General features: G+C 43.3%; 2 protein-coding genes, 2 long non-coding RNA genes and 2 pseudogenes across 4 annotated transcripts; 2 read left to right on the forward strand and 4 right to left on the reverse strand.

Moving 5' to 3' along the window:
• Positions 1-4,575: 4,575 nt before the first annotated feature.
• LOC120703237 lies at positions 4,576-6,446 on the reverse strand (annotated as a pseudogene).
• A 3,697-nt stretch (positions 6,447-10,143) lies between these two features.
• On the reverse strand, positions 10,144-10,769 carry LOC120703238. The gene is made up of 3 exons (XR_005686849.1): positions 10,699-10,769; positions 10,532-10,627; positions 10,144-10,430 (listed from the first exon to the last, which is right to left on the reverse strand). It is a non-coding gene; the product is annotated as an uncharacterized LOC120703238 (long non-coding RNA).
• An 823-nt stretch (positions 10,770-11,592) lies between these two features.
• LOC120703239 lies at positions 11,593-12,101 on the reverse strand. The gene is made up of 2 exons (XR_005686850.1): positions 11,815-12,101; positions 11,593-11,730 (listed from the first exon to the last, which is right to left on the reverse strand). It is a non-coding gene; the product is annotated as an uncharacterized LOC120703239 (long non-coding RNA).
• A 15,077-nt stretch (positions 12,102-27,178) lies between these two features.
• Positions 27,179-28,186, forward strand: LOC120701925 (annotated as a pseudogene).
• A 5,463-nt stretch (positions 28,187-33,649) lies between these two features.
• Positions 33,650-34,252, forward strand: LOC120701926. Its single transcript, XM_039985721.1, has one exon. The coding sequence runs from the start codon at positions 33,650-33,652 to the stop codon at positions 34,250-34,252; it is 603 nt and encodes a 200-aa protein (XP_039841655.1).
• A 22,237-nt stretch (positions 34,253-56,489) lies between these two features.
• On the reverse strand, positions 56,490-57,258 carry LOC120703240. Its single transcript, XM_039987268.1, has one exon. The coding sequence runs from the start codon at positions 57,148-57,150 to the stop codon at positions 56,761-56,763; it is 390 nt and encodes a 129-aa protein (XP_039843202.1). The 5' UTR covers positions 57,151-57,258; the 3' UTR covers positions 56,490-56,760.
• Between the last annotated feature and the right edge of the window lie 14,831 nt (positions 57,259-72,089).

Here is a 72,089-nt window from a genome sequence, read left to right on the forward strand (position 1 = left end):
TCATCATCATGCATGGCAATCCCCACAATCTTTTTCTTGGATTCTTCATCACTTGAGTCATCATTTGAGGATTCACCATCCGTGATCCATTCTCCAAGAAAAGCCTTGACCTTCTCTTTTCTTGTGAAAGATCCTTTCTTCTTGTGGTCCTTCTTCTCATAACTTTTCTTTGAAGTCTTGTATTGATTTTCACCATCTTCTTGTTTCTTGTTGAGCTTTGAAGGCTCCGGACAATCATATGAGAGGTGACCATATTTGCCACAATTGTAACAAACTTTCTTGATATTGTCCTTACTCTTCCGGGTACGAAACTTGTTTTTCTTGGGGTCATAGTTGTACCCTTTCTTGTTCAACCTTGACATCATCTTGGAGGTCTTCCTCATGAGGAGTGCTAGCTCAACATCACCGTCTTCATCACTTGAATCTTCATTAGCTTCATCTTCGCTTGAGCTTGGTGATGGAACTTTGCACTTGTTCTTTTTCTTGGACTTATGATCACTCTTAGCTTTGAGTGCAAGATCTCTCTTGTCTTGCGGTGGATCAACTTCTCCCAAGAGGAACATCTCATGAGACCGAATCTTCCCAACAACATCACTCACATTAAGTGTTTCAAGATCCTTCTCATAGAGCAATGAGGTGACGATATTGTACTTGGGCTTGTGTAGACAATGTAGAATCTTCCGGATGTTATCACTAGTAAACAAAGGAGAAATATCAAGAGCATTAATGTCCTTAATAAGCACATTCAATCGAGCATACATTTGTTCAACCAATTCATTTGGAAGCATTTTGAATTCATTTAGTTTTTCCTTAATTCATTTAGTTTTTCCTTAAGCACTTGATATTTTTCTTCACGAAGCTTTTTAGAACCTACATAAATAGCTTCAAGTGCTTCCCAAATTTCATGAGCGGTCTTTTTGCTGTGAACACGAGCAAAGATCTCCTCACTAAGAGCATCAAACAAAGCATTCTTTGCTCTAGCACCATATTTGACTTGATCTTCATTCCACGGACCAACAATAGGTTTTTCCGTGACCGCCCAAGCTATGAGATTAATAGCCTCAAGGTAACCCGCCATGCGAGCTTTCCAATAAGCATAGTGTCTCCCATCGAGCTTGGGTGGACCACCACTTCCCCCGGCCATACTCTAGGATTTTAAGCCTAAAAAGAGAGCCCTTGCTCTGATACCAATTGTAAGGATCGTGGCCCAAGAAGGGGGGGTTGAATTGGGACTTTTTCAAATTTCTATCTAGTCCTTAACCTAGACTAGTATTGCCCAATCTATAAATTTGAAACCTAGTCACTAGAGCATGCTAGCACAAGGTCCTTAGGTAGGTAAACACACTATCATGATCATGTTGCTTAAAAGATATCACACTAGCAAGATCAAAACCTAAGCAAAAGATCACACTACCATGCAAGTTGTCCTAGTCAAACTACAAGCAATCAAAGACAAGAGTAACAACAAAAGGATTTAATTGCTTGAAATAAAAGTGAGAGACACGAGACAACCGGAGTTTTTCCCGTGGTATCGAGGAGTTGACGCTCCCCCCTAATCCACGTTGGAGCACCCACACAAGGGTATAGCTCCCTTGCTTCACCAAGGAGCAAGTGATCACTAAGAATGCTCTTTCTCCATCTCCGGAACGGCGAGCTTCACACCGTGTACAATCTTCTTGTCTTGGGGCTCCCACAAATACCAAGAGCTCACCAAGAACCTCCCGATCACCAAGACCGGCTAGGTGCCGTCAAACACCAAGAGTAACAAGCTCCTAAGCCTTCACTTGACCTACACTCAGTTGGCCCTAACTCAAGCACACTTGCTACACTTGCAAAGGATGGATTCTTCAAGGTTGAAGCACAAACGAATTGCTAGATCTTCTCTTGTTTGCTCAAAGCACTTTCTCTTCTTCTCAAGGGTGGCCTCAAGTATTCAGGGTGTCAAAGGCAACTGAAATGAGCCATGGGGTGCCCTTATATAGAGTGGAAGGAGTTACATAGCCGTTGTAAGTCCACTGCAGAAAAACCGTGAGCACCGGAAGAACCGATGGGTGTCAGATTTGAGGCGTCGGTTCAACCGGTCTCTCTGTGTCCAAATTGTAGCCGTTGGGGTTCTGACACAGTATCCAGGCTTGCGTCAATGCACCGGTGCATGCTCCGTAGGGCATCGGTTCAACCGGTGCTGAAGAGGTTTACTGATCAATTCAAACAAGCTCTCTGGAACATAGGACTTCTAATGCACCGGTGCTTTGATTCCGAAGCGTCGGTTCAACCGGTGCTGAAGAGAAGTTGAAGTCCACCAAAACATGCTCTCTGGAACAAAGAACTTCCATTGCACCGGTGCTTATTTTTTTGACCATCGGTTCAACCGGTGCTAGACTTGATTTTTGTCTTCATCCAGAGAAGATAGATCGACATGGCATCGGTCCTTCCGCCAAGCATCGGATGCTCCGATGCTAGGGCACCGGTTCAACCGGTGCTGCTGTTTTTTATTGTTTTCAGCTGAATTGACTTGGATTCGAATGTAACTTCGATTGTTTCTTCTTCCAAGTGTTGTGTTGACTTGTATTGACCATCTTGGGCTGTTTTAGAGCGAGTGTTCATGATTTCTAAGGCCAACTCAATTTTGATCAAGCTACTAACTCATGAATCCCTCTTAATAGTACGATCAAGAACTAAAAACTATAAACCCTATCTAAATCAAGTGTCCTTCATCTCCTTGTGACACTTGAGACTAGAAAAGTCCTTAATCTTTGAAATTGAGTCCTTGGCACGCATGGTTGTTCCGAATTGAGGGGTCTCTTTTCGCATTTCATATGAGACTTAACTAATCATTAATATTTCCTTCAAAACATACGTTAGTCACATAAGGTTGTCATTAATCACCGAAACTTACCATTAGCATCTATCGGCCTAGATGCACTTCACCTCCTCTCCTCCGGAAGTGAAGATGAAGATGTCCGGTGTAGGCTAGATGAAAGATGAGGAAACCATCCTCCAGTGCAAAGAATCGAAAGGGCATTGGGTCCATTCTTACCCAACGGAAGTGAGGCCCATCGTTAGGGATGAAAGCAGGAACGGAAAAATCCCGTACCGACCGACACCGTATACCGCATATACCGATCGAATATCGTTTTTACAGGAAAATTCGGAATTCGGGAAAAATATGGGAAATTCTGGTAAATTCGAAAACGAAATCGGGTGAAGCATTTCACCGACCGAATTTTCGGTTCCCGTTTTTTACTCGGGAATTCCCGGATTCTTCCTGTTTCTTCCCGTTTGCTCGGAAGCTCAGCTACTTGGCGCCTGGCCCTCAGTCTAATTTATTAGCTCACAAGTGCACACTGCATCGCTCCGTAGCCAAGGTGGGACTAAATTGTCGTGCTGTGCTACTGCTGCTGCCGCTAGTGCCGTGCGCTGCACTACTGGCTATTGGCGGCCTGCTGCCCGCCCGGATGCTGCTCCTGCATGCACGTGGGCCAGCTGCCATGGCCTGCTAGCCACAGCAGGTAGGGTAGTGCTCGAAAGCTATGGGCCAAATAGCTGGAGCTCGTGGTGGTTCAGGGTCTATGCCTTTGCGATGTGATCTCTACTGTGGTGTTCATTTATTTACTTATCCTTAGACTATAGTATTATTTGACTATATATTATATATGGTTGTAACCATTGTGTGGAGTCGAACATTTGAAGGTGTTACATGATTCGTTATTCCCGCTTTTGAGTACCGGTTTCCGACCGTTATCGACATGACTCCGATCGAATTGTACCGTTTCCGATATCCCGCATAACCGATTTCGTTTTCCCGACCGAGTTTTTTCGTTCCCGTTCCCGTTTCCGAATAAAAATATGAAAACGAAAATGGTTAGAGTATTTTCCCGACCGTTCCCGATCGCTTTCATCCCTACCCATCGTCCTCTATCCGTTGCCTTGCCCAGGCCACAGGGAAAGCTAAGTGACTGATAACATAGTGTAGGAGAAAAGTGAAAGAGTGATTGTTGTATTCGATTGATGGGGACCACTACATGCCCAAGAGGCCAAAGGTTGAAGGGAATACACCCTTTTGTGATTGACCCTTTCATGATTAGTAAGCAACTAATTAATGATGTCATTAATCACTAACTAATTAATTAACTATAATAAATTGATCACTAATCTAATTTTCTTCAGAACAATAGTCACATGCTGCCTCGGATCTAGTATATACTAATGTTTTAGATGCTCCTTGAGTTAACCCATTTCTAGGTCCATGATTAAGATAATAATGGCTTCGCGCTCCCTGGATCTCGATTTTGAGTTTGATTTTCTATGCACTACAATGCATGTGTTGCCACACCTATATCCTAGTGGACTATGGACCGTTGTTGACCTTGGGCACTACTGCAACCTAGAATGCTAGCTGCATGATGGAAATATAGCAGTTTGCATAAATTTGTCACATGTTATCGCCCTCTTTTTTTTTTCCCAGTCAGTTATGTATTTGTTCATCTATCAAGAAGAATTATCTAATTTTTTTCACTACAACGAAGCAACACAAGGACATACATCACATGAACCGAACGCTGCTTATGAGAGAGGTAAGTAAATGAACCAAAACATGGGGTACGACGTTTATTGAGACCAAGCAAGTCTTATCTCTGGTCTGCTGTCACTTTCTGACGGGACTGATGATAACTAGAAATTACATAAAGTTAATTATTCTAATGAATAGTGAAAGCCCATGAGAACTCATTCATGGTTGTTGCCCACGAAGATCAGAGAAACGTAGAGCTCGTTTGTGCTGAAATGAGTTCTTTTTTTTTTAATTGAACTGAAATGAGTTCAACGAGGCAGCATTATGGCACTAGGTGTAGCTCGCACCCAGAGATCTGACTTCTTCCTAACGGTGACCCCTGCAGCTTCGGTCATGTCCAGTTCGCTGCAACTGACGCCCTCTGGCAGACTCCAATCAAAGTAGAAGACGAGATTTGCGAGAGCTAGCTGAATATTGGCGAGGCCGAAGAACATACCAGGTCACATCCGCCTCCCAGCTCCAAATGGTATGAACTCGAATTCATTTCCCTTGAAATCTTTCTGGCTATCCTCAAAGCGCTCAGGCCTGAACAATTCCGGCTCGTCCCAATACTCCGGATCAGACGACAGCGCACCTGCATTGACCATCACCATTGTCCCCTTGGGCACGTCGTAGCCGAGGATCTGACATTGTTCTTGGGACTCTCTGGGCAACAGCAGCGGCGATGGAAGATGCAGCCGCAGAGTCTCTTTGATGACCATGTGCAAGTAGCTCAACTCCTGCAGGCCCTCCTCGCTTACCTTCGTCGTCGCCGCGAAAGCTCCTCGCACGTCCTGCAGCTTGGACATGACGGCAGGATTCCTCATTAGCTCTGCCATGGCCCACTGCAGAGTGGTCGCCGAGGTGTCGTTGGATCCCACAAACAGATCCTGTATGAATGTGACACATCAAAGTCACCATGAGCTAGCTGCTGATGTTTTAATAAAAATAAATTAAGGAGGAATAAATAACTAAGAGCTCTTACAACGATCACTGCTTTGACCGTGTCCATAGTGAGGGGGATCTGAAGGCCACCGTCCCTTTGGAGTCGCAGGAGCACATCTACCATGTCCTCCGCCGCCGCCTGTGGGTCCCGGTCAGATCGCCTCTGCAAATGGTCGCCCACAACGCTGTCCATGAGCTCGAGCATCGCCGCTCGATGGATCTCCACCTGGCGTGCTGACCGGCTCAGCAGACGAGCAAGCCTGGAGGACGGGTAGAGGTCAGCTAGGCTGAAGCCCGCCGCTAGCCGGGCACCCTCAGCTAGCTGCTGTACGAAGGCGTCTCGATCCCTGAGGCGGCCGCCCATGATCTCCCGGAGCGCCGCGTCGGCGACGTATCCGGCCAGCATCATGCTGAGATTCACCAGCGGCGCCGACGCCGACGCGATGGACTGGACGAGGCGCGCAGCCTCGTCCTCTCTGATTGGCCGGAAGGACCGGACATGCTTGGCGCTTAGAAGCTCCATGTTGCAGATCTTGCGGAGCTGGCGCCAGTGTTCACCGTAGGGGGGCGAGCGCGATCCCCTGGCCACCCTTGCTTAGGATCTTGAAGGTCGCGGTCTGGTGCCTCGTCGCGAACACGGCGTCGTGGGTCTTGAGAACCTCCCTGGTGGCCTCTCGGGACGAGGCTACGACGACCGGAACCTCGCCGAACTTGAGGAGCATGACGGGGCCGTGGCGGCGCGCCAGGTCGCGCAAGGCACGGTGCGGCAGCGCGCCATGGAGGTGGTGAAGGCTGCCGATGATAGGGAGTTGCCATGGAGCTGGTGGAAGCCGTAGGCTGTTGCCATGGCGAGAGTTTCCGGAAGCTAGGCGAAATTTTAACAAGTATAGTAGAGGGAGAAGAGCAAGTAGGCTGTAGAACACAGGGCTGTATTCCATATGGTTTGATGATGCTGTTGGTGCTGAGCCATCAACATGGACTCTGAACTTCACCTATATATATAATGCATTACTCCACTACCACACGCGAGCCTCCAAGATCTCTAACACCCGGCGGTCAAATTACTGACCAAATTGATCAGAAATTACTGAACCGATTTACCGAATCATGTTCAGCAAAATGGTGTTCATCAGAAATCAAGCGCAACGATTATTACTGAAAATTTAAATCAGTAATTAGTTAGGTGTAGCAACATCTAGGGTGCATAATAGCACTTGGGTACATATAATATATATGTGTGCGCACTAATCTACACCCTAGGTATAGAATACCATTCTACACCCAACACCAAACCAACTACCCCACCCACCATCCTCCGGACCCGACCCGATCAAGCCACCCACTTGGGCCATGGCGCACCCGCGAGTTCAGTTACCCCACCCTCTCCCCGCATCCCCCATCGCCCCCAACCTAGTCCGTGCGACCATGCTGCCCTAACCACGATTCAAGGCCCAATTCAACGGCGGTAACGGCGGATTCAAGGCGTATGGCGATGGCAGCAGTACCCCAGACAATGCCCCCCCCCCCCCCCGCACCTGCTCGTGTGCATCCGAGCTGGTGGGAATCCCAAGCAGCGCACCCACCCGCACACCTTAGTGGAGGTGAGATCCCAGGCCCCCTCCCACTCCCTCGAATGGTGGCTAGGAGCATGGCACCCCCTAACGATGCGGGCTTGGCAGGCCTGTCAGTCTCACAACTCACCCCAGGCGCCCTCCAGCGGCACGGTGGGAGAACTAAGCAGCAACATGACGATTTGGAAGCATTTTTTGGTGAGTATCCTTTTTCATCATGCATAGCCCACCCTTTTTGATTAATTGGGACCATGGATGCTTGATCGATTGAAATTGTATGCTCTAGGGTTTGGGTTCATCGATTTTTTTATTGTTATTTTTGTGTTGATTTCCATCCCGATTGCGTAGCAGCAGAGGCTCAAAGAAATGTAGGTGAGAATAGCTGGAGTCATATTCAATATCCAAAACCGCGCGCCCAATTTTTGTCAGCATTTACTGAATTGTTTGATGCTCTACACCACACTGAGTGCTGACTAGTTATGCCAATATTTTTAGTTATTTTCATGCTCTAATCTGATAGTTTTTCATATAGCGGGATTGCTTTTTAGTGCTAACGATCTTGACTGAGTAGTTAGTCTAGTATATTAGCATTTTCAGACTCAGTAAATTGATCCTCTAAATTCATGAGTTATTCTAGTTGTTTGTTTTTAGATCAGGTAGTTTAGTGTCTTTGATTTCCTTTGTTTAATGCTCTAAACATTGATGCTTTTACAATTAGTCTTGTAGTTGTGTTTGTAGTTTTTTTTTATTTGGTTAGTATTACCATGGCTTGTTTTTCTGATGCTTAATAATATCTCCAACGCCACTTTTTTGGATGATCACTGAATGTTGATGATGAGCTGGTAGTTAGTTCGGTGGTTTTTCTATAGTAGCTGCTCAATTTTGGTTTTCATTCTTTAGTTTTAGTAGTACAATAATTTTTTCAACTAAAACTTCTGAAATTAAAAGAAACTACTGAGTTTATGCTATTCTTATATTCAGTAACTCAACATAGTTTGAATAAGCTAATTATTGAAACATCTTAGTGCTGGATACTGATCATGATGATTAACAACAAAACCAAATTACTGAATGTTGATGCTCTAAATTGAGTAGTTTGGCCAGTAGTTCTGTTCGGATTTAGTATCAGTATTTTGTAACGTTTAGTAGTTAGTCCAGTCTTTTTTTTTGTATTACTGAGCATTGATGATCTGAAATGAGAATGAGTAGTTAGTCTAGTAGTTGATTACTGAGTTAGTATAGCAGTTGTGTTAGCATCTACTTGGACCAGAATATTGGGCACTTCCTATCCTCCATCACATTTGATCATGCATCCTTTTTAGTAGTTTTAGTTTCAGTATTTCAGTAGTTAGTTTAATAGTTCTGTAAGCATTTTTTTCAGTTCAGTAATTTGTTATTGTAGGCACAATTATTCTTTTTTTAGCTTAGGTCAAGCTTAGTGCTATGTTATTTTTTAGTAATATTATACACCGGGTCCTGAGTATCATCTAGTTGTGAGCAATAGGTGTGGAGATCTCCGAGCAGTAGTGTTCCCCTCATCACTCCTTGGTACGGTACTTGATTTGTTCTATTCTCATCCCCCAGTTTTGTTTTTGGCATTCAATGTATGTTATTTTCTGTAGTTGTGTTACTTTGCAAGTAAATTTATTTTGTTGCTTTGTTTAGGCTCGGTACTATGCTATTTTTAGTAGTTGCGTTAGCATCTAGTATCAGTATTTCTTCAGTCATTAGTGAACATTTTTAGTAGTTGCGTTAGCATCTAGTATCAGTATTTCTTCAGTCTCTAGTATCAATAATTCTTTCTTGTTAGGTTAGTTTACTTCGTTGAGTTTGCAACTCCGCATCAAAGGTAGCAACCTCTTCCAAAGCAATCATCTGATTTTATTATCTCTGTATATGTGCTGTTTTTCAGCTAATTTTTTGGTTAGTTTTAATAATACTCTTACAGTGCTTTCCAGCAATCCCTTTTGGTATTGTCAATCATATAATTTTTTTTTCAATAGCTGCATTTATGGATGACCCACCGGAAGATGCCTACAATCGTCCACAAGACGTAGATGCAATGTGTAGAAGGTTTCTTTGAGGAATGCCTCCAAAAAAACAACACAAGCACTAATGATGATTTTGTTGATGCTCCTTCAAAGAATCCAAAGGTAGCTGCTGCTAATAAAATTACAAGGTGGTTGCTAGTACTGCTTCTAAGGGGTTGGGGCGCCACAGGCTCCTACTGCTTCTGAGGTATTTTCCCTACTTTTTTTTTACAATATAGTTCAGTAATTTATGTTTTTAGTTCAATAATGATCCATTTTTCTATTTTTTTTGCCTTTTTCTACCTTCATTAACTTTGTGTCATTAATTTCATGTATTTTTGTTCACTATCAAGGCAACAACTATTAACTTTGTTATGTGTAATCCCTTTATAAAATACATTCTGTAACGCCTCCTATGTTACATGCATTTTTGTTGTACTTGTATTTTCCAACATTTTAAACTCAGGTTTGGTTCAATTGTTATGTTTTTACTTAGTAAATTGTTAGTTCTAGTATAATGCCTTTTTTTGTTAGGCTCGATAGTTAAGTCTAGTATTAGATAGCTGCACGCACATGCATTTTTAGTAATGGGACATTGGCGTTTTTGCCCTCGTTTTCATGTGTAATGGTGATTTTGCCCCTTTTTTCTAACTTTGTGAATTTACCCCTGTTATTTGAAACTGAAGACACAGTTTGCCCCTACTCTGTCAAGTCCTTTTAACGGTGTCAATTTGCTCGCAAAAAGACCATCGTGTCCATGTGATTTTGCCCCTACTTGTTTTCACAATTTGTGTTTTTACCCCTATTAAGACTGAGATTGTTTACATTAGGTATTGTCCTGACATTGTAAGATAAGCTCTGGAGTGTTTCCCATGTATACATGAGCCATGTATACAATTTGTGTCCAAAATATTTTCACACATAATACAACAAGATTATGAATGCAATATACCCACGTTTGAAAGGGATTTCCACATAAAATAAAAACTGAGATGAGTTGCATATATTTAGAAACATTACGAAACGGCCAAATTTGATAAAAATTTGGTAGCATTTTGACACAACTTCCATAGATTCAAACATGGCAGCATATATAACATTGTAACACATCAAGGATGTCAATCTGAGATCCCAACCTACAGTTTTGCACACCAACTTGCATAAGGATCCAAAGTACAAGTCTGCATGACATGTCCAACAAAAGAACCTAGTAATAGTGAGTTTTTTTACTAGTCTAGGTGTCAAACAGCACATATTTAAGCATCTAAACCTAACAAACTTGCTAGCCTCCCTGGTGTCCCTCCTCTTCCCCTTCTCTGTCAAGCCGCACTTGTGCTTCAAATGAAAGATTGTACAACATGTTACCAATTAGTGACTGAGAAAAAAATGGGGAAAAAATAGGAATGGACTGCAATGATACAATGAACATGACTTACTTTGTATCATTGGCACCCCGTGCTGCACCTCTTCCTCTTCCTCTGCCACTTCCCCTTCCCCTTCCCCTTCCTCTTCCCCTCACAGCTTCACTTGCACTTCATGAAAATAATACAAATGAAATGAGGAAATTAGCAAGTAAATCAGCTAATTCATGCATGAAACTCACATTGGTTCATTGTTGCCATCTGCAGGTTGTGTTCCCCTCCCCCTCCCCCTCCCCCTTCCTCTTCCCCTTCCCCTTCCCCTTCCCCTTCCCGTTGCACTACCACTACCACTTGCACTTCATATGTAGGAAAAAAAAGAGTGAAATAGCAATGAACAGAACGACCATGAATAGACATCAATGGCAAACATAACATAACTTACACAGAATCGTTGCAGTCCATCGCAGAACCATCTTGTGAAGATGTCTGCCTCCTCTTTTGACAAGCAGTAAGGCCTCATGCATTCTCTATGTTCAACTCCTGGGAACACCTCTTCTACTGCCCCTTCTATTCCTTTGCCTCCATCTGTACTAATGACCAAACCTGTGTGAACACAAAAAAAACTCGATGTTAGGAGAAAGTTGGAATATGAAATATGCTAATTGAGCAAAAACAACTTGATACATGAACACACCTGGAGGAGAACCAATTGCCTTCTTCAAGTTATTAACAAACCAAGTCCAGCTCTCCTTAGTCTCGGCCTCTATGACACTATATGCAACTGGGAATAACCAGTTATGACCATCCACTGCAACAGCTGATGCTAACTGACCTCTTGATCTCCCTATCAAGTGTGTTACATCCATGGCAATATAGGGTCTACATCCTTGCAAAAATCCATCAATGCATGGTTTGAGAGCTACAAAGAACCTCATGAAACACACTTTTTCATTGTGCTCTTCAGTTTGTAGGTCAACAATACTGCCAGGTAGTGATCTCAGAAGCTTAGCTTGATATGTAGGTAGGAAGTCATAACTGTCATCCCATTTGCCATATATCATATCTAGTGCTCTCAACTTGCATCTAACAACTCGATCATATGGCACTTCAATTGAGTACTTCTTCATTAGAGTTTCCTGTAACTCCTTTGTTCCTATTTCAGGGTCATCCCGCAACAAATTGACAACTCGATCAGCTACCCATTTGTTATTAGCCATTGTATCACCACACTTGTTGAAAGAACCACAAGTGTGCTTTGGTCCACTGGTCTTAACCTACAACACGGGAAAAAACATCATGTCAGTAATTATCATCACCAAATAAAGGAAGGAAAGAAAGAAAATGGGTACATCATTTACCTTGCATCCAATGTATTTCTTGCTTGTAGATGCAAAAAAAAGTCCATTTGAAACCCCTATCAGCTCTCTTGCATTTGGCTCTAAAACGTTTCTTGTCTTTTTTCACTATTTCGAAAGCATGGTCATTCAAGATAGCATGGTGTGTAACTGCTGACTTGCACTGATCCACATCTGGGAACACCACATTTACATCAATACAAGGATCATCAACATCATATGAGAAGTCGGGAAGATCATACTCATCTTCCATATCAACTATCTCCCCATCAGGATCAAACTCAGTATCAGAGCAGTCATCATCAGAGTCAGATGATGTAGCCAAATCAGTGTCATATCTACTATCACTCAGTGCTGCAAGTGAATTTGTGTCAGAGAACATGCCCTCATCATTGGAATTTTTAGACTTCTGGATTTTTGCAGCCTTTTTTTTGAAATTGGTCCTCTCATTAGTGGGGATCTCATTTGTGGGTCTTTTATTAGATGGTGTATCATTATTAGTTGGTGTCTCATTTGTGGGTCCTCGATGAAAAGGGTGACATCTACGTTTTGTTGGTGAACATTGTAATGCCCCCTCAAAATCATTCATCTGGACATTGATACACGCAACCCCTTTGTCTAGATTGAGTAGAAACCAATCGAGCAATTCTTCATCAGATTTTATCTCACAAGATATATTCTCCAAATCACGCCATAAAGTGCACAACTGCTTAGAACCCCACATGTAATGTTTAGCTACGAAATCAACTAGCTGCTGCAGACCATAGTTATGTATGTCAATAAATTGTGTTGGCAATATTTTACCCTGTCGCCATAACTTTGGCCCCCCATCTGGCATACTGAAAAATGACCGAACCTAACTACAAGTTCAAAATCCTTGTGATTTGGCCTACAAATCACAACAATGAATGTAGTTATATAAGCCAATCTTTTCATCAAAGCTACTGCACGCTACTGACCGAGTTAGATGCTACTTAATGCATTTCAAGAACACAAGAAATTACCTATCAATATCCATATCTAAGACGTTCTCGGTACCATCCTCCATCCACTGCCCCTGGACTGTCCTCCTGTGCCCCGTCTGCCGGCTTCCCAGGAAGCTCGTGGCCTCAAGCTACAGGCCCCGGATCCGCCGATCGCCTCGCGCTGAAGATGACATGGTCAGCCATTTTGAGAATAGCATATGATTCTGCATTTGTTGTGGGAAGTGTTTTGAAATCACATTCGTGCAAATACCACATACGAGAGGAACAAATAATGGCACATCAATTCGACTGAGTGGATCCACCACCAGGAAATTCGTAAGCGACCTCAAGAAAATGGATCAAGAAATCGAAGATTCATGCGAGATAAGTGGGTACTCACCACGGCTGCAGATGGCCGCCGTGCTTGCCTGGCGCCGGCCAGCCGCGCTCGCCTCGCGCCCGCCCGCCCATCCTCTGCGCTCGCGCCAGCCCACCGCGCTCGCGCCCACCCGCCGCGCACGTGCCCGCCCGCCCGCCCTCCGTGCGCGCCTGGCGCCGGCCCGTTGCGCCGCTCGCCTCGCGCCGGCCCACCACGCTTGCCCTCCGCGCGTGTGTGTGACTGAGAGGAGCCGGTTGAGGTTGGATGGATAAGGGGCATAGAGGTATTTTTGCATACGATTCTATTAATTTTCAATTTGTTTAATTCATTTAATATAGCACCTTCTAACGGCCGTCCAAAGTAGGGGTAAACGGGAGCTTCATTTTCAAATCACAGGGGCAAAATCACAAAGTCAAAAAATAGGGGTAAAAACACAGTTCACTTCTAGAGTAGGGGTAATATCACCAATTTCCCTTTAGTAATTTTCTTCTTTGCCCTCATTTGAGCACCAAAATACTCAATCCACACATGGTTCTGGCGGTGTGGTTGAGCATTTGTTCGATCGGGAATGTTGGAATGATGTGGCAGGTCTTCTCTGTGAAATCAATGGAACTCAAAAATCAACAAATGATCAAGGTGAATGATCAAACTTGGTGCAAGCAAGGGGCATGGATTTAGCTTTGGGACATCACTTCCGCCGCTACTACCACCACCTACCGTAGCGAGTTCACTCGATCTTTAGTAGTTTTTTAATTTCAATCATACTTTAGGCTCGTTTGCTTTTATACTTCATATATGTCAGTATTTTTGATACTGCAAGACATGTCCAATATTTCAGTAAATTATAATATCTCCCTTCAGTATTTTTTTATTATGCTATATGTCTAATAATCTAGCAATACCTGATATTAATATTTAATTTCCGTAAATTATGACACCCCATCATTTATTTCAATAAATTTTAATCTCATTATTTTTCCAGTAGCAGAAGTGTCTTTTTATTTGTTTTCAAACCACCATTTCTTTTTTATAATTTCTTCCCATCTAATTTTTTTTGCAAGATTGGTGATCTGGTCCATGAGGAAGGTGATGCAACCAGTTTCACAACACCATCTCCTCACCCATTGGTGTTCAACTACTCACCACCCGTGTTTGATAAATTGTTGACTGCCTTTGACGCAATCCCCACATTTGAGCATCAAAATACTCAATCCATACATGATTCGGGTGGTGTGGTTGAGCATCTGTTTGCTCAGAAGTGTTGGAATGATGTGGCAAGTCTTCTCCATGAAACCAATGAAACACAGAGATCAACGAATGATCAAAGAGAAATGGGAGAATCACCCACAAGGCCATGTCAGGCCCACAAGATAACTGAGGTCATTTTTTGAATTTGCCCGCTCTTTTTAGAAATGAATAAATCCCTACATTTTTGTTTAGGAACTTTATTTTTTTCACCGTATATGGGGAGCGTTAATCGGGACTATTTTTGTTTTGCAGGGTGACATGACAAAAGAAACAAATGATGTTTCAACCCAATGCACACTTATCAAAAGGCATTGTCCGAGGAAAAAGATGGACATACCAGAGGAGTATCAGCCCCCCTGCGGATCGGAGTTAGGATGTGGATTGGTCACATTCCAACTGTCTGACAAGGTTACAACTAGACGCAGCAAGTTTGTGTTCCCGTTTAAGGCCTCAATTTTATATCGGCAGCCACCTAATGTCGAAAAAGCAATGAAGCTTCCGAACCTGATCTTGGCATCACTTCCAAGAAAAGAGTTGTGCAGGTAAGACTCACCTCTCGTGTCCCTTTTATTTTTATTCTTTTTTTATTGTTCATTCTGTGACATTTTTTGTAATCTTTTTCATCTATGTTGCAGCCGCAGGTTATTGAAAGCAAAAGAAGAGTACCGCCTCCACTACAATGATACCTATCTCAAGTACAGGTCAAGCATTTGTGAATCATTTGCAGATGATATGCAATGTAAATACTCAGTCATCTAGTTCTTCGGGTATGCTTGATGCTAGATGAGAAACAACTAAGCTCCAATTCTACTGAATGTAGGATCATCCTACCGCTCTCACTTATGGTATTTGGTATATCTCCGGTAATACTTACAAACTTTAGTAATGCTCTATAACCCCGGCAATACTCTTTTGTGCATTCTAAGTAATTTTCTAGCAACCAGTTTTTCAATATTTTCTCCCTAACCTAGTAATAGTATACGGAATTTCAGTTATTCTTATCCTAGTAGCAACCCAACAATTTTATCCTGCCAGACTCGTTGTTTTACTCCCTCCGTTCGGAAATGATCTACATATTTTGACTAGAGAAAGTCAAACTTTATAAACTTTGACTAATAATTAGTTAAATTATATGTATAATTAGTTTATAAAATTTATGTCAATACATATGTATTCAAAGAGGTTTTGAGATGACATTGAGTTATTCGTAATTGACATTATATTCTAAGAGTGATTAATAAGTCAAACTTTACTTCGAATGACTTTCTCTAGTCAAAATATGTAGATCATTTCCGAACGGAGGGAGTACTACATATCACGCTCTATTCAGTAATTTAGTAACATGCCGATATATGCTTACTAGCTTTTACCGATTCAACAAAAAAATAGGATATTATAGCAACTCCAACAGTTTATGTAAATCATCATGGATAGATAAATAAGGAGAAAAGATAGTAAAACTCGTTTCCAACAGATGAGCTAAAGTTGTAGCTTCGCTTTATCCTTCTGCATTCCGGAAAAATCGGCAGGCAAAGATGCCGATGCCCCGCCGTTCGCCATCCTCCCTTTCGCGCGCCGCCGTCGCCCTCCTCCCGTTCCGACGCGCCTGTCGCAGGGCTCGGCTGCTCGCCGCCGGCGTCGCCTACCAGGTCAACCTCCTAGACCGGCGCGGCGCGTGGCGTGCGGGAGCCAGCGGCGCGGCGGCTGCAGCTTCGCGCGGGGGAGCGGACTGGCGGCGCGTGGAGGCAGAGGTGGCGCGGGGCATGGCGTGTGGGGAGCCGGCGGTGCGGCGGCTGCAGTTCCATGCGGGGGAGCAGACCGGCGGCTTGCGAAGGCGGAGGCGGCGCGGTGTGCAGAGAGCAGCTTGCGGGCGCGGCACGTAGGTCCCTGCAGCGTGTGCGGGACGAGCTGCAGTGCTCCTCTACCACCGGTCCTCTCCCGCCAATGGAGGGCGAGGTCCCGGCCGGTGGAGGTCACGGTCCCGGCGGAAGCGGCGAGCTGGTCCGAATCGGCGGCGGCGATGCTGGAGACGAGCGGCGGTGAGCTCGGCGTAGACCCCGGCTGCGGCGAGCTCGGAGCGGAGGCGGGCGGCGACGCTGGAGGCGGACGGGCCAGCGACCTTGGCGCGGACCTCGGCTGTGGCGAGCTCGGCGCACAGACGGGCAGCGAATGGCAACCAACGGGATGCGCTGGGGACGGGACGCTGACAACCGGGGCCAACAGAATGGACAATATACAAAGAGTGGGATATAACTAGGCTGTTGATTTTCCAACACTTTGGCTAGCTTTTTATTTGTTTATCGAGTCTTTTACCTAGTCATTTAGCTAAAATTTTAGCTAATCTCCTGGAGATGCCCTTATTCTGTATGAACTGTATTGGGACCCCGCACTCTCCTAAGGTTATTCTTTTATATTTGGAGGGTGTTTTCAATCCGAAGAAACACTGCATGCTAAATTTGTAAGCAATGCATACCTTTTTTATTCACAACCCCATACTTTTTTGTATTTTTTGGACAAACAGTCTCTCCTGTTTTATAACAAGTGCCAACCATAATCAAGGTGTGCCCACCAAATATTCCTAACCTATGAAAATAACCATGAAAAAAATTCTTAGTATAATTTTTTAGCATAAAGCATCATGTTTTGTATCTGTTCACAAAATTTGAAGTCAAAATTCAGCTCATACCCAGAGAAGTAAAAAAGAGGAGTCTAATTAGGGGGTAGATTGGACCAAATGAAATAGTTTAGTGGAGTAAAATGAGCCAAAAATTTGTTCAGGAGGTTAAGCGGATAAAGTGGGTAGGTGAGGGGAGTAAAATGGACCCCCACCCCCTACCCCACACACACCCCAAAATCAAGGTAATATATACATATTCTGAAGATCTGTTTGGATGGGCTAAAGTTGAGTGCTAAATTTTAGCATCTATTAATACTTATAATGTAGTTGAATTTTGAGTTTTGGTTAAAGTTTAGCCCACTCCATTAGCGCAATCCTGTTTGGATGGGCTAGTATTAAAATTTAGCATTTTCTGGCATTAGTACTTGTATCCGAACATCTTCTAAGACTCACACTTACAAGCAAGTTCTCCTAGTTATTACTCGAAACCAATCGGTTTGGTTTCTCGGTATTTCTCAAATTCGATCTGAGTTGTCTAGTTTGATCTTTGTTATGACTGAACAAGGACAAGGGGCAGATCTAGAGGGTGGGCCGGGTGGACAGCGGCCCACCCTAAGAAACGGTCCAAGATGTATTTTTCATCAGAAGCGTTAACACTCTCAATCAATCGCTTGACTCAACTCCCTCGCGACCTACTCAGCTGCTCAAACTGCTCACCACTCGCGCCTAGTGTTTGGGTGGTAAAGGGCCTTGCAATTTGGCCTAGAGAATATAAGAGCCGAGCTCTAATCTTATACAATTTTGAGCTAAAATATTTAAGGGTCATGTTGGGCTGTGAAGAGGCCATTAAAGCCATGGCCCACTACCACCCCTAGGTGCGGGGGACCTGCTCAGCTGCTCAGGCTGCTTAGACTAAGTCTTTTTATGCTATCCTATGCACCTATATTGAGCTAAAAATTTTCTTCAATGTGAATGAAGATGATATATTGGAGGCTTTTATGGCAATGAGAAAGAAAAAATAGTATTGTAACCTTGTTTTTGAATTATTATAAGTATGCAGTCTTCATATCATGTAAGTTTCATACTTAATTCTGAGTTTAAAGATGTTTGTAAGATATTTTACTAAGCTATTGTGGTTTTTTTTGCCTTGTTGGAACACCCTAACATCAAATTCTAGATTCATCACTGGACCGAACCAAACGAGTTTTCTAGTCCACGGATCCAAAATCAATGTGTTTAATTTGAAGCACAAACCAATCACCCTGATACGTCTACATGCAGATTGAGATCAACACAAAGAGCCTACTACTGAATGCAAATTAACCAAACACAAATCGTCAGTTGAGTATATACATACACAGTCCCCCAGTATAGTGAGCACAAATCAACACAAGTACGTAGTGCATCGGTCATTGCAGTTGCAGCCGTGGGCTCAGGTTGTTGTTGTTGGGTGCTGTTGGGATGCGGCCATCAGCGACTAATTCGCCTGGCACACGCTGTGCATGTGCTCTGCTTTGAGGCCGCGGGTGAGAGGAAGACCGCGGGCCGCTTACTCTGCCGAGTGGACGGCAGGATAAGGCCTCGTGGTCGTGGCTGCTGGCTCCAGTCCAGAAAAGTAGTGGCTGAGTGCTATTGGGCCTCCATAGTAGTGGCTGCTGGCTCATGAGATGCGCAGCCTGAGTGCTATTGGGCCTCTAAAGTAGTGCTATTGGGTGAGATTTGAATTTGAATTAAATTCCCTTTCAAACATGAACTAAAACTCTAGCTACAGTTAAGGGGCGAAGCTAGGTAGGCAGAAGTGCGTACGTGCCAATGCACCCACAAAAATAAAACACACATTACAATCAAAATTTCACCACATATACACGGTGACTACCCTGCAAATCTGGTCCAGTGTAAGCAGCCGATGTGTGTAACAAGAGCAAAAGTTCCGCCTGTCACCGCCGATCGAAGCACACATCCGTGCGGCCGTGCCTGACGGTTTCCTGTCACGTCCTACCACTTGCCAGAGCCCCCAGACCCCAATGCCACGTATCATGTTCCTTTTGAGTTCTATGCTCTTCCTCTTCCTTTGATATCATGCTCCTTCCTCTTCCTCTTCCTCCGAGATCTGCCGCTCAGCCCTCCGACTACTGCCGGACTAGGCTACCAAAACTAGTAGGATATCAGTGCCGGTGATTATTGACCACCACTAATTGGTAGACTGCATCTATTCTTTCAACTTTCCAAGCTTCTGCTAATAAAAATAGAGGTAAAGTCTGCTAGGTTTCTGATTAGGAGAAAGTACTAATCACAAGAAGTCCAAAATAAGCCAAATACTGTGCTACTTTAACATATCTTTCATAGTTTGATCGCATCACTGGTTCTCATGTTTTACTGTGAACATCCCTCTGTTGTTTGTTACGCGATGTCAAGATATCAAGGGATCTTTTAAATTTATTATCACGCTTTTAGTTGTTTTGTGCGGGTAGGCCAAATTGCTTTGCAAATTTTAAAATTATTTATCACTGTTCACCGGTTCTTATCAAATCATACATTGAAGTAATGATATATACCCCTCAGTTAAAATCCTAACTCAGCCACTGCTTATACACCCTCTAAAATTAGAATCTAAGCTTTGCCCGTTGTGCCACAGCCCAATCCAGCCACCATCTCCTTCTCACCTCACATTGATGCATGGGACCACAATGTCAGCCACGCATACTCACCCCTCCTCTTATTACCTTGTCGTTGCCTTACACGACCCCTAGCATTTTATTTGGTGTTAAGTAATAATTATACCCTCGGCTGTTAATTAAACTAAGTGAACCAAAGTTTGCACGCCCAGTTGTTTTAATTAGAATGGTCCTCATGAAATAATAAATGACAAAAGCCTCGGGGAAAAAAAGAAAAGAAATAAAAAAAATACGCCAGGAGGAGGAATCTACCATGCCTCCATGAGTCGACCTGAGCGGGTCAGAGGGGGGTTTGAATCGATCCGGACGTTGATCGTTGGGGTTGGCCTCATGTACTTGGCGGCACGGCAAATAATTGACGCAGCTAGTAGCATTGAGAACTGGACTCATTCTCCCTGGTGCCAGCAAAGAGCCAGCCGATGAATATTTTCATCGCCGTCCAATATAAGGCAACCTACTATTTGATTGGATGATGTCCATTGCAGTTAGCAATAGCAATAATAACGGTCCTCTCTTTCCGATGACTAGTGGGTATGCACCTGCCCAGGCACGTGTTTGAATTTAATTCTATATTAACTCTACACCCGTGGTGTAAGAGTTCAAACAAGTTGAAAAGATCAAGAATATATATAGCTTTGCATGGTACTCCCTCCGTACCCATAAAACTTGACGTTTAGGACAACAACACGGTCTCCAAAACACAACTTTGACCACTTGTTATTATAAAAATATTTATGAAAAAGTGGTATATGTATACTTTTATGAAAGTATTTTTCAAAACAAATCTATTCATATAATTTTCACATTTGCAAACTCAACAACTTAAAAGTTATTGATGATTTATATTCTCAATGTTTGACCCAAACCTTGTCCAAAACGTCAAATTTTATAGGTACGGAGGGAGTACACTCTAGCCACAGTATCGGGTCGGTCCTACGGTGTCTGACCTGGCAAAAGCTCTGAAGTAATTTCCTACCAATATGGATTACATGTCATCATCATAAAGAAAATTAGGCTTTTCGTACCATGTGACCAGTGTCATTGCATCCATAAATCTAGCTTGCACATCACGATCACTCTTGAGTAAAACAAGAAACGTTTGTGCCGATGACTATTGATTGAAAGTACATGCAGATCTGCATTATATTAACGACGATACATCAACCCAGATTCCAATCCAAATCCAAATATCTAAATATAAATATCAATATATTCAATGTCTAATCAAAATACTTAAATTGTATATTACTAACATACCTTGCCTGATAGTACGCTAGTATGTTTCCATTTTTTTGGCATTTCTTTCGGCCTTTTTTAGTAGATTGTTTTTTTAGTAGACATTGTTGCACATCTAATTTTCTGCTTTTTCTTGTTTTCCTTCTGATTACTAAGAGCAGAGACCATACCAGCTTCATCTGTCATTACCATAAAAAACAAGCCTGTAGGATTACATAAAAAGATCACATGGAATGCAACTTGCACACGCAGATAACCAATTAGGAATACCTGTTTCCGTGGTATTTAGGTTGTCCATAGGAGTTCTGCTGCTGGTGTGAACATAATATATATTCCTCTTATATGAATCATTGCGATTGCGCCGGTCCCCAGAATCATTTACCCAATATCCAGTAGTGCATCTGCACACCAGTACGGACGCGGAAATACCGCATGCCCCTATGGTCGCCAGGCTTATCGCGACCGCAGGAGGCTGCTGACTCGCGTGGAGATTCGGGAAAGGAGTGGACCCGCATGGTACCTGATGTGTCTAGTGCGGCAGGAGGTTGGAAGGGTAAAAATGAAAATGTACCATACCCTCTTTCTTCTTACTCGGCTCTTTCTCTCTCTTCTCCAACAACACCCCGCTGCCACCGCACAAAGCTCCGGCCATGGCGCCCCCGCCCCAACTTGGCCCGACAGCCTCCCCTGCCGCCAGAACCCTAATGCCCGCCAGAACCCTAATGCCGCCCTCCTGCCATCCCCACCGCCTGGCCGGCCTACCTCCCCCCAGACCTTTCTCTTCTAATCCCGTCGGTCCCAACCCAAATCCCAAATCCCCTCCGTCCCCGCCACCACCGGCCTCGATCTCCGCCTGCGGCCGGTGATGACGAGTGACCTCGTCGCCGCCGCCACACCCGCATTCCGCCGCAACACCCCGCCCTCCTCCCCCTCAACTGCGACAGGGAGCTAACCGACGCGTCGAGGTGGGGGAAGCAGGGCGACAAGCTTGCGACAGCGGTGGCTGCGGAGAAGAAACAGAGGAGGAGCACGGCGGCGAGCAGGAGGAGGAGGAGTGCGACGCGGGAGAGGAGGACGAGGAGGAGTGCGACGCAGGCGAGCTGGAGCTTCTCCGCATCTAGTCCGCACCAGGAGCTCACCGCCATCCCACTCCTCCCACTCCTCCACGCTGACCTATCCGGAGCCTTCTCCTCCCCCACGGCTGACCGCTCCCCAGCCTGGCCGCAGCTGCCGCGGCCATGTCGGAGCTCCCCTCCGCACCGACGACGAGTTCCCAGGTGGCAGTGCAGTAGCTTGTGGTCCTGGTGGCAGTGGGGATGGGAGATCTCCGCCGTCCCGCTCCTCACCGCCGACCTGGCCGCAGCCTTCTCCTCCCCAGCAGAGAGGGCGAGGTAGCGATTCAACGGGAGGATGAAGAAAGCGAGGAAGGGGAAAGACGGAGGAGGAGGTACCGGCAATAATTGATGAGGGGTCCCATGGGGTACCAAACACTCTGTTCCCAAAATGCCCACGTACGAAGTGTCCCACGTCAGCTACCACTCCACGCCCAACACGGGCCTACAGAACCACATCTGACGGACGTGATAAGCCCTGTGACCGCAGGTGCATGTGGTTTTGTATTTTCACACCAGTAGTTTGAAAACACTTTCTAGTCCCACATGCAATTGGAGTGTAGTGTGTGTATTAACAAACCAGTCTCATGGTAATCGACGGACATGTCATTTGTATGTTGAGTTGCCTAAACCCTGTAGTAAATCTGCAAACCAAAATTAAAACTTTAACTTTAGACCATCAACCTGCACATTGTATTTTTACCTTTTTAGCATTACAATATCAGTGCAAACTTGCAGCTCCATCCACATGCAACACTGCGAAACTGGTGTGTTTGTGAATCCTAACACCATGACATATGAATGAAATAAAACCATCACAACATTGATATATATTTATTATTGCAAAAAATGTAGAATATTCAAACCAGCAGTTCCAACAATGTGTATGTATGCCATATGGGGTGTGTCCGTTAAACATGCAGCTCCAGAAACATGCAACACTGGCGAGTGGGGTGTGTCTATTAATGCTGCAACATCTACCTTTCATAAACTATCTTTAACAAACATGATAATTTGAACAAGCATGATAATTTGAACGAACCTTCTGATTGCTTCTCCGCCTTCCTTCGATGATAGTTTTCTCTTTTCCTTGTATTAAGTCCTCCTGCCTTCTTATCTAGTAGCATATTTGCATTTATAGCGATATCTAGCTTTTTGACATTTTCTATTTCTTAGTTCATCATTTGCGGAGGAGTTCACACGTACAATTTTTGAATAGAAATGTGCAAACAGAATGAATCGTCAGAGAATGTTGTGGCACTCACCATCTTCATCAACTCTTGCCCTTTTATTGTTAGAATGAACACCCTGCCCAAGAACGTTCGTTATATCTCCAAGCGGAAGACGCTGATCCATCAGGACCACCAGGATCGCCGTGGTCAAGCTATAAGTGATCTCGTCTGGCGTCCAAAGCGCAAACCAAAACCCGAAAAATCGAAGGATCCACCTGACAGGTTACTCCTCTCTGAACTCATGAGCAAGTATTTTCAGTAAGAATTTAATAGCGGAAAGTTTGCACCATAAAATGTATTTGCCGTTAGTATTTTTGGTGTTAGTATTTTTTCATGGCATACGTTCCATCATGAGATTGAAACATGAAGCAAAACATATTTTTATAATACATTATTTCAGTACCGCAAAATGTAAAATTGAAGAACCCCAAATCATCTAATCGCAGCAGTCCAAGATAGTTAGTGAAATCAAGAATGGACAATTCCCAACCTAAAATTAAAACATTTTTATAATACATTTAGTTGTGTTTCAGTAGTGTAAATGTAAAATCGAAGAACCCCCAAATTATCTAATCGCAGCAATCCAAGATAGTTAGTGAAATCAAGAATGGACAACTCCCAACCTAAAATTAAAACAATGAACGAATCCACATCTATTCATTTTGATCAATATCATGAATTAATCCAGCACACCAAATTCGCCCATAGACAAATTCAGGAAACGTACTTTGAAGAAAGCCACCGCAGTGCTAGCGTCGGAGCGTGGTCGATCGCCGGAGCGAGTGATCCGGTCGTGCTGCTACCGACGATGTGGACCAAGCAAGTTGATCTCCGGAGCGTGGTCAATTGCCGGAGCGAGCGAGCCCACTTATTGCCATGGTCGAGCACGGCGGGCCAGCCGCTGCAGTAATGTTTTAAATAGCGGGCTAAGCCTCTTAGCTATTGGTCTCTGAAAAAGCTAAGAGTAGCTATAGCCGTAGCTAAGCCATTTAGTGGAATTGTAAAAACATCCAAGGACTTGATCACATGACATAACAATTGACATATCATCAACTCATATCAGTCATCAGTTCATCACACCTACACCTGACTATCATATGAGTACATCACAAATTCATAAGTCACAAGAGCGATACACTACAAAATACTCCCTCCGTCCGGAAATGATCTACGTATTTTGACTAGGAAAAGTCAAACTTTATAAACTTTGACTAATAATTAGTTAAATTATATGTATAATTAGTTTATAAAATTTATGTCAATACATATGTATTCAAAGAGGTTTTGAGATGACATTGAGTTATTCGTAATTGACATTATATTCTAAGAGTGATTAATAAGTCAAACTTTACTTCGAATGACTTTCTCTAGTCAAAATATGTAGATCATTTCCGAACGGAGGGAGTAACTGATAATCAGACCACCACCAACAACAAGGCAACAACACAGTTCACAGGAATACATCCCAGCCATTACTAGAACATGGCTCTAGTCCAAGACACTTAAGAGCATGAAGTTTATCACGAGTTCAAGACACACTAGACACAGGGTGATACAGGCAATAGTGCACTCTACTGCTCAGAATCAGAGGCACAGGCAATAATTTTGGGCTCGCGGGCTGATTTAGCTGCCGCTAAAAGCAGTCCCATTTAGCGGATATAGCCGGCTAATCGCAGCTATTAGCCGTCAAGCTAACAACGTGGCTAAAAATGCGATCTCTTAGTGGCAACGCTGCCCAGCAGCAATATCCGGCTATATCTTCAGCTATAGCCGGCTATTTAAATCATTGTGCTGCAGTGCTAGCGTCGGAGCGTGGTTGATCGCCGGAGCGAGTGATCCGGTCGTGCTGCTACCGACGATGTGGACCAAGCAAGTTGATCTCCGGAGCGTGGTCGATTGCCGGAGCGAGCGAGCCCACTTATTGCCATGGTCGAGCACGGCAGGCCAGCCGCTGCAGTGCTAGCGTCGGAGCGTGGTTGATCGCCGGAGCGAGCGATCCGGTCGTGCTGTCTACTGACGCCGTGGACCAAGCAAGTCGATCGCGGGAGCGAGTGAACCCGCTAATTGCCGTGGTCGAGCACGGCGGGCCAGCCGCCACAGTGCTAGCGTCGGAGCATGGTCGATCGCCGGAGCGAGCGATCCGACCATGCTATCTACCGACGTCGTGGACCGAGATCGCCGGAGCGAGCGAGCCCGCTGATTGTCGTGGTCGAGTTCGGCGCCGCCGTGCTCGAGACAGCCGCGGAGCAAGAGCAATCCGGCCGTGCTCGCGCCAGTGGCCGTGGTCGATCTCCGATGCCGTGGACGACCAAGCAAAAGACACAGATGGAAGGCTCGACGACGAAGCAAAAGGAAGGCTACGCCAAACATGGAAACATTAATCTGGCGAGATGGAGCCATCCTAAGCGAGAGGTAGCCAAAAATTACTCCCGCTGACTACGCGAGACGGAGCCAAAAGTTACTCCCGCTGATTTGCATCCAGTTGATTGATTTCCATCTAAACAGCCTAAACACTACTCGGCCGGGAGCCTAAACACTTATTTTGGGACAAATTTTGAACTCTCAAACTACACTAATTTTGAAACGGAGGGAGTACATATTAGAAAATGGTTTCACAGTCCATTTATATGTCCTCCCTCGGTACCTCCCCATCACGTTCTTACCAAAGCGAAAAAGTAAAAATGAGATACTAATAATATGACGTAAGATGTCATTTGGGAGGGTTTCTCCCAAAAAGACTTCATTAGTGAAGTCTCAACGGCAATGAAGAAAATAAAAACTATCTTCACGTGGCTTTTAATTTGTAGCTCATTTTTGCTTTGATCCGAAATGACTTCATGCCAAAAGCGTGCCTTAGATTGCGCAAAATCGGTGAAGCTGAAGTTGGTATTAGCCCACCAAAATACACTACTACAGAAAACTTGTATCGATTACTGCCTGTTCATAAGATCTATCACTGCCGGTTCATATAGTCTTTGCCAATAAACAGTGTCATTGCACAACTGTGTTTAGCTAGACTACTTCACACCTTGTCTCGACTCGAGCTTTGGACTTAGCACGATTCCTTCTTTGTTGGTTCTTGGCTTCACACGCTCCTTCTCTGGGCGTTTCTTCATTCGCAGGCTAAATTCTGGCTAGCGCGCTTCGGTCTCATTGAACTGGCTCTTGCTTAATTTGGGCTCATCTTGAGCACGGTCGAAGACACTTTCCACACTTTGCTTTGCTTTGCTTTGCTCTAGCTTGTTCGGTGCCTCCGATCCGGCTGCTTCATTCTTCATCTCTTTGTTGGGCATTAACGACGGTAACTGATTTGACTATCTATCAAAAACGAAAAATCATCCCAGCCGTGGGAAATTCAAGGATTTTCATCACCAAATAAATTAAACCAGTTCGTAAGTAACAACTGATCACATGAATTGTACCCTGTAAATTCGTGAAATTACACGGATGCGCAGGTACATAACTCTTACTGTATTATCTGTGATCTGATCCGTTTGCAGGAAAAATAATGAACGGTCGAGAGATCGCATATACAGTCACTAATAACTTGCAGTAGCAGTGCATGCACCTGATCTACCGCATGCAGGTGGATGTCGGGCTTGTTCAAAGTTGATTAGCTACTAGTAGCAGCACTTTGTTGAAGCAGCACTTTGTTGAATGCTAAACACGTCGAATCTTGACCATCATGTCGCATGCTGTTAACAAGCTAAGATGTTCCCAAGCTAGCTAGGTCTATAAATAAACAAGATTCTAGTGGACGTCAGAAAGAGGCAGTAGTAGCTTCAAGGGCCGTAATATATAGCTATCTAGTTGGTTAACGTTCATCAGATAGCAAGTGCTTTCTATTCCTCGCAAAAAAATAAAAAAAATTAGTGCTTTCATTCGATCAACCGGAACGATCGCATGGAGTTGTTCTCCGATGAAGCGTTAGCCATCGTCGTGCCCATCTTGGTGTACTGGGCGTACTCTGGCATGTATATGGCACTTGGCCATTCCATGCATGGATAAGTACAGGCTGCATCCCAGGAAGGAGGAGGACAGCAAGAACCTGGTGTCCAAGCGCGACGTCGTCATGGGCGTCCTCCTGCAGCAGCTGGTTCAGGCTGCCGTCGCCGCGGCCGTCTTCACCGTAAGTACTACTTTATTTAGAGACCACTCGTCCATCCATGCATGGTTGTCATGAACTTTTTTTTTTGGAAATTATTAGTAGTAAGGTTCTGAAATCTTGTTTATTTTTGCACACAATTATTCCAGCTGACGGGAGATAGCAGCAGCAGCTCGTCGACGGCGCAAGATGATCACATGAGAGGCGGCTCGCCGCCGCCGCCGTTCCTGAAGCTGGCACGGCAGTTCGCGGTGGCCATGGCCGTGCTGGACGGGTGGCAGTACGCCTGGCACCGGTACATGCACCTGAACCGGTTCCTGTACCGGCACGTCCACTCGTGGCACCACCGCCTCGTCGTGCCCTACGCGTTCGGCGCGCAGTACAACCACCCCGCCGAGGCGCCGAGGGCCTCCTCCTCGACACGCTCGGCGGCGCGCTCGCCTTCCTCGCCTCCGGCATGTCGCCGCGCGCCTCCATCTTCTTCTTCTCGCTGTGCGCGGCCAAGGGCGCGGACGACCACTGCGGGCTCTGGCTGCCGGGGAACGTGCTCCACCTCTGCTTCTGGAACAACTCGGCGTACCACGACGTGCACCACCAGCTGCGCGGCAGCAGGTTCAACTTCTCGCAGCCCTTCTTCGTGACGTGGGACAAGGTCTTCGGGACGCACATGCATGCCTTACGTCCAAGCACGCCCCCTCATGGCGAACCCGCCGGCGGCAATGGCGACGAAAACTGGCTACAGCAGCGAGGATATATACAGGAATGGATATGCACGTAAATCAGATAATATATATAGCCATAAATAAATAAACGTAGAGGATCACTCGAGCTCTTCTAGTGCTCTCTCTCTCGTGCGCGCGCGCCCTCGTATGTATAAAAATGCATTTGTAAAAGTTGCAGCAACTACGGACGTTTCATCATTTGTTTTCCATATTTTGTAAAACAGAAAATATCACCATTATTCGAAGGTTTCATGAAATCTTGTATTGATACAAGCAACGGTTACAATGGGTAAACGGCTGGTATTGAATTGGGGATTTTACCCAATGGGGTTGCGGAAGAAAGCAAAGGTAATAAAATGCATTAATTAAGCGTAAAATGCACGGTAGATCTCTAAACTCTTGACTCATTCTCATCCGGGTCCTTGAACAGTCAAAGTGAGTAAGTGATCATGTGGATGTGGGTCCTTAGACTTTTCAAGTGGCCTGGTCTCATTTCAAGTTCAGATACAAGATATAGGTCCAAATATTTTCATTTTCACCACCGATTTGTAATTAACCCCCCATCACTAAGCATCCGCTAGATTTATAAATTTCGACAGTGATAATGTAGCACATCACTGTAGGCAATGGAATCGGTGGTGAAACTTAAGAGTTAAGTGCATGGACTGTCCTTAAACTTGTCTGATTGTGTCACTTAGGTCCCTATACTCACCCGACTCCCTAATCTTAACTTCGGGTGTCATTTGGGTCCATGTACTTTCAAAATGCAGATGTGACCCACTAAATTTGGCTTCAGATGTCGTACAGGCCGGCACTTGTACTCTTCAAATGCAGTGTCATCTCCAAATAAAGCATGATATGATAAAATATTATGCTTTCATGCCTAAAATTATTTTTATTGACTCATTTTCTAACTTGTTTTGTTACCCCTTCACAGTTTCTCCAAATATTTTGTTTGGTATTTCATGGTTTTCGTAAGTCGCTGCTACTTGGCAAGAGCAGTTAAATGATATTTAAGTTTGGATGATCTTCAAATATAAAGGCCAACCATCATGTTTACTACCAAACTAATATATTCATTCCAAATTAAAATATGGTCAAGTATTTTGGATTCATACTTAGCACTATCCTATGCATTCCAAGGTAAAATAATTTTATTTGACTATAGCTGATGTATTTCTATTAAAAAAGTTTTATCCATTTAATTGAGATGACACTGAATTTTAAATGTATAGGAACCTAAATGACACTTGAAACCAAGTTTTGGAGAATGGAATATGCATTTCAAAAGTACATAGACCTATAAATGACACCGAGGCTATATTTAAGGCATTCAAACCTGCAATTTGAGAGTGCAGGGATGATCTAAATGACAGTCGAATAAGTTTAAGGACCGGCCATGCATTTTACTTGTTAAACTATAACATAACCACCAGTTTGAGTCACAGACCGGAGGTGATAATGTTCCTTTTACTACCGGTTTGTCTATTAACATGATAGTGATAATGTCTATTTTGCCGCGGGTTTGAACAACATACCAGTAGTGATAATGTTAGCGCCATTATTGACTGTGTCCAACCGGTTGTAACGATGTAGTCCAATTTCACATGCAAGCTCTATTTATTTTTAGCACAGTTTTGATAGCAAAATAACTAATAGCGCAACAGAATCACAAATACAGATCTCACACCATAAAATATGTCACAAGCACCATGCATCAAAATATATGGCAAGTCCATATACCAAATCTAAACCACAACTTTATAGATCAAATACATGACACGAGTCCATACATAAAACATATATTACAAGTCTGATAAGAACAATTCAAGCTACTGTTATTACCCCAATAAACCGAGCTAGTTGTTCTTGAAGTTCCCATAGCTTAGTAGCAGCTTGAAAGTACCTGGCTCGGCATTCTGCAACACTATGGGAAAAGGAAAAGCATATCACTACACAAACCTTATCACCACTGGTTCCATGCTTGCTCGGCCTTTTCCCTCCCGCATACTACTATCAATACACGAGGGTAATCAACCACCTCGCTCACATGCACTGTATCAAATTAAAGCGTCCATATAGTTCAGCTAATTGCTATGATTACCGCAAACCCTATCTCACATGTCTATAAGCATTGATAGACATAAAGTACATGTCAAGGATTGAACTAAGCCTAGGAAAGAACATATTAAGCTTTACCCTATTATCTTACATATATATTATGATGCACAAAGGGGTTTGAAGACTGAAGAATGTCGTGACCGAAGATGGCAGTGATCCAACTCTAGAAGAGGCCAGGCCATTCATTCTGACCATCCCTAAGCCGATCGGCCTAGGGTGTTCCTTCACCTTCGTATCATCTCCTTCAAACCATGGTGCCATGAACTGATCTAATCTATGTTCCTCTACTTGTGGTGGCGGTGAAAGGTGATCTAATCACCAAACTCTAACCCTATCTTTTTAGGGCTTTAGGGGGTATTTATATATACTTATCTTTGGAGTTGATTGGGGTGCCTTCTGGCCGAAGTATGTGCAGGGAAACTCTAGGGTTGTCGAGACCTTGAATCTGGCAAAACGGGAGGTCGGTTGGAACTAATTTAGGCCTGGGCTGATTAGGCTAGCCCTCCTTGGGCCGTTTCGCCTAACCTCAAATAGCCATGTGTTCCACATCAAAGTTATAGATCTTTTCAAGCTTAGTAAAGGAGATATGGTCCATACAAGTTCATGTGCTCCTGCAGAACTGTGGGTTTAATGCTTATGTTTGGGCTTTCCTTCATCTGAAATTCGGACCCAAATCCAACTTGTATAAAAATTATCCATTTATATCATATTTCTAGTCATTTTATAGTAAAAAATTCAACAAACGTGCAAATATGAGGTTATATATTTCAGACGTCGAGTGGTGGGTCAGTATAAGAATTAGTCCAATTATGCCACTAAAATGGAACCAGAAAGATGTCGTAACCGAGGGCCAACAAAGTTTGGAGGAGTTCACCATCCCTAAATATATTATTTTATTTTATTTTATTTTATTTTGAAGTACAAAAAATCATTTAAACAATACAAAAGTAAATCTATCAGTTAAAAATTATTATAACTCCAACATGACAACTTTTATGCCATACATTATGTGCATAACATGTATTTTGTATATATGAGATGAAATACAATTCTAGTGTGTATACACATGGGTGTGAGAGATGTATCTATTTGTGAACAACGTATATTCTAAACTTTGAACTGCTTTGAATTTTATATGACAAGGTGATGTACATGATAAAGAAATCCATGTCAATAATTTAAATAATTTGATTTTATGTTTAGTTCCTTTTAGTATTATTTTCAATAAAGATGTAGTTTTAAGTTTCCATGATACATAATAAAAAATTGGAGCCAATCATCTATTACATAACTCAGAATATAAAAAATCATGTAAATAATAGAAAATAGTAAACCAGACTAAAAATATTGAAACTTGTACACGACAATTTTTATGTTGCCCATGATCTGAGCTGTCTATGGAAATCCTTGTACTAGGGGCGGCCGGTGTTTTAGTCAACCCTTAGAAATCATGGTATATCTGGGGCAGTTGGCCGCACAATCCGCCCCTAGAATCCCATTTCCAAGGGTGGAACAGTTGCTATAGTGCTTATCATGAATATATAGTGTAGGGGAACTTCTCAACCACGCCTAAAAAATAGAACAAAAAACATTTATATAGTAGTGAGAAAGGACGGCCCATCCTATATAGTACCCAACAGGTTGTATCCTCCATAGAGGCCCCCCAGCATTTCATGCCTGAGCAGTAACATTTTTGTCAAAATCCTATTATATTTCTCCCCAATTGATTTTGGCCCGAGTGTTTTGTATTTTGGTCGTGATGATATGGAGAGCTCTACCGAACTCTTCATCACGTAACTGTAAAATGAAGCATAAATATTTAGCCCCTGGCCATATGACTTGAACAATCTCATCAGTTCGAGGATTAAAAAAAAAGGCCTTGATGAGCCCACCAACCAGTGCACCCATAGGGTGTATACGCTGAGCATCGGTCTAAAAATTTTGCTTAGGTATACCTTGAAGAATTCATGGCTTGTATCAAATAGGTGCATCCGTAGGGTGTAGCCCTTGAACCTCAAATAATGAATTATTCATATGGTTCAAAGGTCAACTAGCCTGCACAATAAAACTAGAAGAATTCAAAAGTACGAGTGCTTTGGAGCTGAGTTCTGGAGGTAAGTGCTTCTCCTTGGGTCATTTTCCATAGTTTCTTAAACTATAGCCTCACTTGCCAATTATCCCTTTAAATAAATAGCCTGCACTACTCCACATACCCCCTTCACCGCCAGTTCAACCGGCTTTTGGATTAGGGCCTATGGTGATGTAATGAGCCATCACCAACGGTTCCTCACCCGGTGGTGTTCCTATTTTCACAATGCAAACAAAAGAAAGAAAACAGCAACGCTGCAAGTCCACACACTGCCGCTGCACAGCTCTTGCTGAGCCCTCGCACCGCCGGTGCTAAGCCCTCGTGCCGCCACCACTCTAGCTCCTCGCGCACTGCCGCCTGCTGCATCTGAGTGCCCTTCGCGCCGCTACTATTACAACTCCTCGCCCCTCCATCCGAGTGTGAGATAGAATGGAGGAAAGGGGGCACCACGGAAGACACGTGCACTAGGCACCGGGACGCGCGCTGGCCACCATGGCCCGACGCTGCTACTCCCGTGTGGGACGAAGAAGGGGAGGCGATGATGGAGAAAGAAGGAAGGGGTGGGGAGGTGCTGGTGACAGATTACGTGAGGGAGGGAGGAGGAGACGGGAGAGGGAGGGAGAAGAGAGAGGGGAAACACTGACCCAGAGAGAGAGAGAGAGAGACGAGTGGATAAGTGAGAGGGAGATGAGTTGATAGGAAAGGTAGAAGAAAAAAATTGGACATTACCGTCAGGGCAGATGTCTAGCTATCACCGCTGGTTCAGTTTAAACCGCCAGTTCGGTTTGAACTGGCAGTGATGATGAGGCATTTTGAATGATTTGTTTTGTAGTAGTGTAGGCATCATGCTCCCTATTTAGTTACAGATGGTACATTGATTCTTGATAGATCTTCTTGCATGTGAAATCAGAAATCAGATCTACCATTTATGACCATATACCTTATAGGTACACTTCACTCACATGCATGATCTTATAGATTGTGTTCATTATTTCTAGTATTGGTGGGTTTATCTCCATATGATTTCCACCCATAGATTCATTCCAATGCCATATCTTTATATTCTACAAGTAATTAATATATCTTGATATCTGCGGCGAACTGTCCCTTTAGAGATAATGAGTATATCTAGAGAAGTATTAAACTAGCAGGAAAACAATAGAAAATATTACATATATTAATGTCCCTAAAGATACGATGTCTGGTTAAATCTTTCTTTGCTCACGCGCTGTACTGATCCCCGTCCTATAAGAACCCACCATCCTACTACCAGAGCACAAGACCTAATAGATTGTAGCATACTTTCCTTTGTGTTTCTCTTCGCTGGTCTTCCGACCATGGGGGATCAAACATGGGAGGCCTACTTCACAGATACACCTCCTCCTGAGCCTAGCCTAACCAAAATCATCACAGATCTACGGAAGAGAGTGCTGGTGAGCCCCGTTTTTGTCTGCTTGGTATGCACCAAAGAGTCCAGCTCCCAGCAGCACATGGCAGTGCATTGCAAGAAACATGTCCAGGCAGGCATGGCAAAGGGGACTGTTAAGCACATCAAGTACTATCCAGACCACACTACATGTTATTTCTTCGGTATTAATCCACAGCCAACTCCTCGAGATTCTGGATCTGCAAACAGGGTTAGGCAAGTACCCATGCCAAGTTACAAAACTGTTCTTTCCTATGCTGGCAGTGCTTTCGTGTCACACCTGGCAAGTATGCTTCCTGAGAACCCTAGCGGAGTTAGTCCAGTCGTAACTCCCACTGGAGACATGTCCACCATCGATCTGACACTTCGACTGGGTTCCACTCCTGGTACCATAGCTGGTGCCTTAGAGGGGATGACACTCCCGTTACATGGTTCATCAAGGAGTGCTAATAACATTCACTTTGGTGATGACCCTAAAGGGAAAAAGGTGATCCCAGGGCCATATTATGATTGAAGGAAGCAAGAAGCTAGAGATTTCGTCTTAAAAATTTAGACTATTGTTGCATCATCTATCTCTTTAGTAGAATAAAAACTACCAGTAGCTTCGTTCATCTTGGGCTGCATTATCTTTAATTTCTAAATAAAGTTCTATTGTGGAACTAGTTTATCGTTGTGTCAGATGTATCAGTAGTTTGATCTGATTTGTATCATTGTGCTGCATGCAAGTTGTACTTGCTAATAATGTAATATACTATCTTCTCTTCATCAGTAATGAAGTTAGCATATCATAACCCAATTTTTTTCCTTAATGTAATTTAACATGTCAAAGCTCTATCCAACAATTGAAATTGTAATATGACGAGTTATTTGCCATGGTGAAACAAACTTTTCAGTATTTGATCTTCTTGGGAGTTTCACATCGTTTATTGTATTGCCACACAGTCACAATAAATTTGTGCAAGATCTTTTAAGAAGGAAAATACAATTTCATCTTCTTCATCAATATAAGGATTGAAATGGCTTATAATAATTTCATCTTCTTCACAGGAATAATTCTGTGCATGAAGAGGTGTACTCCCTGTATCAAAATAAAGTTAGAGCGATCACCCTTTTTCTGAAGCTATGAAATGATTTTTTAAAAGAAATATAAAGTGGGCATTTAATCTTTTATAAACATAAATGTAGATGGATTCTGCAAAGACATGTTTGCTGCCTGCATGCCTTGCAGGTGAGTCCAGATATATAATTCACATGATGTAAGGAAAGAGAAATATAATGTCGCGATGAATGTAAGCAAGCACTAGGACAGAAAATTGGTTCATATGCCCGGAGTATTATATTGGAGAACTAAAAGAAAAAGAAAGACACAAAAATTCTATTATTTGCAAAATGTATAGTTATCATAAATAATACAAAGCATGATGAACACAAAACTAGGATTCTATGTAATTCAGCATCAAAGTCAATTTATTTGCTTCTCACAAACGACATGTATGATCATTAAAAACTTGATATTCATTGTGCTCTAGTATACCTATTGCATATAATCACACACCATTCTAAGAGAAATTTTGGATATTGAGGCAAAAAAATTTTGATCAATACTCTGAGCTACAGGTAATCATAACAAATACTAGCTGAACTCGCTATCAGATAAGACCGTGGCAAAGCTAATTACCCAGAACTAGCTTTACATGTGGCAATCCAGGAACTATGCTGATTATTTGCGGTGTACCGGCATGACCTTACTAGGGCCAATGCAGATTTTCGTGTTATTTGGACTGATCTTATCTTATCTTATCCATGAGCCAAATAAAGCAGATCCCTGCTCTCTAATGCATTACTCACCATTGTTAAACACAAGGAGGGGAGCAGAACTAGAGGTAAACAAGTGCAGAAAATCCAACAGTGGCCTTTCAGGGCGATACAATTATAGTGCACAACCTAAACGTAAAAATTTAGCAAAATGCAACCAACACTCATGTAAAACTCATATGGACAAGATAGTTACGAACAGAAGAATTGCAGATTCTTGGAATATAATGATACAATTGATTGAAAGGCCAAGACGCAACAAATTCTCAGCCCTCTGCTTGTGTTCTTTTGCTCCAAGCCGAAATTTGTGCCGCACTAGGCCGTGGGGACCGAAAATTGCTCCTCTGCTTGTGTTCTTCGTTACCAAAGTAATGAAAGTGCTATGCCATGTTGAAAAAAAAGGAAGTGTATTATACTTCAAGAATACAATGTTAAATTATGAGTTGAATAAAGCAAAGAACTAGTATGGGTAGACCTAGAGTCTTGAAAGGATCGGGTGCACTAGCCTAAGAGGGGGAGGGGGTGAATTAGGCACTAATAAAAACTATGACCTATGGCTCCAACTAGTTTGCACAAAACTTAAACTAAAACATGCTATCTAGATGTGCAACTAGGTTGTTCTAGTGTGAAACCCCTATCCCAAAAGAGTTTAGCAACCTATAGCCTTTCCTATCAAGAAACTATTCTATGAAAGTAAAGGCACACAAATTGCTAGTATGAAATGCGGAAGCTTAATGAGCGGAATAGGAGATAGCAAACTCTTGACGTGGGTGTTTATCCCGTGGTTCGGTTAGCCACAAAGGCACACTTACATCCACGTTGTTGTAGCACTCACTAAGAGTACTGCTACTCGGCCACCAAGTCTCTTCCGTGAACACAATCACGGTCACCTTGGCCCCGGGTTCCACTAAGGAGCTTCTCCACAAAGGATGGGGGTCTCCACGTCCCCCGCACAAAAATGTCGTCGCCGCTCCACACCAAATCGGAGGGTCGATGACGTTGCCGGCGAGCTTCACGCTCCAAGGTGCCGGCGCACCAAGCTTTTGTTTTGGTTCGCTAATGAACCACAGCACAAAGGCTCGAAGCCTTGCAATCTCACTCACTAAGAGCTAATCCTTTACACAACACTCTCAAAGTGTGCTAAGGGATAAGGATATGATCTTGATGCTCTTGTATGGCTTGGAGATGTTGTTGAGTATCTGTGGGAAGTCTAGTAACTCCAGCAAGCTTCAAATGGCCGGGGTGAGGCGTATATATAGGCCACCAAGTCTTGTAGCCGTTGCTCCAACGGTCAGCAGAAAATCTGCGTATCATCGGATGAACCAATGCCTCTGGCTGGGGTAGCGTCGGTTCATCCGGTCACTCATAACCCGAAGTAGCCGTTGAACTCCTGATAGCTGACACAGTGACCACCGGTTGAACCGATGCTTAGCCGTCGGTTAAACCGGTCACTCACAGCACTTAACTCTTCTGCTGATGTCATTACACCGATGGTATGCACCGATGCTTCACCGATTTAACCAGTGCTGAAGACTTGGCTTTTGCGCGACTTGCATCGTCTCTGGAACACAGTATGCCCAATGCACCGATGCCCCTTTTTGAACCATCGGTTCATCCGGTGCCTATAAGCTGACTTGGCTTCGATTCCCTTCTGCACCAAAATACCATAGTGTCGGTTCTTCCGACAATCATCGGATGCACCGATGCTCATGCGTCGGTTCTTCCGGTGCTACTGACCGAAGAGCTTTCAGGGCGCTGCCCTGAACCCCCCGTAGGGGCGGCCCTTCGGGCCTTGCTACGCCTATCTTCTCTTTCTCTTTGTCATCATTTGAACCTAAAAGCCTGAGAATGATCATCTTAACAATCATATTAGTCCCATTGATTGTGTTGTCATTCGATCACCAAAATCACTCGAAATGGCATAAATGGTGCCATGTTCGTTTCAAGTCTGTTTATTGAATGCACTGACAAACTTTTATCCAGCAGTTCAGAGAGCAACACAGCATCATGCCAAACAAATACTGAGTCGGTATTAGCAATTATGAACAAATTAGAAAAGCACATTGAACTCCAGTAAAAATAATAAAACATATAGTCTAATGGAATCAGGCAGAACCCTGATTTAATACACCATATCCCTTTTCAGTATGTTTTATTCAGTTGACTGTGTACCGCACTCCCATATCGAAAAGGACTGATCTCCATTCTGGAACAAATAAGATGGGCCGAAGCCACAAAATGATATGTTTGTTTGGATTTGAATACTATCATATTACAACGAGGAACCATGACTAGATTGATCTTGGTAATAGAGAACAGTTAGGAAACTTTCTGGCAAACATACGACTGTCTACTGTCTAAAAATATTAAAAAGTTAGCAGCGTATACTCAACTTTCCATTGCTAGTCTAATCCCTATTGATGCTGCAGGTGTCACACACTGCAACCATACTATGAGAAAGTGGGACGCCACCATGATGGTCGTCGGCCACCATATCATAGTTCATAGCCACCTGCTGCTACAGTTGCTCTGCATAAAACACATCCATAGACTTAAGCTTACATGGGCACTAGGCGTTCTTGGCCAATCTATAACAACGGAGAAAGGACATCTTTATTGTCACATATTTTTACTTGTGTTAGCGTCTAGACATTTTTAGAAACAATTTTGGAAGTAGCAACTAGTGAGAGCACATCAGAGCAAGCACCAAATAAACATGCGCATATACTGAGTGATTAAGCATATAAACACAAAGCTAGGAGAAAAGGGATGGGCAATACCAAGAGAAGAGGACACCTTGGACATCTATGAAGCTTTGATCGTAGTACCCATACTTGCAGAGGACATGCTGCTCCAGGAGTTATACCTCTACCGTCCGGGTCCGGCCGCCTTTCTTCCACCGGCCATATTATTGGTGCGGCTGCGTTCATCCTCTCAGACAACTACTTCCCCTGATTATCACAGACAAATCCCACATGAGATCAGGCATCCCATCCGATCCACCAACCTCTGGCCAGTATCCATCGTGCAATTGTACAATGAAAATCCATGATTTTCCTAATTTGGGAATAGCTGATAGTGAATATATATGACCTTTTTGCCAATTTACCTGTTCAAACATATGGCTTCGCCATTTTACCATCTCAAAGAATGAATTTGCCGAAATACCAATGTAAACATTTAGACTCTATACCAGTATGAAGCCTACCATCATTTAAATTGTTCTTGATCATATCCTGTTTATGTAGTTTGGACCACTAGATTGTCTCTCATATGTATGTCTGTTTCATTTATATATGTTTTACCTAGTACAAAAATGAAGCTTAATGCGCTAGTATGTAAATGGATGAATTCATAGCCCACCTTTTTGTTCTTTTCCATGATGTTCATGTCAATTGCTAGTAGGAATGCGATAGGATTAATTACACTTCATTGCACATTTGTCTTATCATATAATAATTTACACTTGTGCTTAAGTAAAGATGATGAGGTTGAAGCCTTTCACTTCCATGCTTAACTATGACATAGGGTTGTTAAAACCATGGTTTAATTTTCAATGTATGACAATCATACTTTTATATTTGTTGAGTACCATATTTTACCCCCTACTGTGATGTCAACACAAGGGAAAAGAAGAGGCCGGGAGTTGTTGGGATCATAATTAATAGTCTCCATTGTCCTTACTATTTTAAAGGTGAACCATAGGTATTGCATTCCCGATGTTCTGCTACTTTTAGATATTTTATAACATGCGCGTGGTGGTGTTCGCGTCATTAGCAGGGCTAGGTTTAAGTTTTCCCCACATCACCATTGTCAGCACGTGGTGAATCTGTGCAGTAATCAGCAATAGCAGCTTTACATGATATTAATAGCCTCCAACAAATAGTATACCCTCATATGAGTTTACAGATGGAAGGAATCAAAGTTTGATTGTAACAATTATTAAGTCTTGTAATTCTATGCGGAATGTGTTCGCTTGAAGTTTAGGCAAACCTGACCACTAAATTGGACATTTTGGTATAATTAGAAAGTATAGGGAATTTTATAAATTTTTCAGATTATTAAAATACATCTTCATATGATTTGTAGACATCCAGTTAAGTGTTTTCAGGTGGGCTGTTCTGCTGTAGTTACTGTTAGATTGTCATATATATTAAAGTTTTCCTCAAGATTAACCTATGTTGATTATTTTCAGTGTACTTTGGCATAACTAGAAAGTTGTAGATTTCAATTTTGTCTTTCTGATGGCACAATATGATATTTTTTTAACCATCAATATTAAAGGATACAAAAAAAGATAAGCAACAGTGCTACTGTCGTGTCAAGAATTGTGTGTGTTTTTGTGAGGATGTCGTGTGTTCAGGCATAGGAATGCTTTAAATTATGTTTCTATTTCCTAGTATATTTGAGTTGATGCTGAGTTATATTTTTAAACAAGTGGTTCGCCTTCAGATCATGCTTAGTTTATGTTGATTTTTTATATGAAGGCAAATAGATGTAACACTGTGGTCTATAAGATGCCTTAACTTTGATGTTTGCATTGTCTCCATGTAGTTTCAGTATCTCACACTAGCGAGATATATGAAAAATGGAATTACTCTGAAAGTTAATAATTTTTTTAAGTATTTGATGTTTGTGCATTATTGCAATCTTATATTGAATATGCATATTGAATATGCATATGAAGAAATCATACATGAATTGGTGTGCATGCCGTCGTAGCCCAAGACAAAACCCTAGCCAAGAAGCCATGCCCAGGCTCCTGCCTCTCCTCATCTTGCTCGTCTCGTCAGTGCAGGTGTAGGGAACAAGGCCCGGGCGCGTCGTCTCGATGCAAGCTCGTGTCGGTGGCCCAGTAGGAGGCGAAGCTAGGCGTGGGGGGTGCTTCCAGCTATCTGCGCACCCTACACTTGCTGCATTATTGGGGCTAGGCACACCTGGGTCCTCGCGCCCTGCTGCTGTGCCCCTTTGGGTACAGAGAGGGAAAAGGAGAGATTGATTGATCAAGAGGTCATTTCCCACCTCTGTTAACACCCCATTAATGGAATGGCGGCAAAAATGGCATTGAAGGGATGAATCAAAATTTCTATGGCACTCAAGGGATTTCCAAAATTGTTATGGCATTGAAGGAAGAGGCAATAATTTTTGTTCCATTGAAGGAATTATCTCAATTTTTGTACTCTTGTTTATAATAAGGCATTGTGATTCATTTAATTTGCTCTACCACAAATATTTTAGTCCTTATAGAAATGGTACTTTTCAATATATCATGCTTATTATATGACACTATAACGACCATCTAAGAGAATACCCAAGAATATATATTCAAGCATAAGGATATTGTAGTTGTGAGATTATTTTACAAATAAAGAATGGAATCTATAAGATATGATTGAAATCCATTGGAATGTAACAAAGATAGTTTAGAAAAAGTTTAGAGCCAACATACATTTATGAGCATATCTTCTCTGATTTCACTACAACACCATATCTTTGTATTAATTAAATTGGATATGCTGTTTTAGTGTTTTTAATGTATCATATCCTAAGAAATATTATCCATAATGAACCAGATCTAAGAAAAATCTTTTTTATAGATATGCTATGTCAAGAAGTGAATCTGAGTTACTTGGGATATTAATGCGGCAAATCAACTAAAATTTGTCCCAGGTCCTATAAGAGCATGCCCCATCCCTCTCATATGAACAATGCAACCCTAGAGAATAATCTCCTTAAACATTTCTTCTATGGAGGGTCAAGCTTGGGAGGCTTACTATTCCCATCCAGTTCCTCGTCGTCCTTCAGTGACAAAAATCCTATTTGATCTGAAGACAAGGGAACTAGAGAGTCCCATTTTTGTGTGCTTACATTGCAGCATGGAGTCCCAAAGTCAGCAAGCCATGGCCTCCCATTGTAGACAACATGTCCGGGCTGGCATGGCCAAGGGGACTGTTGAGCACATCAAGTACTACCCTGACCATACATATGATTTCTTATGCAACAACCCACAACCAAAGCCTCAAGCTCCTAGATCTGCGCAACAAGCCGTGCCACAACCACCAATCCAGATTCATCATGTGCCAACAAACAGGTATAACCAGATCTTATCTTATAGTGGCTATGTTGTCATGTCAGAGCAGGCTAGATCTCCATGGGCCCAGTTGAATGGGCATAACCAACAGTTAATCAACATACCAAACATGCAACAACCTATACATGCAACTCCAATTCAGGGTTTAAACTGTTCAACATCTAGTGGCATAACGACTCCCAACCATAACGAGGTTGGTTACAGAACAATTCCTCGTCCAGTTCCACCAGTGATTGATCTGACGCTTCGTCTAGGCCCTACTCCTAGATCCATTTCTGAAGACTCCATGCATGGAACGACATTCCCTTTTTGAAATCAACGACTAATAATAAAGATTTCCTATGGTGATAATAGAAAGTCGTTAAGGTGATGTGCACCAATATATTGAAGGCTGAAACCAAGAAGCTGGTGCAACAATCCTGAAAAGTTTGTATTTTACTTGCAGCTATGTATGCAAGGTTAAATTTTCACAATAGTTTGTTCCATGAGGCTTATGTTTAGGATTCTCAAAATTTATTGTGGTAGTAGTATATGATGTAACAGCTTTATCAATATCCTGAGCATCTGGTATTATCATGTTGAATATATATATACTAGTTCAAGTTTTCTGTTTACTTATGAGTTCGTTATTATTAGATAAAGCAGGTGTAACATCTGGTGGTGGCTATGCACGTATTATATTGTTCAAAGACTAATGCTCCAAAATTTAAGATTTAATTTGTGTAGTTAAAATGAATACTATCACTTACCCATGCGTGTTACAAGACAGTGGGGATACATTTTCACATGAAAAAAAGCTTATTTTCTTCCTAATATACAGGTGCAACTCCATGCAAGCATTTTATCTTGATCTTAATCCACCTACTAGCTGTAAACATTTGATAGCGATCTGGTTTCCTGGTTCTGATGATTGTTTCAACGTGTGACTCAATATAATCTGTTTGAGGAGCAAAGTTTAAATGCTTTCATGGAAAGTTTAATTGAGTTAAATATTGACCACTTTTTAAAGATAGGCAAAATTTGACTATTTTTAATTCGTATGTATGGTGGATGGAAGATTTTGCAAATTACTCATTTTTGGTTTTTGGAAATTGGATAATGGAGGTACACGTAGCACATATTTGGAGGGTTGAGATGACAAAAATGTAGAAACACCAACTCTTACCTTTACCTACACCCCCAACCCCCAAAAAAACGGAGAAGAAAAACCCTAGCCAGGTTCCCCACTCCTTGAACAATATCCCATAGGGTACATTTGGTTGAATGTATTATTGAATATCATGGTGCACAGATGATTGCATATAAATCATAGAGAAGAGTGTTCAGTTAACTGCATGGCCAAGAAGCCTGCATGAGTGGATACAAATTAAGATACCTTATCTAGCCCGGTGGATTCACTCGAATATAGGGTTTCCACTCATGGAGACTCAGTGGATGTGCATTGGGTTGACTATCATAGGGTTTTTGAGATTGTACCAGGCCATCACACAACTCATAGTCCATTGATTTATAGGAATGTGCCACCCCCTAACACTTAGTTTATCATGTGATAAATTATATAAATGTGGCTTTCACTCGTAGTTACACATGGGCATATTTGCTAGTGAATAATATTGATAGCCTATTTCGTCCATCATTGACTCTCAACCTATTTTTTTGCATCCTCCATAGGCTCCATACCTCCGTCATCTTACACGACTATGCTCCACGCTTTAGAGTCATGCTACACGCATTCCTCAATGGCATATTCATAGATCACAACATGTCCAAGGTGATTCAGACTCAAAGAAGCCTGGATCACCATGGACTTGACTCAGAAGAACACTGCCATCATCAATTCCACCAAGATTGCACTGACTCGACCCATCTTGTTGCAAGTGAGATAGGCTCCTAGGATCCGAGAGAAGTGGTTCAATCGGTGACCCCTCTTGGCTGTGGTTCCTCCTTTTAGAGCATTCTCAAATGAAACCTGGAGAACAAACACTACCGGAAACCGCTAGTTCGTCGTGTGCCTCTACGTTTGCCGTGTGCTATTCCTCGGACACACGGTGAACAATCCATTTGCCGTGCACCGGGACCAAAACACACGGCGAATCAAGACTTCGTCGTGTGCCCCCGGCTCGACACACGGCGACTCGAGACTTCGCTGTGTGCCCACTGGACGGCTCACAGCGAAGCGGGCTCCACGTGCGCCGGCCGGCCGCGGACGTTGACACGTGTCAAAAAACGGTGTCAACACATGCCCCCCAGTTTCGGAGTAATTTATTTTGTTTCGAAACTATTTCAACCCACGATCGTCCTTCTGCTCCTGCCAGCATTTAGAGCCATTCCTCGTACCCCGTGCACACGACTTACTCCGTATAATCGGGTAAAACTCTTCTTTGCCCCTGGCCCTCTGCCTTCCGTCTGTGCAATTCCAACGCGTCGATTCACCTTCCGTCTTTTCACCTACCCAGACTGGTTCATAAATATCACCCTTTGCTCTTGTATCGGCAACAAACCTCCATTAGTTACAGCACCTCCTTTCTTCCTCCTTCAGCAAAAACCCTAGGTCTTCCTGTAGCAATGGCGGGCCTCAAGCGTTTTGGTGAGGGTCCTTCTGACGCCCCGCCGGCGATCCGCCGCCGTCTGGAGTAAGTCCTCCTCTTCCATCTTGGATTGCCATGCTTTTGTTCAACTTTGATTTCTAATTTCTCTGCCTCTTTCCCGTGAAGTGACGACGCTTCTTCTGGTTCCTCCAACTCAGAGGGCTCCCCTCTCCCCGACATTCTGGAGAGCTCTGTAGAATTACTCCGAAGAGACCATCAGGTCTTAGCGCCTCGCCTCCGAACTAGAGGCGGCACAAGCCGACCGGGCCATTGTCCGGGCCCAACTCATCGCCGCCGACTCCAGGGTCGCCTGTAAGTCACTCCTTCCAAAGCATTGTCCCCCTTCGTCTTTCTAACTTTCTTTTCTGATACTTTGCTTTAGTCTTGGAGTCACAGGTCCAAACCCTCCACGCCGCAGCAGCCACCGCGATCGGATCAGTGAACACTCGCGGCAACACTGTCGTCGCCTGCCTACGGGACACCCCCAACCTCGTCCGGGAGATCGCCGGACATGGGGTCCGTCATGGCGCCGCTGTAGCCCTCACCACAGCCCAGTTCCACTCCGGCCATGACTTCCGGCAGGTCGAGCTGGTTCACCTCCCGCTGGGCAGCGAAGACTGGTGGGCTTTCGAGGAGCTCGCCGATGACATGGAGATGGCAGCCGCCGCCGTCTCTGAAGATGTTAGCATAGAGGCGGTCATCGGCAATGTATTCGCTGATGACTAGATTTCTAGGAGTAGCATCTTCCTAGAAATAGTCTTTTGCTGTATCGGCCGGATCATCCGATCGGCCCTTTTGTGAACAATATTATTAATGAAGTATTTCCCTTTCCTGCCAACTTCTACTACAACTTTCCAACTAACAGTGCAAAAAATCAACTTTGACCTAAATTTGAACAGTCTGGATTGTGTAAATTTTTGCACTAAGGGCGATACGTATCATATCGGCCATAATAATTTCAACCGATAACCCAATTAATCGGCTATGCATCCACCCAAACACTAGGGTAATACCTTTTCAAATATTTTCCATTAAGAGCTCTAGAATACTCTTTCCCTTCGAGCATTTCCAGAATGTAAGCATTACCAAGAACGCATCTGCTCACTCTGAATGGCCCCTCCCACGTTGGTGACCATTTACCGAATTTCGAATTTTTTGTTCCTATCGGCAGAATCAATTTCCAAACTAATTCTCCTTGCTCAAAAGTTTTGGCTTTCACTTTTTTATCATACCATCGGCCAACTCTGGCTTTGTTCGTCTCAACATTCACAAGAGCCTTCAGCCGATGGCCAGCCAAATCTTCCAATTCATCTTTCATCAGAGCAGAATACTCATCGGCCGTCAACTGATCCTGAAACGTGACACGTCGCGAATCAAGCTTCAACTCCCATGGTAAAACATCTTCATGTCCGTATACCAAATCATATGGAGACACTTTTGTCGCACCATGACAGGCCATTCTATATGCCCATAAAGCCTCATTAAGCATAGTATGCCACTTTTTAGGATATTCATCAAATTTCCTCTTGATCAATTTAATGACTCCTTTATTAGACATTTCTGCTTGACCATTAGCTTGGGCATAATACGGAGAAGAATTCAACAATTTAATTCCCATTCCAGTAGCAAATTCCTCAAATTCATCCGATGTAAACATAGTACCCTGATCGGTCGTAATGGTCTGTGGAATACCAAACCGATAAATAATATGTTCCTTGACAAATTCAATCATCTCCGTCGATGTAACATTTTTCAGAGGAATTACTTCAACCCATTTAGTGAAATAATCAGAGGCCACCAAAATGATTTATGATTCTTGCTAGATGGCGGATATATCTGACCGATTAAGTCAATTCCCCATCCTTTGAATGGCCATGGCTTGATTATGGGATTCATGGTGGACGCAGGAGCTCTTTGCATGCTCCCAAACTTCTGGCATTTTTGGCAACCTCTGTAATATATGAAGTAATCTTCTAATATTGTTGGCCAAAAATACCCGTTTCTCCTAATCACCCATTTCATCTTATAGGCGGATTGATGAGAACCACATACCCCTTCATGAATTTCACCCATTAACACCTTTGCTTCTTCTTTATCGATGCACTTGAGCAAAACTCCATCAATCATCTGATAATACAAATCTTCTTCCAATAGCACATATTTGATTGGTTGGAATCTGATTTTTCTATCTACTTTCTTGGAGGGATCTTTCAAGTAATCGACAATCTCCTTCCTCGGGTCATCGGCCGTTAATTCCAAAGTCGTCACTCCCTCCATCGGCCGATACCCTGAAGCATACTGAGCCAGCCGATTTGCATCACTGTTATGAAATTTTGGAACATGCTCAATGGTCACCTTCTTGAATTCTTTCAGCAATTGGAGACATTCTTCATGATATAATCACAAAATATCATCTTTGCACTCATATTCTCCAATTAATTGATTAATTACTAGCATAGAATCTTCAAAAATTTCAACAGCATCGGCTTTGATTTCTCAAAGTAATTGAATTTCTTTGAGAATAGCACGATATTCAGCCTGATTATTGGTTGCGGATGCCTCAATTGGAAATGAAAACTCAAAATTTGCCCCCCGAGGGGAAATCAGCACCACACCAATCCCATAACCATTCCCACATGAAGATCCATCAAAGAATAAAGTCCAAGGAACAAGATCTACCATGTTTAGCTCCGGCCCACAATATTGTACGACAAAATCGGCTACGGCTTGACCCTTAACTGTTTTAACCGATTCGTACCTCAAATCAAATTCTGACAAGGCCAGAATCCATTTTCCTATTCTCCCATTTAAAATCGGTAGCGAGAGCATGTATTTAATGAGATCATCCTTGCTCATGACAACACACTCAGCCGATAATAAATAATGTCTAAGCTTAGTACAGGAAAAATACAGACAAAGACATAATCTCTCGACGGGAGAATACCTGGTTTCAGCATCCAGCAATCTTCTGCTCACAAAATATATAGCTCTTTATTTTCCCTTGAATTCTTGAATGATTTATGCTTTTGGGAGGAACCAATACTGGAGGATTTACCAAATAATGTTTGATCTCATCCAATGCCTTCTGATGTTCCTCTCCCTATACAAACTCCTGATCGGCCTTCAACTTCAGTAAAGAGCTGAACGGCTGAATTTTTCCGGATAGATTAGATATAAATCTCTGAATAAAATTAATCTTGCCGATCAATGACTGAAGTTCGACCTTTGTCTTAGGGGCTTCGACTTTGTCAATAGCTGATATAGTCTTCTGACTAATTTCAATTCCTCGCCCATGTACCATAAAACCCAAAAATTGTCCAGCCGATACACCAAAGGCATACTTATTTGAATTCATCTTCAAACCATGCCTTCTTGTGCATTCCAAAGCCCTACGTAGATCGGCCAAATGCTCTGGGTGCCCCTTTGACTTCACAACCACATCATCAATATATATTTTCATAATTTTACCGATGAGTTCATGAAAAATATAATTCATGGCCCTTTGATACGTAGCACCGGCATTTTTCAGCTCGAAGGTCATGACTACCCACTCGAATAAATCAAGATGTCCTGGACATCTGAATGCAGTCTTGTGGATATCTTCTTCTGCCATAAAAATTTGATTATATCCAGCATTGCCATCCATAAAACTGATCACCTTGTGCCCAGCAGCGGCATCTACCAACATATCGGCTATCGGCATAGGATAACCATCCATCGGCGTTGCCTTGTTGAGATCCCTGAAATCAATGCATACTCGTAATTTGCCATTCTTTTTGTAAAAAGGAACCACATTAGAAATCCACTCGGCATAACGACATTGCCGAATAAAATTAGCTTCAATCAACCGTGTAATCTCGGCCTTTATATCTGGCAAAATCTTAGGATTGCATCGTCTTGCTCCTTGTTGATATGGCCGATATCCCGGTTTTATAGGCAAGCGATGTTCCACAATAGATCTATCCAAGCCAGGCATCTCATAGTATTTCCAAGCAAAGCAATCTTTGTATTCCCTTAATAAACTCTTCAGCTCTTGCTTGTATTTGGGATCCAAGTTGGCACTAATAAATGTCGGCCTTGGTCTATCACCATCTCCGATATGAATTTCTTCTAGCAAATCGGCCGACGTAAACCCATGCCCCAACTTCCCCTCTTCTTCTAGGAAATCATCCATTAGGAACTTTCTGAAGAACCGACTGCTTGGATTGGTGTGGAACTGTTACTGGCCGATTCATCATCGGCCTTAGCCTTAACACGCCAGACTTGTGTCTTGACTCCCTTCTTATTTAGAGTTAACACTTGCTCTTCCTCTATGATCTCCAGCTGGCGTAGTCTCTGAACATGTCGCTTCTGAGACCTGGTCAAACCTCATAGACACCACTGAGATTGACCTGTATGATCATGTTCACGTTCTGGATCTTTCCGCATCGGCTGATCATCTTGCACTCTGTCATCGGCCATCTGTTCTAGCCGATCATGTGCAGGCACTCTTCTTCCAGCAGGATCACATAGCATGGTCCTGCCCCACAGTCGATCATGTACGGATACCTTTTTTCCTAGCCGATCATGCACAGAAGTGCGCTCACGTCGATAAGATTCATCAACATGATGTGGCCTTTTATATGATCGGCTGCCTTAACCATTGTATTCGGGACAATCATATGCCGATGGCAATGTCAACCCCTCTTCCTAGTAGTAGACAAATAAAGGACACCTCCAATGATCTTTCTCACGACATTCCTCCTCTTCTTTGCACTGCTGCCTTTCACAGTCACGCTGAAACTTATTCAGCAACATTTGAGATGTGCCACGTCTATGTGGCACCGATGATTGTCCAGCATCCTCTTGTGGACCCTTTCCTTTAACTTCATCGGCCGTTATCTGCGCTTTAGGATCAACAACCGCAAATTTCTTGGCCGATGATGACGTCAAAACCTTGGCTTGAGAAGGACCTTTGTTTTTGGCCCCGAAAGGATGCCCGTCAATCTTCATCGTCTTCTTGGGAGTTTCAAACTACAACCTCCCTTGCTCGAAAGCCATCTGAATTTGTGGCCGGAAGACCTTGCATTCATTCATATCATGCGACGTGGTATTATGCCACTTGCAGTACTTCATATGTTTGAGCTCTTCCTCCGACGGGATCTTATGATATGGCTTTAATTTGATCAACCCTTCCGATAATAACAAGTCAAAGATCTTGTCAACTTTAATGATGTCAAACACATATGACTCAGGTTCTTTCTTCCCAAACGGACACGTCACCAGCTTCTTGCTGTTTTGTATCCACTCAGCCGATGCGACCGTTTCTTGCTCCTCTTCAGAATCATCATTAGCAGAATATTTCACATAGTTTATCTTCTTCTGAAAAGGCTTCTTGGATTCATAGGATCGAGTCTCTCCTGACATCATGGCTTCAATCTGGCTAATGCTCTCAAATTCTTGAGACGCATACTTGTCTTTAATGTGTGGTAGGAGTCCATTAAATGCCACTTCTGCCAACTGTTGATTGGACAAAACCAGACTGTAGCATCGGTTCTTGACATCTCTGAATCTTTGAATGAAAGTAGCAACCAATTCATCGTTCCTCTGCCTCAAGCCAGTCAAATCGGTCAGCTTCAATTCAGTAATTCCAGAGTAGAAGAACTGATGAAACTGTCTCTCTAGATCGGCCCAATATAATATGGAGTTTGCTGGCAAGGTCCTGAACCAAGCAAAGGCCGATCCAAAAAAAGACAAGGAGAACAAACGGACTCTGAGTGCATCATGGTTGCCCGCTTCTCCCAACTGTAGAAGAAACCTGTTAACATGTTCCATTGTTGAAACTTCTCCCTGCCCTAAGAACTTTGTGAAGTCGGGCATCTTGTACTTGTGTGGGAGAGGAATCTGATTGTAAGCCAGAGGATAAGGAGTCTTGTACATAACAGATTATTGCTTTGGCCTCAAGCCAAACTGCTCCCTCATCACTTCAGCTATTTTTGTACTCCAATCAACTTGCTGGAGAAACCATGCTCGCTGTGTTGGCCGTCATCGCAAGCTGTTGTGGTGTATGCATTATCGGCTGTCCAGCCGATTGCATCTGTTGCGCTTGCTGGAACACCAGATTGGGTGTTTGCTGAGTCATCGTCGGCTGTGGAACTAATGGACTAGCCAACTGTTGATCAGTAGATTCCATTTACGGTATACTGACACACCGTATCTGTCCAGTTGCCTTATTGTGGAAAACCCAGTTGACTCCCTTCTGATGAGGAGATAGCGAAATGAATACTTCTGAAGGAGACTGAGGCTGAAGCAGGATAGCAAGACGCTGTTGTGGGGTCATCGGCGGTGGTTCCGATGCATTAGCTTGCGTAGTCATCTGCGGACTCCAGGCATTCTGCTTATTCGGCTGTGTTGCTGATGCATCCTGTTGAGCACCCATCGGGACCTGGCCGAGGGGTCATCGGCTGAGAAGCCGATGTATTAAACTGCATCTTGGGTGGCGTAGAAAAGAAATATGGATGCATGCCATACCCAGTAGTAGGATTCCATCCTTTTGGAAATACGGATGCAGACCCATCTTGTTCAGATGTAGTAACAGGCGGAGTGGTCGAATAGATAGGATCTGCCGTAGCCGTCGATGATGTAGTAGTAGTTTGTGGTGGCACCAGACTGTTACTCGTCCTTGCCTGGCTGTTTTGAGCCGACAGAGCTACTGCCATAGACACTTCTAAGGGAACATATTGTATCTGATCTGGTTGTATATAACAAGGACCCATGCAACCTGGAAACGTGCTTCAGTAAAAGTCTTGACCACCGCATTGTGTACTGTGTTGCTCATGACTGTTGCACTCTTAATGAAGGCCTGTGCTACAGCTTAGCCAACCGCGTCCATCATCTTGTTATCATGCTGAACCTCTATCAATGGCTGGAAGGATGGAAGATTAAACTTCTTGATCACCTCACCAGATCTGGTGACGCTGTACGACTTGAGGCATTCATGTTTAAACCTCTCCACCAGCTCCTCATATTCCTTTCTTTGTTCTTCTTTGAGCTTGTCTTCAGGAACAAGAATCTGGTTTTCTTCATTGACTTCAAATTTATCAGTGATTTCCACCATATTGAAGCTTTCGGTCCCACCGGGCGTGCCAAAAGATATGTTGACGTAAAAATCAACACACTGAAATCCGAGAGCAAGTGTTCGCCAAGCTCCAAAAAGTCAACCAAGCGTGCTAGTCAATTTGACCTGAAATTGACAAGGGAGAAGACAAAGTCAAATTTGAGATCGTATCGACTGGGATTCCGAATATCTCTCACACAGGTGTATCAGCAGGCTCTGCCGATACAATAGACGACTAAAAGATATTAAATGCAGGCGTGTAATAAACGAGCGCGTTGGCAGGATTAGCTTATGCACTAAACGACAAAACCGGCTTGAGATGGCCGATTGGACGTATTAAACAAGATCTAAGCTACGAATGTGTAACTTAGATGATGTAAACTAAAAACAAATCTAAACCGGCTCTTGAGATAACAAAAGTATTATTGCAAAACCTAAAGCCGATTTAATATATTTTTAGCGGATAGATCTGATAATAGTCAAAAAGCATAGGAAAACCTAAAATCTAGCCGATATCGATAATTTGTGAACAAATCTTGACGAGACGACAGCGATACGCCCAGAAGTCAAAGTCTAGATAAACTCGATATTTTTTTAATAGATTTGAACGAAGCCACAGCGATGCGCCCTGTAGCTAAAGCTCAAATATACTCTGTAAAACAAAAACTCACCAGCAAAACAAGTCGCTCGAATGTGAGGCATCCTTGATCAACTTGAAAGAACTCATCGAAAAAGAAAAGAAAAGGCGAAGTCGCCGAAAAAGTGCAAAGGAATTGTAAATTGTTGTTGTATTGGATGTGTATCGAGTTTTTCCGATCCCCTACAACTGATATATATAGCCTAGCGCTATTAAGTCCTAGCCGATCATGGCAAACATTACTTAACCTAAAAGAAAAGACTTACTAAAGATAATCTACTTTAAATATTACAACCGAATTATCAAGATTTTTGTAGAGTTCGGATCCTCTTCTCCTTCCCTGACTTCATTGGCAACTCTCCATCGGCCGAGCACCAGATCAGGCAAATCAGCATCTTCAAAGCATATTCCTCTGGTCCATCGGATGGATTCCATCGGCCGATCCCAACCCTGTTCATCGTTTGGTTTCTTTCAAATCGGCCACTTCCCCTTCACAAAAATCACCTTCCTTGACACGTGTCAAAAAACGATGTCAACACTATTATCCTTATTGATCATCTATATTCTTGAATAGCCGTGTTTCTTTTATAAAATGTTTTGGGTAGTTTGCTTAGCTGCTAAACAATAGTTATGGGTGGTTTACAACAATAATTCTTGAGACTTGCTTCTACACTTGATACATTTTGGAACAATATTGTGAATTTGTGAACTTGATTAAAATCAACAATGGAGAACTACCCGGGAAAACAGCGCAACCACAAGGACTATATGGCTCTGGTCTTGGCTGATTAATTAGATTCTCTAGCTTGCTAGTAGCTTACCGAAAGGCGCAAGAGGGGGGACTAGGTTTAAGAGGGGTACTCGGCCTGCTAAAGGTGTTTGGTACGCCTACGGGGTACACTCGCTTTGGGGGAGGGTGCACTCGCCTAGCGGCTGAAATCTTAGCGGGGTACTACTGGTTAGGGAGTCTTTGTAAAGGCCTCGTAGCGTTCCTATGCAATCACACCTAAGAAAGTGTGGTATTGTGCCTAGCTATAACAGCATGGTTGGGTCCTAAGTTCTTTTGAACTTTTACGCGACTTGTGGTGAAAGTGCGCAACCTCTGCAGAGTGAAAACTGATATATCAGCCGTGCTCACGGTCAAGAGCGGCTCGGACCCTCACATGTCTACTTAATTAGAATCTAAACTTTAATTGAGATATTTAAAGTTCCAAACTTGATTTATTATTCAGTTATCAACTTCTTTTTTTATAAATGTAGAATAGTTTCATATATTATTTAGTAAATAGGCTTTAATGTTCAACTATTAATTTAAAATATTTACTGCTTTATTCAGCCAGCCTATATCCTTACTTTAAGCCTTTCATGTCATTTATTTCCTAATATACTTGCTGAGTACGACATCTGCTCACCCTTGCTATAACCACACTGCTCAGAAAAGAAAGTTACAATGAAGCTGAAGATGTTGCTGAGTTCTAAGCGTACGCAACCCCCGGTCGATTGCCTGTGAAGTGTAGATCCGTCGTTTCTAGGATAGGCTATATATCTCTGATAGGCTTTTATTCATTGTAAGTCTCTTTTACGTGACATTGTTACTCATTATTCCATTATGACATCACTATATGTATGGAACTTGATCCTGACATACATATAGTTATACATTCGGTTTTCTTTTATAATCTGGGTGTGGACGACAGGGGGGCACAAGTCCCAATTGTCTAAGTAAATGAGATCTCCCTTTCGCAACTGCTTAATCTCCCTTTCAAGCCCTTCTCTACAGCAGTAGCATGTGCACACCTCTTCCTTATCTTAATTGCTTCCTTCTCAGGTAACGCTAATTACTCCATCAACAATTCCCAGCTTGCCATTAGCTATTCTACCCACATATTCATATATGATAGCTACATATACAAAACATGTATGTAGAGACGCTATTTTAGCTTCTAGAGACATTTTAGGTTGTCTCTACGTAATCGTAGAGTATTTTTTTTACTATGTCATAGAGATGCCACTACGTTCAGTGTCTATTTGATTGAAGAGACACTTTGTTAATTGTCTCTATATTCTATAAGGCAACTTTAATGACACATTCTTATATCTCTACACTCTAGGTGCACTAAAAAAATATTGAAGAACATGAATGATGCAGCTTTGAAGCTTTGAACTCAAGACCTCACACCATATGGCACAATCCTCAGCTTGCTAAGCTTCTCACCCTTACAATAATTGTTACTCATATACTTAGTATAATTCTTATGAGTATTCTATAATGCGCCTCAATGATCTAAATAGTGTCCCAAGATATTAAAAGGAATGACTCAAATTATGACTCTAACGGGCTAAGGTCAAAAAAATAAAGTGTCTCAAACTTACCCCCAAGAGAATAAGTATTGACATTTTACGAAATAACTTAAAAAATGTCTATGATTTAAAATTCCTCAAGTATTGTCTCAATACATGTGACGCTTTCGAAAGTGCCACAAAAATGTCTCTACAATACATTGACATATTTATAAAGACAAATTATAAAATGTCTATACAGAAGTGTCTCTACATTAGATTTGTGTGGTATAGTGATGCAATTTAGAATGAACAACTCTCCAATTTGGTCCATACTTTTAAGAAAGTTGACCTTTGTTTTACAAGAGAAAGATTGTTCTGCGGAAAAATTGCTCTGGTATCCTTAATTTTGTCTAGCACACTGCAAGGGCACAATGGGTAAGGCTGAACGAAAAACTCATATCTCATTAACTTTGCTAGGCTCATGGCTAGCTTAGCTCAGCTTGTTGCATTTTTTTACGAGCCGAGCTTTAAGCTCGTTAATTTTACGAGCCAGCTCAAGCAGTCCGTCCAGCTCAACACATACGAGCCCAACAAGCCCAACGCCAACTCTGTCCACTCCGTCTCCTCCCTGGCTCCTTCCCTCTCATCTCGCACCGCCGCGCCGGTAGTGGTACCATCGCTTTGGGAGGGAGGGATCCTCTAGAGTTAAGTCACTGACTTGATTGCAGGACCCAGAGTCTCTTGGTTGTATTGGTCAACAAAAAAAATGATGAGACGGGGGTTCTAGGGAACAAGGTCCCACGACCTTAGATGACATGACCCACACGTCAGTGGTTTGATTGCAGGACCCACAGTCTCTTGGTCGTATTGGTCAACAAAAAAAATAATGAGATGAAAGGGTACGGTCTAGGAACAAGGTCCCACCACCTTAGATGACATGGCATGTTTCAAAGTTGTTTTGAAAAAAAAGAACGGTTGGAGGAGGGAATTTTTTGGGAGTAAAATATATATTTTGGAAAGGTCCCAATTCATAATCGGATTATTGTAGTGAAATTATTCGACAAAGGCTTGCAGTCCAGTAAAAGCCTCGGTAGCACTTTAGATTCTGAGTTCGACTCCCCGTTGGAGCAAATTTCCTAGAATTTAACGGTGTTGTGCTTTCAGTGGTAAGTGATGTTTCCATTGATAGTGAGACGCCTGCGCGATGACTTCGTCAATATCGAGAATTTGTTAGCTCCGTCTTCGAAGATGGTCATAGAGGTAGAGTTTGCGCTTTTATGTTCATATTGCAAGTACGTGAGTTGTACTATGTAATCTCAATGCAAGAAATTATTCGGCAATCGGGCTGGGCAAAATAAACCGAGAACCGAGGACCGAACCGAAGGTACAGAGAACCAGAACCGAAGGAACCGGAACCGAAGAAGTTCGGTTCCTGTTCGGTTCCATGATCAGAGGAACCGAAGTTTCTTGGTATTTTCGGTTCTTGGGCTCGGTTCCCCGAAGAACCAAAATTTGGCCCACTTAGGCAGTTAGGCCCAATATGTCACCGGCCCAACAAGAAACCCTAAGTTTAACCCTCAGCCGGCCAGAGCAACCCAATCCCCCCGCACCCCCAACCCCATCCCAATTCCACCACCCAACGCTCCAGCCGCGCCGCCCCAGACCTCAGCTCTCATCCCTACCCCCGGCGAGCGCGCGCCACCCTCGGCCCCCACTTCCGGCCCGCATCCGCCGCCCTCAGCCCCACCCCCGGCGAGCCCCCATCCCCGGCGAGCGGCCGGCCGCCCGTCGCCCTCTGGGAGCGCCTGCCGCCCTCGGCCCCCGCCCCCGTCGAGCGCCCGCCGCCCCGGCCAGAGGCCGCTATCGCCGGCACCGCCAATGCCCGACGCTCGCGACCACCGACTTCCACCAGCGCGCGGCGCTGCGCCGCCACCTGCATCAGCCCAGCCTCGGGCTCGCGGCGCTCCGGCCGCCCTGCCTAGTGCCCCGGCCAGCTCCTGTTGTCCGGCGTGCTCCTGCTTCCTAGGAAAGTTCGGTTCTTTGGTCTGGAACCGAGAACCGAACCGAACTAACCGAAACCGAATTGGCTCGGTTCCTGTCTTTGAAAAGAACCGATCGGTTCCTATTTTACAGGAACCGAACTTGCAAGGGAAGCGATCGGTTCGGTTCCTCCCGAATGCCCAGCCCTATTCGGCAAAGTAGTATGTGCTTCCTTTTGCCTTTTCTCTTATTTGTTTCCTCTTGAAACGATAGTGCTATCTTTGTAGCTACCAATTAATCCTTCCCAGAATACCCTGGGATCTATAACTTTCTGCAATGTCTCTTAACAACTTTCACTGAAAAATGTACATGAACGTGCGACCACAGCCTCCAGCACATGATTCTATATATTCCTATTTCTATAGATTGAGAGGGCAAAGCAAAGCAAATACTGCCAAGAACATACGTTGATGAATCGATCGATCGACCGCGGCATGCTGGGCACGCACGAGCTAGCGAGTCATGGCATCGATCACCTCGACGTGAGCATGGTGGCGGTGCAGGAGCCCGAGCCACCGCCGGACCTGAACGGCAGCGCCGGGCGGCGGCGGTAGTGGCAGCCGAGCAGGTAGAGCGCCAGGCGCTTCTTGGCCCTCCGGAGCAGCAGGAGCTTGTCCTCGCCCCACTCCACCACGACCTCCACTAGCTGCAGCCTCTTGCACCCCCTGCCGCCGCCGCCGCCCAGGCCGTGCTTCTCGTCGTCGTCCGGCACGGGCGACCAGTCCCACTGGAGCGGGTAGCTCCGCAGGAAGACCCGCCTGGTGCTGTAGTCCTCGTAGCGGAAGCTCCTCGTCGGCTTCACCGCCGCCCCCTCGTCGTCGCCCTTGGAGACCTTCTGGTCGGAGTCGAAGTGATCCTCCATCCTTGCCGGCGCCGGTGGAGCTCAGGAAACTTGACTGCTAGCCGGCTATAGTGTTGTTACTGCTATGACGGTGGTGTCGCCAATGCTGGCCGAATCACCAATGTGATGATCGTGTGTGTATTTATGCATGGTACTCTTGGCAACGGCAGATGGACACGTCACCTTCATCTCTTTTGATTTGTCATGTTCCAAAAAAGAAAAAAAAAGATTTGTGCTTGTGTGATGGACATGGCACGGCGATGTATTGTATTACTAGTTTACAAGGAAAGGATTTGCTTTACCGGTACTCTGATGGCTACCTGCTTCGCATTATTTAGTTGCCCTCGTGTACGTGCCAAACAAAGCACTGACCGACAAGTAGACCCATCTCAGCGACGGGTCCAACTAGGAGATCGATTTTCATTTCCGGCCAACGGTGTGACTCGACAGGTGCCTCTTTCGCGAATATCTTTCTGCCAGCTTAACTGATGCTAATTCTATGCTCCAGAGAATAAAGAAAGTTAAAAAAAGAAGCAAGGTAATAGCAGTACAGTGGATGCTGTGTCATCCATGGGGTACGCATTGTAGCTCCTCTCCTTTTTTTTCACTTTGGCAGGGCAAATAAAGCTGCTTAGGTACGTAGTGGACATGGAATCGAGTGGCTCTCCAGGCCGGCCGGGCTTTTCGCCGGATATCGCACACACATGACGGTCGCCCGGAGGAAGCAAAGCCGTCCTCATGGATGGATGCTTTTTCATTTGCTTGCAGACGCCTCGCAATATGCAAAGGGATTTCCCATCCTCATCTAGTCATCTGCATCATCTTTTTATCACATCGTGACGTGTGTGTATGTGTCCTTATTTCAATTGTCTATCCTCCGTTAAATACTTAATTTCGTGAGGTTAATTTGTAGGTGACTACATATAGTTTATAGTATCATCAAATAATCGTTGGATTGGAATGTGATCAATCATTAGAAAATTATAAAAATAACCTCTCAAATAACCGTGAAAGGAACATCCGGAACACCCGAGACAGCGACGGGGATATCAACTCTAGGATATGCGAGCTGTGTGTTCCTGTCTGATCTGTCTAGGTACCTGCTGCAGCACGGTGCATCCGCCGCGAGCTGATCCTATCGATCGGATCGCCATTGCGCTCTTGTTACGTTCCATCTGGTGCGCTCGGTCGCTTTAATTAAATAATCTTGTTTGCTAAGTAATGACATGTTTATGTACCTAATTAACAATTACTAGTAAAAAACAATTTGTAGCGACGGCTCTATTTTTCAAATATATATCATGTCCTTTAAAAGGAGAAAAGGAGCTATATGCAAATATATATATCCTTATTTCATGCCTGCCATATACATACAGAGGCCTATTATCTTTATTATACTCCTATATTTGAGATTTGAATTGGTATGGTGGTACTCCGATCCTCTGAAAACTGCCGTGCTGTGGTATCCTTCGATTAGATTTGGTCGGAAAGCAGACATCCGCACATGTACTGCAATGCAATGGTAGTATATGCTTTACTTTCAGTTGGCCATGCTTGGCCAAGTATGCTGGCCTGGCCGAAAGCTAAATTTGCTTTAGGCCCTACACGCTGTACAAGTCAGGTCAGCCAGAGTGTCGTCAGCACAGCCCAATAGAAACTTACAAGAGAAAGTATAGTATGCTTGCGAAACCAGATGCAGAGTTGGGCAGTCCAGAATGCTAGCGCACAACGCCAGGGTGGCGTTTGAGGCCCAAGATCACAACCAGGGTAGCCCTTCAAATTATTCATTTGGGCTGTCCTTGCCTCACTACACAACCGTGCGGTGGCTCACACTGTTCCAACCGGCGCCCTTAGCTTCACAACCCTTCCAGACACACACACACACACTTGGCAGCACATTGGAGAGGGAGATGATCATGTCTTGACTCTCGAATTTTAGGTAATGCAGCAGCCACTATCGGATCCTGGTCAGCTGCTCCTCGATCTCTCGTTATAATGGAAACCAGAAATTAAGTCAGAACTTGGTTTACTTGGATTCATCGGATTCTAATTGTTGTTTCTCAAGTGCTGTTTGTGTTGGTTGGTTAGGTTGTTGGGGTGTTGGATTGTACATGTATCATCATTTCTTGCTGAATCAAGTCAGCTACATACCGCTGCCAATTGTTGGTAAGCTCCCAATCAACTGCTCTTTACCATGGAAACCGGCCAATTAGTTTAGGATTTACTTTCTAGGATTAATATAATTGTTTGGGAGTCGGCTTGCTTCTCTCTGTTGTTTCAAATATGTTGAAAATCAGGGGGATTTTATATTATCATGTGTGTACGTGGTGAGTGGTGACTGAACGTTTGATCGTGTCTCTTGATTGAGATAGTTCACGCACTTTGCTGGTTGATGTTCTTTTTTTTCTTTTTAGAAGAATTTTTGGTTGATTTTCATGTCCAGGTTAACTTGCACGTTCTTGGGTGATCCCATTGGTGCTTGTTTTGTTTTGTTTTTTTTTGTTGCATCGTCATCTGTTGAGCATTTCTTCATCCATAGTTTCGGGGTTTCAATACCTTTTTGCTCCATATCAAACCATTGTGTGTGCGCGCGCACACTCTGTTTAATTTGTCAAAAACTAGAATTTACATACATATTTTCTACCTACACTAATCTTGATCGCTCTATTTATTTTTTCAATGGAATGCAAACTGGTTGATGACATTTGGGAAGTGAGAAACAAGCAGTTAATTGGCAAGGAAGATGACGCTTCAGGGGGGGGGTTTCGCCTTTATAAATTGGTTTTGAAGGCTTACAGTAGACTTACATAAGATTACAAAGTGAGAACTAAACAATCAGCAAAAAGAATAGAAGATGATTCATCTTTTTTATTTGCTTTATTTAGGAAGTTAGTTTTGAGGCTAACGATAGACTAATATTGGATCAAGTCCAACAACATTGGCATTGGCATTAAATACTTGAGATTTGCAATGCTCCTTTACTGGTTATTATGTGTAACACCCAAATTTAAATTTGTTTTTGAATTCAAAAAGATTTTATTTCAAATGATGTTGAGGAAAAAAAGAAACTTACTTCCCTTTCTCTCTTTCCTTTCCATCCCAACCCACCTCCTTCTCCCACCTTCTTTTCTTTTTTGCATGGCCCAGTCAGCCCAACAGAACCGGCCCACCCCACCTCCCCACTCTCTCTCTCTCTCACTGACGCCCTAGGCCCACGTGTCAGCACCTCCTCCTACCTCCAGCCGAGCGACGCTTCTTCCGCGGCGCACGCGCGCGTTGCTCCCGCGACGCACGCCGCCCCCTCACTCCCTCCCCATTCATTGTGTCTTCAAGGCTCGTGATGAGCCGTCATCACGCCCCATCTCGCGCCCCTTCCACCCTCGGCCAGTAACGGCCGCCATCATCGCGGCCTTAATGGCCGGCCACCAAGCTCGCCGCCCATTCCCCTGCCGCCCCTTCTCCTCTCTCCCTTGGCCTATATAAGGCCACCACTGAGCCCCAGCTTCTCCTTTCCCTCCCCTCCCTCGCTCCTGCTACACGCCTCCTGCTCCTCTCTCCTGCTCCACCGTGCCCCTTCGCCGCCTGTCCCTCGCCGAGGCTAGGTGAGGTGGTGAGGAAGCCCAACCCCCTTTTTTATTTCCTCTCTCCCTTGCTCTGTTCCGACGGCGATTGCTCGCCAGAACCACCACTCCGCCCCTTGTCGCCGGGCGCCCTCACCGGCCCTCCCATCTGCCTTCTCGAACCCTCCATTGCATTTGCCTTCGCCTCTTCTCTCTCCCCGGCCAAACCCCGCCTCGGATCGAACCCCGGAGCACCATTTTCGGTGAACTTTGGCGGTCTGCCGCCACCCTCGCTCGCCGCCAGCGCGCAGCGCCACCCACCCGAGCCGCCTAAGTCACTCCTGCACTGTTGGATCTAGATCACCGTTGGATCTAGATCCTATCCAACGGACCCGATCCGCTAGATCCGAGCCGAATCTGAAACGCCGCCACTGTTTTGCAAAAGAGCCCCCATCTTTTTTGCAAATCAACCGGCAATCCTGAGTAGTTCAAAAATAATTAGGTTTAAGTCCTTTTCTTTTTGTTTTAGCCCCTGTGTTTTCTAAAAATAGAAGCCACCATCCAGGATCCTCCCATTCACTATCTAGCCCCTAGATCTAACCTTTAATTAGGTTTTAGCCCATGGTTGCTTTGAAGCTAGCCCCTAGAAATTCAAAACTCTCGCAAACAAGTTCCTGATGCCCTGTTTTAGCCATATCTTTCACGTTTTAACTCCATTTTCAGCGATTCTTGCGCTCACGGGATCCTTGCAACGCATACAATACCTTTATCACCATATCTTTCTCTGTTTTTACTGTTTGTTGTATTATTTCTTATTGGTTGCTTGTTTTTGTTTGTGTGAATGTGTAGATAACGCGTTGTTCGAAGGAATCAAGAACAAGTATTAGTTGATGGCTATGTTTCATAAGTCATGGAGTGATTCGGATCAGAAAATGCATGGCCATGCTGGGGTTAAGAGTTAACCAAGTATTCCGAATCACAGAATCGAGAAAGAGTGGTCAGCTTTAAACTAGACCAAATATCGTGAGGCAAAGGGAACAGCATGTATATGATATTGTGGTGGCTCGTCTGATATGATTTTGTGTGCGTATATGAGTTGACATGTCTTGCTAGAGGCCACTGTCTACTATTGGGCCGAGTAAGAGTACTCGGGCCATGTTTATTCGCATATGAGCCCATAGGGTCACACACTTAAGGGAAAGAAGCCTGATAAGGATGAGATCCGAATTAGATTGGGCTTAGGTGCACTAATGGGCCTTTTCGGCCCAAAAGGGGGCACCCAAGGTAGCCCACCTAAGAGGCTATATAAACAGAGGGAAGTGCAGCCCCTCCTTCGCGCCCAAGCCCTAGGTCGCCTTCGCGAACCTAGCAGTCCGGATCGCGACGCTTCTTCCCGTACGTGTGGATACCTTGGAGGTGCCGCATCTGCTGCACAAGGACGAGCCGCACGAGAGGAGGTTCTCGTAACTGCACTGCCGGCTTCCATCTGCACTACACCGACGCGTTACAGAAGTTCCGCAACCGCGCGTCTAGTGGTAATCCCGTGATCTATAACTGCAGTAATCCTGGTTTATGCGGTAGAAAATTTTTGTTTTTGCTACCCCATATTCCGACAGTGGTATCAAAGCCAGTGCTGTCTCGTTATAGATTCGTATATGTGCATATGGAGATATGCGTAGTTTCAGATCGATATATGACCTAGTTTCGTAATCTAGCTGCGAAGGTTGTGCAACGACATACTCCTACCGGTCGGTTTTCCGCCATCGGAGTTAAGTGATGCACATAAACCTGGTCGCTGCGGTTGGAGATCAATGTGATTGGTCGAATCGAAACTTAGGGCATAAGCCAGATGCATGAGATGCATAGGACAGTAGATTGGATCTACTGCGAATTCCGTTTTGTTGCAAAAGCGTGTTTTATAGTAAAACAGTCATAACTTTTGCATACGAACTCGGATTGAGGTGAATTTTATATCGATTTGTATCTACAGAAAAAGTTAGAATTGGTTTAGAATAGGGCTGCTGTTTTTGCGAAATTTAGATTTGCGAAATTCGGCCCAAAATATAGAGTTTTCGGTGATTTAAGTTCGAACGTCGGAATCGCATAACTCTGTTTTGCAGGTTTTGTGATCGGTATGGCCCCTATGTGTATGTGATGCACGTGTGTAATTATTTCATGACCTGCGTGTCGTGATTATGACATTTCGGCCAGAGCCATATGAATTGTTGCATTTGATGTAATGGCCTGCGTGCCAACCTGTGATGATCCAAGTCGTGAATGTAATTTTATTTACTAGCTATTAGCTGTAATAGCAAGTTCTAGTTCTTGGAGTTTTCATCACATGAAGGATGGTGCACATGTACATGGAGATGGAGATCAACATGGTGAACAAGTTCCATGAAGATGGAGATCTACATGGCGAACAAGTTCTATGGAGATGGAGATCACCAGAAGAACAAGGGCCATACTGATTCACAATTATGTGCTTGCCCTTCTTGATGTTTTACTACTACGTGCGTCATAGTAGAAGTAGAACGATCCCTCACAAACTTTGAGCTATCATGCCCTACCAACTAAACCTTGCACTGTCACATGCATTGTACGATTGGTGGTGGGTCTATGAAATTAGAGTGCCACTAGTTTTCCTTGGCTAGACAGGTTCGTATCGGATACTTACACGCATAAGGGTTGGTTAGCTTGACAAGATTAGCTTAACGGTTAAGGACCTTGGGGCATAAAGGTTGGGCGCCGAGACATGAGATGTCACCCAACAACAAGAGTCATATGAGATATGATTAGCAAAGAGTTGCTTACCGATCTACCTTGTCCTCTAGCGGTGATACTAAAGCTCACTAGTCTACTTGATAGTTGTGGGTCTTGAATCACTAAGAATCAATGGAGGGATATTGATTTTAGTGGGAGTAGATTCTATTAAATTGTTTAATATGATTTACTCCATCATGAATACGTTTGTCTTAGTATTTTGCATTAATATTTTGTTGTAGATCATGGTCCGCAATAACACCCAATCTTTTTCATTGCGTTCGGTCCTTGAGAAGGACAAACTAAATGGGACTAACTATGCGGATTGGATCCGCAACCTGAGAATTGTTCTCAGGGCAGAGAAAAAGGAAGATGTTCTAGATACCCCATGTCCAGAATAAGCCTACCTTCAAGAAGAAAGGTTCTTCTTGGAAGAAGAAGGGCAAGGCTAAGGTTGCGAACCCTAAGACAAACCCTAAACTCAAGGCTAAACCTGGACCAGCTGCAGATAATGAGTGATTTCATTGTCACGAGAAGGGACACTGGAAGAGGAATTGCAAGCTGTACCTCACCTCGTTGAAGAACCGTTCTTCCACCTCGGGTACGCTTGTTGTTCATATTACAAAAATATTTCTCGCTGACTCTTATGTTAATTCCTGGGTATTTGATACTGGATCGGTTGCTCATATATGCAATTCGATGCAGGGAATGACAAAGAGTAGAAGCGTTGAAAGAGGAGAAGTTGACTTCCGCGTCGGCAATAATGCAAGAGTTGCTGCTGTGGCCGTCGGGATGATGCAACTTCACCTACCATCAGGATTTGTCTTGGAGCTTAGTAATTGTTATTTTGTTCCTAGTTTGAGTCGGAACATTGTGTCTCCTTCATGTCTGATGAAGGATGGTTATTCTTTTGCAAGTGAAAACAATGGTTGTGTGATCTCTAAGAATAACATGTTTGTGGCTCTGGCGTCCATTAAGAATGGGCTATTTATTCTAAATATTGATGATTCACTTGTCTGTAATATAATTTCTAAAAAGCCTCAGCTTACTGATTTGAATCCTACCTACATGTGGCATTGTCGTCTCAGTCATATAAGCGAGAAACGCATGAAGAAGCTCCATGCGGATGGACTTCTAACTTCGTTTGATTTTGAATCATACGAGACATACGAAGCTTGTTTGCTGGGCAAGATGACCAAGACGCCATTCACAGGTTTTCAGAGAAAGCATCGGACTTGCTGGAACTCATACATACTGATGTATGTGGACCAATGAGCTCGATTGCTAGAGGTGGATTCCAATACTTCATAACTTTCACTGATGACTTGAGTAGATATGGCTATGTGTACTTGATGAAGCATAAGTCTGAAACTTTTGAAAAGTTCAAAGAATTTTAGAGTGAAGTTGAAAATCAGTGTGGCAAGAAAATTAAAGTTTTACGATCTGATCGTGGAGGCGAATATCTGAGCCACGAGTTTAGCAATCATCTAAAGAGTTGCGGAATTGTTCCACAAATTACGCCGCCTGGAACACCTCAGAGAAATGGTGTGTCTGAGCGACGTAATCGAACTCTGTTAGACATGGTTCGATCAATGATGAGCTAGTCGGACCTACCGTTTTCATTTTGGGGTTACGCTCTAGAAACAGCAGCTTTCACACTGAACAGGGTGCCGTCAAAATCCGTAGACAAGACACCATATGAAATATGGACTGGCAAGTCTCCCAGTTTGTCTTTTCTAAAAATTTGGGGTTGTGAAGCATTTGTCAAATGACTCCAGTCTGACAAGCTTACACCCAAATCGGATAAGTGCATATTCGTGGGATACCCAAAGGAGACCTTAGGGTATTACTTCTACAATCGATCTGAGGGCAAAGTGTTTGTCGCTCGGAACGGAGTTTTCCTAGAGAAAGAGTTTATCAAAGGAGAGAAAAGTGGAAGAATGGTGCAACTCGAAGGAGTTCGAGATGAGCCAATAGGACAAGACTCTACAAGTGACGCTAATGTAGCTAAACAAGTTGAGATGCCTATGGAAACAGAAGCACCTCCGCAACCACGAAGGTCAGTAAGGCTCCGCGCAGCACGGGAATTATTATTGTTAGACAATGATGAGCCTGCGACATATGCAGAGGCGATGGTAGACCCTGACTCCGAGAGATGGCAAGATCCATGAAATCTGAAATAGAATCCATGAAGGAAAATCAAGTTTGGAACTTGATAGACCCGCCTGATGGTGTGAGAACCATAGAGTGCAAATGGATCTATAAGAAGAAGAAAGATATGGATGTAAATATTCACATCTATAAAGCTCGACTTGTCGCAAAAGGTTTTCGACAAGTTCAAGGAGTTGACTACGACGAGACTTTCTCGCCCGTAGCGATGCTTAAATCTGTTCGGATTATTCTAGCTATTGCTGCATATTTTGATTATGAAATATGGCAGATGGATGTCAAAACAGCTTTCCTCAATGGAAATCTGACCAAGGACATGTGTATGATGCAGCCCGAGGGTTTTGTCGATCCGACCAATGCTGGAAAGATATGCAAGCTTCAAAAATCCATTTATGGATTAAAGCAAGCATCTCGGAATTGGAATATTCGTTTTGATGAAGTAGTCCAAGGGTTTGGCTTCATTAAAAATGAAGAAGAAGCTTGTGTTTACAAGAAGGAAAGTGGGAGCTCTGTTGCATTTCTAATCTTGTATGTAGATGACATACTGCTAATTGGAAATAATATTTCTATGCTTGAGTTCGTAAAGACTTCACTGAAAAATAGTTTTTCGATGAAGGATTTAGGAGAAGCAGCATACATACTGGGCATCAAGATCTATAGAGATAGATCAAAGAGGCTTATAGGATTAAGCCAAGATACTTACATTGACAAAGTGTTGAAGCGGTTCAACATGGAAGAGGCAAAGAAAGGGTTCTTGCCTATGTCACATGTCATACATTTTAGCAAGACTCAGTGTCCTACGATGACTGATGAGCGAGAGCGCATGAGCAAAGTTCTTAATGCCTCAGCAATTGGATCTATTATGTATGCAGTGATAAGTACACGCCAAGATGTTTCTTATGCTCTAAGAGTTACGAGCAGATACCAGTCTGATCCAGGTGAAGGTCACTTGACAGCTGTGAAAAACATTCTTAAGTACTCGAGAAGAACTAGGGATGTGTTTCTTGTCTATGGAGGTGAGGAGGAGCTCATTGTAACGGGTTACACCAATGCTAGTTTCCAAACCGACAAAGACGATTCAAAGTCCCAATCAGGTTATGTGTTCACAATGAATGATGGTGCTGTAAGCTGGAAGAGTTCCAAGCAGGAGACCGTGGCCGATTCTACAACGAAAGCCAAGTACATCGCAACTTCGGAAGCTGCGAAGGAAGGTGTTTGGATAAGGAAGTTCCTTATTGAGCTTGGTGTGTTTCCAAATGTGTCCAGTCCGCTGGACCTTTACTGTGACAACAGTGGGACTATTGCGCAAGTAAAGGAGCCTCGGAATCACCAGAAGAGCAAACACGTTATGTGGCGATTTCATCTCATTTGAGAGTTCATTGAACGTGGTGAAATTAAGATATGCAAAATACATACAGATTTGAATGTCTCAGATCCGTTGACAAAGCCACTCCCGCAGTCCAAGCATGAGGCGCACACAAGAGCAATGGGTATAAGATACATTCTAGATTGACTCTAGTGCAAGTGGGAGACTGTTCGAAATATGCCCTAGAGGCAATTATAGAGATGATCATATTTCTTTATATTCATGATTAATGAAGTGTTCCTTGAATATCCATGAAAGGCAACTTGTATTGATTGACAATTATGTGAATTGTCTGTGAGACTCTTTACTTGTATGGTTATTCTAAAGCTGTTCCTAATCGGAGTTCATGTGATGACACACATGGATATTAGACTAGCACATGTATTAGTTGATGACTATGTTTCACAAGTCATGGACATGTAGATGTCAAACTAATAATGTGGGCTCATGTGAGACATGAGACTGAACTAACCCAACACGAGATGATGACTTCTCATTACACAATATGTATGATGTGTCCTAAGATCTGAGATCGTCGTATGTACTCAAGATGTGAACCGACTTACTTAGGAGCCATCAAATGCTGCACCGTAATAGGGTAGTCATAAAGGTGGCTTTCGGGTCTGTCAAGAAGCATGTTGTGAGACATAGTCGGTCAAGATGGGATTTGCCCCTCTCTACAAGAGAGATATCTCTGGGGCCCTCGAGTGATTCGGATCAGGAAATGCATGGCCATGCTGGGGTTAAGAGTTAACCAAGTATTCCAAATCACAGAATCGAGAAAGAGTGGTCGGCTTTAAACTAGACCAAATATCATGAGGCAAAGGGAACAACATGTATATGATATTGTGGCGGCTCGTCTGATATGATCTTTGTGTGCGTATAGGAGTTGACATGTCTTGCTAGAGGCCACTGTCTATTATTGGGCCGAGTAAGAGTACTCGGGCCATGTATATTCGCATATGAGCTCATAGGGTCACACACTTAATGGAAAGAAGCCTGATAAGGATGAGATCCGAATTAGACTGGGCTTAGGTGCACTAATGGGCTTTTTCGTCCCAAAAGGGGGCGTCCAAGGTGGGGCCCAAGGCAGCCCACCTAAGGGGCTATATAAACAGAGGGAAGGGGGCGCCTAAAAACCCTAGCCTTTTGATATATTCACTTATAATGCCTATCATATGTATGTAAATTTGATCCTGACGCACATATGAGATGCATTCGGTTTTGTTTTGAAAATCGGGTGTGAAATTATGGCCCATATTTGTCCTTCTTCAACTCTGCTTCAGTTTTGGAAAGAAGCCAGTAAGTATATATGATGGTTTTTGAGGATCTCACAAGATTCACAATGAGAATGTAAGAACTTGCAGTGGTGGAGAGGCAATTGAGCCATTTATTTTCAGATCTGTTGGTTCTTCCTTTGTTCTGCATGTTTTTAACTGCTGTTTGAGAAAACACAGCAGTCTTGTATTGTTTTTCTTCAACTAGGTGATTTATATTGGGACAATCAAGGTATCTATAGTAATCTTAGTGAAAAATTTGGATCAAGTTTTCTAAAAGTGTTGTTTCTCTTTTTGTCCCATGGTAATAATGCTGTTATACCCTTCTTAATTTTTTAAAATATATGTTTAAATCGTTGGTAATGAATGAATGATAAATGATGATCTCGTGTACGGCACAAATTAAGTCTGACTTCAGCACCTTTATTTCAGACTTTGCAAGGTGCCGAAAGGCCATAATAATGTGAAGGTTGGTCCTACAAATAGTCATTCACTAACTTTAGTTGTTATTACTTAAGCTAATTGTGATAATTATATACTATTTTCCTTGTATCGTAGATTAAATTAAAGTACGACATGAAGGATAAGATTTCTGGAAGAATACGATGTTTGGATAATGTAATTGCTTTTTTGTCAAGGTCAAGCCCATGATATTTATTGCGCACTTCTCAATCATGAGATCGAATTGACGCTGAATAGTAAGTACAATTAGTTCGGCAAATTAATGGCCACAAGTTAAGACCTCTTGATTATTCATTTGGATCCTCAAGCCCCTGCTACATACCATTGTTGTGCTTTCTCTCCCAAACCCAAGATGATCCTAGATAGATTAGGGGCACCTCTATGAAAAGCACAATGATTATGGTCAGTGGCGGACCCACAGAGATTTTATAGAGCCTGGGCACATATAATAGTCGATAATAAGTGTGTCTTTTGCTCAATTGCTATTGGCTCCAGCATACGGCTTAAATGTGTGTTTGCAAGGCTGCAATTGCTCAACTGCTATTGGCTCCTGCTCACGTGAGCCCGGGCCAGTGCCCAGGCTAGCCGGGCCCTGGGTCCGCCAGTGATTACGGTGCCTCCAATGGGACTAGGCACCTAGAATAATGATTGAGTTAAGCCCGTTTTTAACTACCGGAAACCCTGCTGCTTATTGCCCCAGCCCACCAATCTTCGAAAATCAGATTATGTAGCTGTGGGGCAAGGACTTCTAGACCAAAAAGCTATAGGAGATGTTGAACCACATTTGCCTCTCGTCATGCTAAAAGATCAGCTGTCCAACATCTGTTATAAGCTATTGTCCACATATAAAAAAAACTTGCATTTTCCTGGGGCCATCTCTTCCAAATTCTCTCCCAAGGGTTGAAAAGGTGGCCCCAATAAATAAGGCTTCACAGGCTGATTTATTGGAGTACATGCATATGCCAGAGGTTGGAAACTTCCAAATTAATATGAGTATCTTACAACCTCAGTTTGCAAAGCAACATTTGAATGAAGCTACCACAGGTTTAGGTATTCAATCAGAACATGCACATTCAATGCACATCTAATAACTAAGATCCATCTCCCACCAGTGACAATATCAAAAACTGTTCTTTTACTTGCTCTAGCTGCAACAGCATTGAACAAATGTTGCAGTGCTTGTTTCAAACTCTGAACAAGCAGCCATCTTTCTATACAAAAAAGAATGTTTTTACCATTTCCTGCTACTGTCTCAATAGCCATTATTGTAAAAAAAGCTTCAACTTAAGATTGAACTTGACTAGGGAAGAAGACCCAGGTTCTATTTTCTTGAGCCATAGCCACCTTAATTTCAGAGCCCAACATATATTCTGAAGGTTAGACATACCGAGGCCCCCAAGTCCATGTTATGTGGCCTTGCAACCTTTGGCCAAGCAATTAATCAATCCCCCCACCCCCTCATCTCTTCTTCCTTTCCATAGAAATCCTCTTCCGATCTTATCAATTGCATTCAGTGCTCATGGAGGAAGATCCAGCGCCATGAAAATGTAGATCAGCATAGAGGTGAGAATAGATTGCACCAAGATCATTCTACCAGCTTTGGTAAGCAGATCAGCCTTCCAACTTGGGATCAGTCAGTCTGTAATTTTTTCAATGATGGGCTGAATTTGTGCTTTGGTTAGCTTGTGAGGTGAAAGAGGGTCCCCTTCGTATTTGCAAGGAAAATCAGTGAGCTTGCAAGGTACTCCTGCATGACAGCTTTATCAACCTCTATACATTGTATGTGGAGAACACTGCTTTTTGTAAATTTGTTTTTAGGCCAGAGGCTTCTCCGAAGAGCTGTAGTGTCCAAGGTGATTTCAATATCAATGGCAGAGGGTCTTAAGAAAATTTCCACATCATCTACATATATACAAAGAGATCCGATGCTGTAAAGCTCTTCAATCAATGGGTTGTAACAATTGTTCATCTGCAGCTTTACGGCTTATCTATATTGGAGGACATATATATTGGAGTCTCGAGTGTTGCATATAGTGGCGTATAAATGAATAGGTGCAATATTGCAGGAGCTAGATACGGCTAGGCAATCATTTAATCAGTTTCTTATGTTTATAAACATTTCTATTATATAGAGAGAACACTAACTCGGATGAACTCGGGAAAAATAGTTTCTTCTAGCACATTATTACAAAATGTTGTCATATTTAATTATTGAAATGTTGAATATTACAGTGATGTGCTATTTTCTATTTCAAATTTTTATTTGGTCATCACTAGATATTGAACCAAATTGCAGTATCCAGGAGAAACAAGGTAGTTCATCATATGCACAGGTTTTAAAAATTTACTCTGGTGATACATGTCTGACTATTCTAACTTCAGCAAGTTTGGTTATTAGAAATCCAAATTGTGCAAATAAGATTGTTGTGATCTACAGGGTTGTGCTCCTAATTATACTGTGGTCCTTGTTAGTTCAAAGATACTACTTCAATCTTCAGTCTCATTGTAGTGTTTGCAGATTGAGGTCGGTGTTGCCTTACAAACAGCAAAGATAAGGGTATTGCAACGTAGTAGATTACATTACAATGTTGCTCTAGTTAGCATCAAGAATTTCCTTCTTGTTTGTCCTGCTACTCTTCAACATGATTTGATATATTACTATTCCACTAAGATAATAGTTTTTGGCCGTTGCTTTGAATAATATGTATCAATGGCTGCTAGTGGGTAAATGTTTCTTGCGTTTTCTAAGTTGTATCTTCCATAATCTCTTGTGTTTCTTGTTAGAGTGTCATTTTATTTACCTGCAGTCGTCCTGGAAGAGGTCTTCTCTGGTACGCTAGTGGTTGCGTTTGATCTGAAATTCAGTCGTCTGGTGTGCATGCATTTTGCATAGTCTGGTCTGGATTTCCAGTATGCTTGGTAATGTATCCTATATTCACATGTCAAGGTAAGGGAACGGACAGAGGAAAATTTTCTATTTTTTGAAGACTATTTGGTCCAGTAATTACATGAATAATCATTAAACATTTGAAGTGGCAAAATTCCGTCCATTCACAAGCAACGTCAAAGTAATTAACCATAACTCTTTGATATGATATCAGATGAATTTGATCTTTATATGAAACTGAAGTACTCCGTGCAACCTACAACTTTGTATGTTGTTTTTTATGTCCAAACCGTTTGTGATATACTTATGTTTCCCCACTTAGCATGCAAATAAAGCTGTGTTTGATTGCAAAACGTGTGTTTAAAAGAAAATAGAGAAGGCAACGAAAAAAAAGAAGAACAAATGAAACAAATTATTAGGCTAGCGCACTTGCACATACGTAGTCTACGCCTAACACGCGCTGGAGCAAGGCTTCC

Source organism: Panicum virgatum, chromosome 4K, assembly GCF_016808335.1.
Source record: "Panicum virgatum strain AP13 chromosome 4K, P.virgatum_v5, whole genome shotgun sequence".
NCBI classification, from domain to species: Eukaryota; Viridiplantae; Streptophyta; class Magnoliopsida; order Poales; family Poaceae; genus Panicum; species Panicum virgatum.

Coding starts and splice junctions, on each gene's coding strand:
- LOC120701926 (XM_039985721.1), top strand. CDS start 33,650: ATGGGGGATCAAACATGGGAGGCCTACTTCACAGATACACCTCCTCCT.
- LOC120703240 (XM_039987268.1), bottom strand. CDS start 57,150: ATGGAGGATCACTTCGACTCCGACCAGAAGGTCTCCAAGGGCGACGAC.